Genomic DNA, 60,948 nt, shown 5'->3' on the forward strand with positions numbered 1-60,948 from the left:
TAATTAAAAAATCAAGGGTTTAATGTTTATTCTCTTTTCCCAAAGGTGAACTTGAAAGCTGTGTTCTTAACTAAACAAGAGAACATAATTACATTTATACTTAAAGCTTTGAGGTACCATTTTATTTTTCCAAATGACCAGGTGTGATATTGAAATAACATGAATGACTGGGAAATCCGAGAAACCAGTTTTCAATCAACAATTAATGATTGACCATCTGTTTTGTATAAGTTAATCTAGGAGCCAGTGTCTGACACATCACTTATTAACCATATCTCCTGCTTCCAGGGATTCCCAATCTAAACTAAACTATATTAAACAACATGATTCAGTGATATCTCGTAGGATATACCCTTTACATCATATTAAATTTTGAGCGACATCAGAGAAGATCATATTTACAGAGTACTACTGTAATTAGGAAGTTGGACTTGAGCTGGAACTTGGAAGATAGATGACAGATGCAGAGGTGAAGAAGATGAAGGAGGATGCCAGGCAAGTCAACCATCAAAGCAATGACATAGAGTTAGGAATGAGAGTGGTCTGCTCACTGGAGGAAACAAAGGAGTCTTTCCTGATAGAAGAGAAATGTGTATACAAGATAATAAAGAGAAGAAGGCAGGACAGGTAGGGTAGGATCAGGTAAGGAAGCCTTAAACCCAGGTCAAACCTACTTTGATAAGAAATAGGGAGCTATTGCAGGTTTCTGAGTAGAAGAGAAACCTTATCAGAGTGGTAGGTCAAAAATCAGGCTGGCACTGATTTTTCAAGAGGGAATTCCTCTAAATAATTCTAGTGCAGAAATGTATCTAGATGGAAGTAAAATTGGATCAAAAATTCCAATAAAACATGGATGCGCTTTGATTACTTACTAATTACATATGTCAAAGAAAGGTATGAATTAGGTAACTTATCTTCAGTCCCAGGTAAGAACCGATTGAGGGACATAAAGTGAAGAAGATCATAGGTTCACCTTTGAACATGTTGAGTTTGCAGAGAACCCATCTTAAAATATCAGAAGGTAATAGAGAGAGCCAAAGACTAGATGAGAAAATTCTGGAAATGCAGATTTGAAAGTCATCAACATAGCTGAGAAACAAATACATATAAGAGGACCAAGTTCCCCAAACTGAAACTTGGACGTCTCAGTGGTTAAAGAGAAGCCAGAAAAGGAAACAAAGAAGGATTAATCAAGGAAGCAGGAAGCAAAGTAGGACATTATTTCACAGAAGCAAGTGAAGTAAGGCAGTTCAAGAAGGGTGGAGTCACCAATTTCAGAGGATATAGAATCATCAAAGAGATTGAGAACAACAACAAAAAAAGGCCTCTGGGATTTGCACACACACACACATATTATTGGTGACCTAGAAAGAATACATAGGGTGAAGTTTTTAAAACTACATACTAAAAAAACCCCAAACTTAATCTACACTAACATTTAAAATTGTTTCTGTTTCTCCCTAATATAGAAAAATCTTGTTTATCCAACATTTGCATTATTATTGAATGCCTTAACACATCTGCAGTACTGTAAAACTGCATTTATAATAATAGTCCTAAAATACTTAAAGGTGATTTTATATCATCCCAAAAGGTCAATGGAATATAGTACTAGACACAATTACTCCTTTACCAGGTTATCCATGCAGATGATACAAAAGGCTACCTGATGAAATTAGAAATTCCACATCATATATCTTCAAGCTTACTCATAGTCAAAAGTAAGTATCAAAAATCTGCAAATGAAAAAAAAAAATCTGCAAATGTCAAAATCAACTATACTGTTTCAGTTTATGTATTTCACTGTATTGTTATTCAGTTTGTCAAATAAGCACTCTACATTAAAGAGGCTATTTGTTTCACTAAAACTCCGTATGCTGAAGAGTTAATTGTGCTTGGCAAGAGGTGGAGAATAAGTCAGAAATCTATGACTGTTAATTACAGAATGGCTTTCACTGCTTGTACTTTTTTTCTACTGCACCTAACAAAGCTAAATTGCTTCATCGCCAACATCACAGTATTATAGTTAGAAATGAAATTAATAATGTTCCTGTGAAATGGCTTTCTCTTGACCATAGTAATAATGATTTATATTTTTTTAAGCAAGAAAATGTCATCCTGTGACAAAAAAGTATTGTCTTGGGAGCAAATCTAGCTTCTCTCACTAGCTTCTCCATACCACCTCAGCTGTTTCTTAAGTGCTTAAGTCAAATTTACCTGTCTTTCAAATAAAAATAATGATTCTAGTCATATTTACCTCATAAGGTTTCTATGAGAAAAAATGAGAAATTACTGTAAAAATCTTTACCACATCAAAAGGAATTAGCCCTTAGAGATTCAATCAACCCTTTCCACGATAAAAATAATTATTGCTTAAAAATATTAACACGTGGGCTTCCCTGGTGGCGCAGTGGTTGAGAGTCCGCCTGCTGATACAGGGGACATGGGTTCATGTCCCGGTCGGGGAGGATCCCACATGCCACGGAGTGGCTGGGCCCGTGAGCCATGGCCGCTGAGCCTGTGCGTCCGGAGCCTGTGCTCCGCGACGGGAGAGGCCACAGCAGTGGGAGGTCCGCGTACTGCAAAAAAAAAAAAATTAACACGTGATTCATATGTAGCTTTGTGAAAACAGTTCTGCTGCCAATTTTCACACAGTGGAAGACTTAGACTGATTAATTATTAAAAGTATAATATAGGTTTGATTTTTTTTTAGCAGAAAATACATGGTCATAACATTCTAATTCCCTCTTGTCAAGAGGATTGTTGCATCTAGAAGTCTGAAAGAAAATGTGCCTTAAACCCTGTCTTTACTTCTTTTTTCCCTTGTTTTGGGCTTGATCACCTTGTATCATGTCTCTCCTCTGAATTCCCTTTCTTTCCGTAACTGCATTAGCATGTGTATATTAGCTGTCAGAGTAGAGTAAGGCCCAAAGCCACAAGCAGCCTAGCCAGCTCAAGGGGACCATGGCACAGGGCCCCATTACAAGGTTTTTATTGTTGGAGGGAGCAATTGCTTGCAATCACATTTTCAGATTCCCTGCAACCAAAGGGTTTGTTTGTGTTTGTATGTATTCCGGGCAGCCTCCTTATTATAGGAAGCATTACTCATCAGTGCATATGGCCCATTAACATTTGACCGCTGTCCATAGGGCAAAGCTGCATCCTCCCAAAGACCAGGCAAGAGGTTATACAAAGCCGGAGGGAGTTCTAGGGTCAATAGATCCTCCTAACTGATTTAATTAGGTACTTATTAACCATTATGAATGAAAGTCTCATTCTGATCAACATTTACTCAACAATTTGGCTGAGTCAGTCTGGCTTTTGCATCGAGCCACTACTGCTATTTTTCTTGACACCAGATTATTCTCCCCCTAACCTGCCTTTAAAAAAATAACCCTGGGATATTTCAGAGAACTACTTCCTAATTATCCTCATTCTTCCTGGCTATTCTCCCCATAGAAATCCTTCAAAATATTCAAACTGTTATCACTAACTACGTTCATTGCATGCATCTAAATGTATTTTTATACATCATATTATGCTTTGCTTACACCCTAAATCAGGTCAACAGATTTCTTAAAATGTTTGACATCTAATAACTCCTCATTCTTTTTTTTTAATCTATGTTTCACTCTTTCCAAGAAGTTATTAGAGATAGAAATTGCTGAAATCCACAGTATCTAAACAGAAACCTCAGAAGGTCCCTCTGCTGTGTTGTTTTAATTTTCAAAGCTTGGAAGCATCTAAAGTATTTTATCATTGCCACATCTCTGAACCTTCTATCAATTTATTTCAAGGAAATATTATTTAAAAATTTAAAAACATGATTGCTTAACAATCATTTAATCTTCTGTTAGCCTATTGTTTATAAGTTATATCAGATTTTGATTAGTAATGTATCTAAATAAATTTGGAGATAAGCTTTTTTTTTCTCATATAGGAGAGGGTGGGGAGTTTCTGTTTAGTTATTTTGGTTTAAATACCCTTGTATTTGTGTTTATTGTGTAACAAATTACCACAAAACTGTACCTACCTATCATCTCAGAGATCTGTAAGATGAAAGTATGACCATAGTCCAACTGTGTTCTCTGATTGAGAGGTCTTAGAAAACTGAAATCAATGGGTGGGCTATGTTCTCACTTGGAGTCTTGAATGGGGAAGTGCCTTTCCAAGCTCATTCAAGTTGTTGACAAAATTCAGCTTCTTGTGGTTGTAGGACTGAGGTTCCTGTTTTCTTTCTGGCTGTTAGCCAGGGATTGTTCTCATCTCCTACAGGCCACCTTCATGTACAAGATGCACAAAAGGGAAAACTGCTTCTTCATGGCCAAGGAAAGCAGTTTCTTGGTCTGCAGCTGTTACTCTGAGTCTTTTTTTTTTTTTAACATCTTTATTGGAGTATAATTGCTTTACAACGATGTGTTAGTTTCTGCTTCATAACAAAGTGAATCAGTTATACATATACATATATCCCCATATCTCTTCCCTCTTGCATCTCCCTCCCTCCCACCCTCCCTATCCCACCCCTGTACGTGGTCACAAAGCACCAAGTGGATCAGCCATAAAAAGAAATGAAATTGAGTTATTTACAGTAAGGTGGATGGACCTAGAGTCTGTCATACAGAGTGAAGTAAGTCAGAAAGAGAAAAACAAATACCGTATGCTAACACATATATATGGAATCTAAAAAAAAAAAAAAAAAAAAAGGTCATGAAGAACCTAGGGGCAGGATGGGAATAAAGACACAGAACTGCTAGAGAATGGACTTGAGGACATGGGGAGGGGGAAGGGGAAGCTGGGACAAAGTGAGAGAGTGGCATGGACATATATACACTACCAAATAGTACTCTGAGTCCTTTAAAAAAAGCTTGCTTGAGACTCACCCAGAATTATCTTCCTTTTGATCATATTAACATCACCTGTTTACAGACTTAATGCAAATCTTTTCACCTTTGCCTGCCAAGTTACATAACCTAATCACAGGAGTGATAGCCATCATATTCACATACCCTGCCCACATTTAAGTGGAAGAGATTAAACTGAAAGTGACTGTAGGCAGTAATTGTAGGGCCTTCACAGCATTCTGCCTGATACAACCCTAATCAAAAAGATCTTAATTAAGACAACAGTGACATTTTTGTTGATGTTACTGTTGTTCTTTTATTGGAATATACTTGACAATTACCTCAACTTTCTAGGGCATTGTAGAGGACTATAACCTGAAATTTTTTCTGACAAAATTTAATAGTCCTGATTGTAAACTAAGGCATTCCTAAAGATTGCCTGATTGCTCTAAACATTCTAAATGATATCCTGGGATGAAGCCAGACTTGCAGGGAGTTGAGACACATGCAATATTTTTTGGTCCCTCAAAGACTAGTATTTAGTAATCTTGGCTTTCATATTATCCCTCAGCCTATGCTTAAACTTAGAATAAACATCTCTAAGAATCTCATCATCATATTTACAATATGGTTGATGCTCACTATACAGCACGGCCTCATTTTTATGGAAGAAGTTTCCCTCAGGTTTTAATAGAAGGATTAACTATATGTCTTCAGGAAAATTAGTTTTGATTTTGTGGATGTTGATGCATATAACTGATCAAGATTGCAGTTTTATCTTGGCTACTATAAAGCATACAATCAAATGTATAACATAACCCTAGGAAATATACAAGAAATTTTGGGTACAATCTTTATCCTAATTTTAATTTAATTTTCTTGCCTGTGTTTTCTTTTTCACAGTAAACTTCTTCACTTAATTTTTTAAATCTTGTGGTTCTGCAGGTATATTTATAAATTGCCTTAAATCTTTTCTGAAATAAATCAGTTAATATATATTGATCATTGTCAAGGGAGCGGTTTTTAGTACTCTAGTAGGAACCTAAAACACACTCTTTTATTTTTCCTTCCTCTCAAAAAGGAGACTAGCTAATGGGTTCACAAAATAATTAAGAATGCACATAAAAAAGGATTAAAAATGTGTTAAAAGAAATATAGAAATGAGCATATACAGTAATTATAACATATAAAAATTTAACATTTTATTGTATAAATGTTCCTTTTTATATAAACCAAATAATATCAGGCCTTACCTGTGGTTCAAATTAAATCATACTAATATTAAATCATGTTAATTCCCCAAACCACAAGTTTCTCATCTTGTGCCCATCTGCTCATGTAATGCTTTAATTCCATTGAAAATATATACTCCAGCTATTTTGAGGAGTTCCCCCAAAATGTCTCACCCTCAGTCCAGACTCTCAGCCCAGGTCACTGTGTGACATGTGTCTTTATGTCCTTCTACTTCTGATCTGGCCCCTATTCCTCAACATCGGCTGCTCCTTTTGATAGGGCCACACAGGAGGATTATACTTATCTATGATCCTCCATCCTATACCCTTGCCCCCCATCTTTCCCTAGACCACTGACCCAGCAAAAATACTCATCCCTCTTCTCTAAAAAAAAAATCTCGTATCATCATCATCATCATCATCTTTATTATTGAGTGTACACAAAGTACTAGGCACAGAGTGCAGTGATTTACAGGGACTATTTCACTAAATGTCACAAATATTACTATCTTCATTATCTTTAGGGGATAGTGAATGCACAGGGAGATTAAGACACTTGCCCATGTTCATTCACCTAATAAGTGGATAGGCTGAAACTCAAGCCTAGGTAGTCAAATCCTCATTCTTTAACTGATATAGTATATGAATTCCTGATGTAAGTTAATAGATGCAAACAGAGGAGATGTAGTCAACTCTGAATCCCACCTCAGTATGTTGCTATGTCCAATTATATTCACATCTCTAATCAGTGATAACCCCATAAACCCTACTCTTGCCTTTTTTATAGGAAAATAAAATGAGATTCAGAAAAACAAAATGACTTTTGTAAGATTTCACAATTAATACCTGGTAAAGGTAGGACTCATACTTCCATTGGATCAGCACCTTGAAGTCAGGTACTCACCTATACACCTCTAGCACCTGGGAAAGTGCTTAGTATGCAGAATGCCTTCAACAAATGTTGGTTGGATGAATGAATGAATGAGTGAATAATGAATAAAATCAAGAAAACTTGATTATTAATTCAATCCTTTTTTTCTTTATACCACAGATGTCCCATGATGACAGTAGTCCTGAAGGAAAGATGCATTCCTGGTAAGTACTATTTATCCAGAAAGTGTGTGATTAGTGTTTTAAAATCAAAGATCATAGTTTAAAGAGTGAAAAATAAAGGAATTTTATATGGGTGCCATGGTATGTGATGGGGTAATAGAGAAACATATGTACCTGTACGTAAGTGATGTTAAACATGTTTGCTTGGCTAAAGTCTAATCTGAGTTAACTTACTAAGAATTAACTATTTAAGTGATGAAGGACCAGTTGATAGAAGCACAGTTTTTTTTCTAGTTCTGTTTTTTAGCTTTAGCAAGTGTCGGGAAAATTTGAAAACAATATTACTTTTATTGAGTGCCTCTAGAAAATGTGTGCAGAAAATGTTATGAAGCCAAACAAAAAACAATGAGGTGTTAAAACTTGTAATAAACTGCAAATCTTTTATTAGGGAGTCATTGTACCTTCCTAAGCAGGGAAGACACATGATTTAAAAACATAAAAAATAAAAGCCAAGGCTTCCCTGGTGGCGCAGTGGTTAAGAATCCTCCTGCTAATGCAGGGGACAGAGGTTCAAGCCTGGTCTGGGAAGATCCCACATGCCGCGGAGCAACTAAAGCCCGTGCGCCACAAATACTGAAGCCGGCACTCCTAGAGCCTGTGCTCCGCAACAAGAGAAGCGACCGCAATGAGAAGCCCGCGCACTACAATGAAGCGTAGACCCGCTCTCCGCAACTAGAGAAAGCCCACGCGCAGTAACAAAGACCCAACGCAGCCAAAAATAAATAAAAATAAAATAAATAAAAGCTAAATCTCTGCTTTACGTGTCTTGAGAAGGGGTCAGATTTTATTCAGGGGGATTAGCAATTTACTATTATTGATTTCACCTTATAAGACTAATGGTTCATAATTTTATGAGAACTCCTTAGAGTGGCTTAAACTTTATAGTTTGAAATCTATTGGCCCATTAATGTTTTCAACAGTCCTAGTTTTTCCAGAGTTATTTTTCCACCTAATGTGCGTACTAGTAGATATTATAAGCCAACTTTTTTTTCCAGAGTATTCTCAGCATTTTAATAACATATTAAGTGATCAGCCAGTCTAAGTCATAAGCAAAAGAAACCAACTCTGGACATATTTGGCAGAAAATGATTTATGCTAAAAGAATTGGATAGTTCACAGAGTTTGCAAGATGACCAAAGAGAGGACACACAGCCAGGAAAAACTCCAAGACAATGTTGCAGAACATATCAGTCTGGGCGGCGGTTGGCCACAGATCTCCTCTGCTGTTCCCATCATAGATAGAAGTCAGCCCTACCCCAAAAAGGGACATACACGCTTGCCCCTGAAGAATGATGCTTGATTGCTTTGCCTGTGGAAATGGGGCAGAATTTCTATCATCATATCTATCATCTTCAGAATGAATTTTGTTATATTCCTCTTTGGGGGTGCAATTAACTTTATATTCCAATCTACGGCATCTTTGGCAGAGGCTGGAGCATTAGACCCCCATTAGGGGGTCTCCACTGAAGGTCCCTTATCAGGGTTTTCTGATGGCTCCATACAGCATCCCACAGACATTTCATGAATCACTGGTTTCACTGGAGCCACATGGCAAGGGTCTTCTTTGGCCCCCACTTAAAGCTGTAAAACTTTTGGGTCTTACAATAAACAGATTTGTTTGTTGCCTCTAAATCCAGGAAGGCTCACCAAATACTATATCCCTACTTAGTGGGAGGGAACGCAGAGTTCAACTATTGCTCTGCCATTTTGTAGGGAGTACATACCTCCACATGTTATAATCTGTGGGTCTCTGGAAACTTCACCAAGGTGTCAGGATAACACATTTTCATGAATTTATCTACTATCTTCTAGCAAAGCACCAACAAACTTCTACTCCCCTGGTAACTAACAGTATGATTTTGTCAAAGTAGTGGGCCAAGATGATATTCTGAGGGATAGTCAGAAGATTAAATTCCCTGCAAATTAAATTGTGGTCTATAACAGGAGATAGCACATGTCTTTTGCAAGACATTGAAGATGTACTTCTGTACATGACAGGTAAAAATTACATATATATGTATAAAACTTCCAGATTATACTAGTTGCTCGGTTTGTGTTGATAGGACCCAAGAAAGAAACCACATCTGGAACTGCAGTTGCAATCAGAATTACTGCTTAAACTAAAGATAATTTAACTACTATTTTTGGTATCAGTCAAAGAGGAAAGTTCAATGTGGACACAACAAAAATCATCATCTCTTAATCTTCTAAGTCTTTGATAGCAGGATCAATCTCTACTGTTCTCTCTGAGCTGCAGTATTGTTTTTGTTTTACTATTTTGGTATGGGATGGGGAGGTTCTGGGGTTTCCCTTTAGCATTTTCTATCATGTTAATCTTTACTCTATGAGTAAAGGTGGGAATTCTGTCAGTTGTTTAGAATATTAATTCCATTTGGAAACTAGGGAATAAAATGTAGGGGCTTCACTGAGCCTAACATAAGATGGACTTGGGTCTTGACTCCCATAAACCCTTTTATGACAGGTACAGTGATATTCTGGCTTTATTCCAGGATCTACCTTGAACCAAGTGTCCAAGAACTCCTGAAAGTTATGGAAATTATCTTTTCCAAAGATGCAGTTATTCTAATAAATAGACACAATTCTCTTTGGGAAAACATTAAGAGGTAGAGTCAGAGTATGTACTTCTGATATAACAGATTCCAAACAAAATTATCTATCCCTCCCTTGGTTGAAGGGTCATGAGATATTTGTACTGACCCAGCTCTAAAACTCGGGTGAGGAAATGTTATAAATTGTGGTGGCTTAAGTAAGGCCTCTACTCATGAGGTCTAGGGTTTATGCAGTTCTGTGTTCATATCAAGGACCCTATGATCAATATGTCACCACAAAATGCCTTATGGAACACACCATTCTGATCCCTTTGCTCATTTAATGATGTTTATAGTCACTATGACCTGATTAGTCCAACAGTGATGCACCATTTCTTACCTTCTGACATCCTGGGATCCAGTATCACACTGAAGTCAGGGAGCCCTTGACTGCAGTATCTTGCACAAGCATTACTTTTCTCCAGAGTGCAACCCCCTGCAGTACCTTTTAGAGATGTGGGGACTCCATTCCCTAGAATGGAGTCCTCTGAGGTCACTCATTAGAAGTCAGGTTGTAAGAAACATACAAACTCTATATAATTAAGCAAGATGTAAATTAATAAAAATATATTCAATAATTGTATCAGGATATGTCATGGCAGGTTATATTGTTGTCAAAAAATATGTAACCTCCAGAAGCTTAGTTGCTTATATAGAGAAAAATATGTGTTACTTTCTCATGCTACATGTCTAATGCGGGTTGGTCAAGGACTTTGTTCACCACATCTACTCAAAGAATTGGATCAATGGAGTCATTTTTTTTTAAGTTTTTACCATAACTTTATAAAGTTATGGTAAAACTTTATAAAGTTTCTACCTCTTTTTTTTTAATTAATTAATTTATTTATTTATGGCTGAGTTGGGTCTTCACTTCTGTGCGAGGGCCCTCTCCAGTTGTGGCAAGCAGGGGCCACTCTTCATCACGGTGCGCGGGCCTCCCACCGTCGTGGCCTCTCCCATTGCGGAGCACAGGCTCCAGACGCGCAGGCTCAGTAATTGTGGCTCATGGGCCCAGTTGCTCCGCGGCACGTGGGATCCTCCCAGACCAGGGCTCGAACACGTGTCCCCTGCATCGGCAGGCAGACTCCCAACCACTGCGCCACCAGGGAAGCCCTGGAGTCATTTTTGACATGTGCTTTCAAAATCACTGAAGCAGTGGGAAGAAAATATGGCAAATTGCACATTGGCTTGAAAACTCCTGTCACATCACTTCTGGTCAAACTATTTTGGCCAAAACACATATTATGGCTGCACATACTTCAAAGCAAGTGGGGCAGAGCAATTCTACTGTGTGCTCAGAAGAGAAGAGTGAAAATGTTTGTGAACATTTCTACTGTTCACTGCAGAACTCAGAGGATTTTCAGCAGGGCGGGAGACTTAGGCTTTTATTCTAAGCAGCCTGAAACAGTTTAAAGCCCCATTATTTACCAAGGATGAGCGTACATTGACACATCATAATCATCCAAACTCCATAGTTTACCTTAAGGTTCATTTCTTGGTGTCGTACATTCTATGCATTTTGACAAATGTATAATAATATATACCCATTAATTTAATATCATAGGGAGTATTTTCACTGCCCTAAAAATCCTTCGTGCTCTGCCTATTCATCTCTCTCTTTTTCCTCACCCTTGCCAACCACTGATCTTTTTATTGTCTCCATAGTTTTGCCTTTTCCAGAATGTAATATAGTTGAAATCACACAGTACGTAACCTTTTCAGATTGGCATCTTTTACTTAGTAATATGCATCTAAATTTCATCCATATCTTTTCATGGCTTGATAGCTCATTTCTTTTTTGCACTAAATAACATTCCATTGTCTGGATGTACCACTCACTGAAAGACTTCTTGGTTGCTTCCATGTTCGGGCAATTATGAATAAAGTTGCTGTAAATATCTGTGTGCAGGTTTTTTTTGTGGACATGTTTTCAGCTCCTTTGGGTAAATACCAAAGAGTGTGATTGCTGGATCATATGGTAAGAGTAGGTTTAGTTTTGTAAGAAACCTCCAAACTGTGTTCCAAAGTGGCTGCATTATTTTGCATTCCTACCAGCAATGAACGAGAGCTCGTGTTGCTCCAAATTTTTGCCAGCATTTGGTTTTGCTAGTGTTCTGAATTTTGGCCATTGTAATAGGTGCATAAATGCATATACATATATATATATATATATATATATATATACACACATATATATTTTTCACACTCTTTTATGGTCAGTCAATTATCTCGCTCAGAAAATCTTATATATGAGTGTGTATACATATATATGTATATGAAAATTCGCTGGTTTATGAGAACCCATTAAGACGTCAAAACTCTATCTCAATAGAGTTTTGTACAATATTACATGCCCTCTAGTTTACTACATGCTACAAAAAGAAAGTAAGGGAGATTGTAAAAGAAATATCTAATACAGGGTGCTCAGATAAATAAATGTAAGCCCAAAAACTTAAATGACACTTCTTAGGGACATCAAGAGTTGAGATGAGAGTTAAAGGAGGGAGTGGTAGAACTTTATTCTTTTATTAAGAACATTAAATTCACAAAATAAACTCATAAGAGAAATACAAGTATATCTAATACCATTATCCTAATAAGGATTACAAGAAAAAATTCAAGTTTATGTCAGTGCTAATGTTGAGTCTTTCAATTAACCTTCTCCAAAATACCTAATTATGACTAACTTAAGTGGTCTTAAGACTTGTGGCTAATTTTTAGCTACAGCTGAATAGAAACTGAGCCTCTGATATACATAAATAGAACAAGCCCAGGGAGAATTTGGCAACATGCTCTTTGCATCGATAACGAGTTGATTGATTAGGCTAAAAATGACAAATATTTATAAAGCAAATTTTAAGTAGAAAATGTTTAGTTTGAAAATTCTTTTAAACATTGTATCATTAGAATATGAAAGACAATTACTATCCTGTCACTGGAGAACTTTTTATTTAATTTTAAACTAAAAATGCTTAAGAAAAATAAAACATTTGATTCATTAGCTACAGAATCTAGAGTTTGATATTGTATGAGGGGTGTGTTCATACCAATTTTGATATCCACCATTATCATGACTTACACACTTCATAGATACTTGTCAACTCATTTCAAAATGCCTTCAAATGAAGAGAAGGAATTACAATGCCTAGCCAATCCTGCTTAGCCATCTTCAGATATGCCTTTACATACATGGACTCTAAAGGAGAAATACATTTTAAGCACAGCTGGGTTGTGACGAACATATCGTGGCATGACTCTGAAAGTATAAACTCTGGAACTGAGTCTCAAAGTTCCTTTTACTGTGGTTTACATAAACAATCCACATCCACATCATTGAAAACCTTTGCTTCAAATATGCTAATGAAAGATTAACACATGGAATTGGGATGTATGAGAAATTAATGCATGCCCTTACAATAAATTTTTAACTAATATAATTCCCCAGAGTAATACACTATAGTACAGTCATGACTCAATGAAATACCTCACTATAACACATATTATTCAGTATAGTTTGATACTCAAGCACCGTGTTTAAAAATCTTTCTCTCTGCAGAAGTTTCCGTATTCATTTACTTAGGCAGCCATATTCTAATCTACAGTACTGAGTTTTTATTTCTACTTCAATATAAGATAAAAGATTCAGCTGTGTCCAGAAACAGGATTTTAAAAAGTGACAATTCTCTAGCCTTTATCTCAAGAAGAAAACAAAAATAGCCCCAAATATGACAACATGTCCTACAGGGTTATTAATGAAGTTTTGTCTGGAAGCCAATTGAGGTGATAGAGTATAGTCATGTGGACAAAAAAGTAGTAATTTTTTAAACAAGGAAGACTAGTTAAGAAATAACTAGTCATGTCTCTCTTAGTACAGTTAGTAGATGAGTTAGCGTAACTAAGAAAAACAGTATATCCAAGTTTTAAAAAATGTTCTCACTCTTTTAAATTAAGCCATTCTAATGAAGTAGACCAGACGATATAGTAAAGGAACCATAGTTAGGAATAGATGGAAAGATTACTCTTGTTGAGCAACTTAATAGGCATCAATATCCAAAAATATCAACTCTACTTAAGAAAATCTCATAGTTTCTTTTTTCCAGAGGTACAGTAGGATCATTTGAAATTTTGTACTTTCTTCTATGCTAAATTAAGTTTGTTTTTTTCATGTCAGGACTGACTATATACCATAACATAAGTAATCATTTCCATAGATTCCTAGGGGATGAACATCTGGCCCATATTTGCTGATGATGATCATGTTTATATGTTACCTCCAGACTGGACCTGGCATATGCCTGTGTAGTAATTTTGGCTATTCTGATGGCTGCTACCACCAAATGGAATATATGCTGTTTCAGGTCAACTGTTAAGACATCTGAAAGCATCAGATGAATGATAATCTGTGATGCTTAGAAATATTCATTAATAATATTTCTTTGAGTCTATATTTAGAAACAGTATACATGGTATTTTCCATGAAAACTAATCCTTAAATATCTAAGGTGGTTTATCCTAATAGAATGATTGAAAGGACTTTCTTGCACTTGCTGGTAGATGTTTATTTGGCTGTATTGAAGGGACCAATAGATTCCTCCAAATAGTCTGAAACATTATTAGCCTAAAAGATAGATAATTGACCCTCAAGAGGGGAGAGAAAAGCCACCTTATTTCCCTGACAATTGTATCCAAATGTGATGTTCTCCCTTGTTATGTAAAATGATTTCCTAGGACCCAAAGCATATCAGATAACAGAACGTAATTTTTATTACGTGTAATATAAAGTATGAGAATTACTGGCATAAAGTAATGAAAATTACTTCCCAACTAGTGAAATATTGACTTTAAAAATTGTCTTAGAGATAAGAAGTAGGATTTTCAAAATTATTGTGCATTCATTGTATGGAAAGTGATATAATATCCTAATGCCACACATTTTTCAATCTTTAATTTATGTAAAAATCATTTTATGAAGCATAAATTTTCAAACAGAACTGAAATAATTTTGCAGAAAATTTTAAGCTGTTTAAAATGAAAATTACTATAAGCTCACTTGCAAAGGCAACAAGTACTGGCAAAAAATAGTAAAGAAATATGTCCAAAACAAAACAAAGACAAAATTGAATAAGTGACAAAAAGAGCATAAAGTATAAATTCCAATAACAAAACCTGAAGATATTGGAAAGAAATGAAAAGGAGTCTTAAAATTAAAACTTAAAGAAGGCTGGCAAAATAAGGTTACCATTCATGGGACACAAAACCCACAAATAATTAAAAGAAGAAAATTGTGATGAATATAAGTAAAAATTATCCCATTTAACTAACATTTATAACATTATTACTGTTATGTATCTAATGTTGATTTTGACAAAAAGAAAATCACAGATTTGACAAAGGAGCAATGGGCACATATTGATATGTTTAAAGTCTCTAAGATTTCTTCCATTGCTTTATATGTCTTACTGCAAATTAGGAAATAATCTGCTTAGTAAAACTTTTAAAGTATTTTTATATTATGCACAAATTCTCTTAAACATTTTATAGAAAAGAGTTCAGGTAGTTTCCACAAAACACATTCTCTCTGACAGCTCCAAATGGCCACACATTACCCAGGGGTGGTTAACTCCCCGTTGTGCTTATTGAACTTGTTCCTATAAACTCTTCAATCCCTCCAACCCAATTAATGGGACGAAATGCCTAAATAAACAAGAAAGGGAAGACCTTTAAAAGTTCTACTACCCCTAATAAAAGGACTTCATTTTGAGTGTTTGCAGCTTCGAGTTGACACTTTACTATGACTGACAGTATAGACATCCCCCCTCCATTTCTGTGCCCCCAGTAATGACACCCACCTCACCAAGCTTTGAGAGTTTTCATACATTGGCAGTTAAAGTCATTTGGCCTTTGGCCTTGTGCCTTCAGGGGTTAGAGGCATTTATTTAAGAGGAAAGATTAAATTAAGCGTAGCTAGACCAAAGAATAACTAAAAGAAATAAAAAGCAAAAAGATAAAGGAATGAGGAAGCACATTAGATGGTAAAATGAGGAAGTCATTAAGCAAATGAAACCTTAGATTGAATAATTGGCAAAATTTCCTGGAACAAAAGAGCTCTTAACTCTGAAGTACTGTTGTTCTGTGACCAGAGTGACTGAGCTGCCCTTGGGTCGAGCAACACTAGATTGGCAGCCTGCGGCAAGCCTTGCTGGACTAACAATCCAAGTCAGACCAAGGAAATTCCTTTAATGTTTAACATCTAGCTGTGTTTGTGGGAACATGAAATCAGTATTATTTCTTTCTCACTCTCAAAAAGTGCAAAATGCTCTGGGTAACTGTACCAACAATCAATCTTCATAGTCCGCTGGGTAGAAATTTTTGTTATACGTTTCAGACTCATCTAGATCAAAGCATCTATAGGGCAGGAGTCTTCCGGTCCTTAATGCCTGTTATGGTGTCTGACACAGTGAATGTGAATGATGCATGAATATGTCTGGTAAGTTACCCTAAACATTATGCTAGGTCAAATTATTCTGAAGTAATCACTAGATATTTTATAATTTCTGATTCTAGATCCTTCTGATTTCATTGCCCATGTTTCTGAAAGAATGATTCAGAGGGAATTGTGATCATTCATAAATGTTTATTGCTCATTAGATACCAGAGTTTCACTGTATCTCACCATCCATAATGTTTTCCTTGTCGTGCAAAATTTAATAAGATACAGAGATGTTCGTTTTCATCTCCAAGCCCATTGTGATGCCACTTTTCAAGTTCTGTGTTGAACACTAAAGTGCCCTTAATAAATGAGTCCAGATGGAGCGTGTATGTGAGACGGGTTAGGTAAGTGCGTGAGATGTAGACCACAAATAGCTTTATACACAATCACTTCATAAGACGCCACATGGCCTGGGGTAATTTTCCGTAGCAGAATCTAAATAACATTGTTCATTTGCTAATGGTCTAAATATCATAATTAGGACATGTTGCTGCTATAGAACTCTAATTACTGATAAAAAGGAACTTTCATCATGACCCTCTCCCATTTAAAGAAAATGATCATTATACCTAACTCTAGCCTTTCAACCCCTTGATCATTCCAATAAAGCATTTTGGAAAATGCCAAAAACATTGCCTGGTTTACAATTGCTGTTCTAACTGGGAACTAATGATTTATGTCTTTTTCAAATGTCATACATTTGGAATCATTACCAGGTGAGAATAAAAATAGCAAAAAGTGGATGTCTCGGAAACCATGAGACACATGCTTACTAAGGTTATAACTAGCCACTGTACCACTTCTCTCTTTCACTTCATCTCGTGCCAGACACATTGCAAAGCAAGCCAAAAGTAAGTTTAATCTAGTCAAGTTCAATTGCAGCAGTATGGTTTCATGTACCTTAGCATTCATCAGACCCATTGGATCTCCCTGCAAACACACATATCTGTACATCTCTACATAACACCAAGTCTGGGCTAGCTTTATGATGTGAGCTGCATACATGATGTGATATGGAGAGTCTCTCTGTTTAAAAAAATATATCCCTGATTGTCTATTACAATTACCAAAAGTCCATTACCAGAATTTTGTTATAGACTCTGATGTATCCCCAATGAAAACTCAAATATCCTTAAAAGGAAAAGCACGGTAACCTATATTAGCTAAAATCTTGCTTGCCTTGAGAGCAAGGTGTGAGCAGGTCTTCTGGTTACAGTAGAAATAGGATCTTGGAACCATGAATGGTCATTCACTCCTTCACTTAGAAAATAAGCATTGACTGGGCACCTATTTTATTCTAAGCAATAATATAATTTAGGGCATAGAGATGCATGTGTATGATGTCTGTATTCAAAGAGCTTAGAGTTCACTGGAGGAGACAAGCAAGACATAAGGCAATCAAAGTAGGGAAAGTACAATGATAGAAAAAGGGAACTATGGAAGCATGTGGGAGGGGAACCTAAACTGGGCTAGGTTGAGGGGAGACAGTGTGGAAGCTTGCTTGAGGAGACCATATATAAGCTAAATTCTAAAGGTGTCACCCTTCAATAGGGCCTTACAAAGTTAACTATGTTTTCATATTATATTAATGAAAAAATAGGGCACTTACCTTCTTTGACTCATAGTCAGTCAAGAATAATTTTTGTGACTTCTTGGCTATAACAGTAGTTTTAGTATTAGAATTGCAACATGCCGCATGAGCTGAATATTAATCAGCAGACTTGTACCACTTTCTCACTTGGTCTCTCTGGAAACTGAACAAATACCTTGTCCTTTTTGTGTCTTAGTTGCCTCATATGTGAAATGTGCAGTTGGCATCCTCAATCCTAATTTGTTTAGGGCATCTTCCTTGCCCAGATTGAGGCTGGGGTTGGTACTGTGTCCAAGGTCTGAGACAACAGACAGGATACCCTCCTTCCCACCTTCAAAAGAATAAGTAAAAGGTATGTGCGTGTTCCTGAACAAATTTTGCTTATGTCACCATTTTGTACAGTAACAAATCTCTGACCTTAGAAAGTAGCTCTTTATATTTACCATCACATTTAAAGTTTTTCTCTAGAAACTTATTTTTCTTAGAACATTACCTAAGGAAAAAGGAAAAAATACATTAAACGCTATATTTGATTTTTGTAACACAACACAATTTAGTTAAAATCATGAAATAGAATGTAGTTACCAAGCTTCTTTAAATTTTTTTCAGCAGGCTTTCATTAATTTAGGAATTTTTTTAATCTTTTGTTGAAGTATAGTTTTATTGAAGTATAGTTATTGATGTACAATATTACATAAGTTACAGGTGTACAACATAGTGAGTCACAATTTTTAAAGGTTATACTCCATTTATAGTTATTATAAAATATTGGCTATATTCCCTGTGTTGTATAATATATTCTTGTGCTTATTTTGTACATAATAGTTTGTACCTCTTGCTCCCCTACCCCTATGTTTCCCCTCACCCCTTCCCTCTTCCCACTAGTTGGTAACTACTAGTTTGTTCTCTATATCTGTGAGTCTGGTACTTTTTTTTTTTTAACATCTTTATTGGAGTATAATTGCTTTACAATGGTGTGTTAGTTTCTGCTTTATAACAAAGTGAATCAGTTATACATATGTTCCCATATCACTTGCCTCTTGCGTCTCCCTCCCTCCCACCCTCCCTATCCCACCCCTCTAGGTGGTCACAAAGCACCAAGCTGATCTCCCTGTGCTATGCGGCTGCTTCCCACTAGCTATCTATTTTACGTTTGGTAGTGTATATATGTCCTTGCCACTCTCTCGCTTTGTCACAGCTTACCCTTCCCCCTCCCCATATCCTGAAGTCCATTCTCTAGTAGGTCTGTGTCTTTATTCCTGTCTTACTCCTAGGTTCTTCATGACATTGTTTTTTCTTAAATTCCATATATATGTGTTAGCATACGGTATTTGGTTTTCTCTTTCTGACTTACCTCACTCTGTATGACAGACTCTAGGTCAATCCACCTCATTACAAATAGCATAATTTCATTTCTTTTTATGGCTGAGTAATATTCTATTGTATGTACGTGCCACATCTTCTTTATCCATTCATCCGATGATGGACACTTAGGTTGTTTCCATCTCCGGGCTATTGTAAATAGAGCTGCAATGAACATTTTAGTACATGACTCTTTTTTTTTTTTTTTTGCGATATGTGGGCCTCTCACTGTTGTGGCCTCTCCAGTTGCAGAGCACAGGCTCTGGACACACAGGACCAGTGGCCATGGCCCACGGGCCCAGCTGCTCTGTGGCATGTGGGATCCTCCCGGACCGGGGCATGAACCCATGTCCCCTGCATCGGCAGGCGGACTCTCAACCACTGCGCCACCAGGGAATCCCCATGACTCTTTTTGAATCATGGTTTTCTCAGGGTATATGCCCAGTAGTGGGATTGCTGGGTCATATAGTAGTACTATTTGCAGTTTTTTAAGTAACCTCCATACTGTTCTCCATAGTGGCTGTAGCAATTCACATTCCCACCAGCAGTGCAAGAGTGTTCCCTTTTCTCCACACCCTCTCCGGCATTTATTGTTTCTAGATTTTTTGATGATGGCCATTCTGACTGGTGTGAGATGATATCTCATTGTAGTTTTTTTTTTTTTTTTATTGTAGTTTTGATTTGCATTTCTCTAATGATTAGTGATGTTGAACATTCTTTCATGTGTTTGTGGGCAATCTGTATATCTTCTTTGGAGAAATGTCTATTTAGGTCTTCTGCCCATTTTAAGATTGGGTTGTTTGTTTTTTTGATATTCAGCTGCATGGGCTGCTTATAAATTTTGGAGATTAATCCTTTGTCAGTTGCTTCATTTGCAAATATTTTTTCCCATTCTGAGGGTTGTCTTTTGGTCTTGTTTATGGTTTCCTTTGCTGTGCAAAAGCTTTGAAGTTTCATTAGGTCCCATTTGTTTATTTTTGTTTTTATTTCCATTTCTCTAGGAGGTGGGTCAAAAAGGATCTTGCTGTGATTTATGTTATAGAGTGTTCTGCCTATGTTTTCCTCTAAGAGTTTGATAGTTTCTGGCCTTACATTTAAGTCTTTAACCCATTTTGAGCTTATTTTTGTGTATGGTGTTAAGGAGTGTTCTAATCTCATACTTTTACATGTAGCTGTCCAGTTTTCCCAACACCACTTATTGAAGAGGCTGTCCTTTCTCCACTGTACATTCCTGCCTCCTTTATCAAAGGTAAGGTGACCATATGTGTGTGGGGTAATCTCTGGGCTTTCTAGCCTGTTCCATTGATCTATCATTCTGTTTTTCTGCCAGTACCATACTGTCTTGATTACTGTAGTTTTGTAGTGTAATCTGAAGTCAGGGAGCCTGATTCCTCAAGCTCCGTTTTTCATTCTCAAGATTGCTTTGGATATTTGGGGTCTTTTGCGTTTCCATACAAATTGTGAAACTTTTTATTCTAGTTCTGTGAAAAATGCCAATGGTAGTTTGATAGGGATTGCATTGAATCTGTAGATTGCTTTGGGTAATAGAGTCATTTTCACAATGTTGATTCTTCCAATCCAAGAACATGATATATATCTCCATCTATTTGTATCATCCTTAATTCCTTTCATCAGTGTCTTATAATTTCCTGCATACAGGTCTTTTGTCTCCTTAGGTAGGTTTATTTCTAGATATTTTATTCTTTTTGTTGCAGTGGTAAATGGGAGTGTTTTCTTAATTTCACTTTCAGATTTTTCATCATTAGTGTATAGGAATGCCAGAGATTTTTGTGCATTAATTTTGTATCCTGCTACTTTACCAAATTCATTGATTAGCTCTAGTAGTTTTCTGGTAGCATCTTTAGTATTCTCTATATATAGTATCATGTCATCTGCAAACAGTGACAGCTTTACTTCTCCTTTTCCAATTTGGATTCCTTTTATTTCCTTTTCTTCTCTGATTGCCGTGGCTAAAACTTCCAAAACTATGTTGAATAAGAGTGGTGAGAATGGGCAACCTTGTCTTGTTCCTGATCTTAGTGGAAATGGTTTCAGTTTTTCACCACTGAGGACGATGTTGGCTGTGGGTTTGTCATATATGGCCTTTATTATGTTGAGGAACGTTCCCTTTATGCCTACTTTCTGCAGGGTTTTTATCATAAATGGGTGTTGAATTTTGTTGAAAACTTTCTCTGCATCTATTGAGATGACCATATGGTTTTTCTCCTTCAATTTGTTAATATGGTGTATCACATTGATTGATTTGCGTATATTGAAGAATACTTGCATTCCTGGAATAAACCCCACTTGATCATGGTGTATGATCCTTTTAATGTGCTGTTGGATTCTGTTTGCTAGTATTTTGTTGTGGATTTTTGCATCTATGTTCATCAGTGATATAGGCCTGTAGTTTTCTTTCTTTGTGACATCTTTTTCTGGTTTTGGTATCAGGGTGATGGTGGCCTCGTAGAATGAGTTTGGGAGTGTTCCTCCCTCTGCTATATTTTGGAAGAGTTTGAGAAGGATAGGTGTTAGCTCTTCTCTAAATGTTTGATAGAATTCGCCTGTGAAGCCATCTGGTCCTGGGCTTTTGTTTGTTGGAAGATTTTTAATCACAGTTTCAATTTCAGTGCTTGTGATTGGTCTGTTCATATTTTCTATTTCTTCCTGATTCAGTCTTGGCAGTTGTGCATTTCTAAGAATTTGTCCATTTCTTCCAGGTTGTCCATTTTATTGACATAGAGTTGCTTGTAGTAATCGCTCATGATCTTTTGTATTTCTGCAGTGTCAGTTGTTACTTCTCCTTTTTCATTTCTATTGATTTGAGTCTTCTCCCTTTCTTTCTTGATGAGTCTGGCTAATGGTTTATCAATTTTGTTTATCTTAAAGAACCAGCTCTTAGTTTTATTGATCTTTGCTATTGTTTCCTTCATTTCTTTTTCATTTATTTCTGATCTGATCTTTATGATTTCTTTCCTTCTGCTAACTTTGGGGATTTTTGTTCTTCTTTCTCTGAATTGCTTTAGGTGCAAGGTTTAGGTTGTTTATTCGAGATGTTTCCTGTTTCTTAAGGTAGGATTGTATTGCTATAAAATTCCCTCTTAGAACTGCTTTTGCTGCATCCCATAGGTTTTGAGTCATTGTGTCTCCATTGTCATTTGTTTCTAGATATTTTTTGATTTCCTCTTTGACTTCTTCAGTGATCACTTCGTTATTAAGTAGTGTATTGTTTAGCCTTCATGTGTTTGTATTTTTTACAGATCTTTTCCTGTAATTGATATCTAGTCTCATAGTGTTGTGGTTGGAAAAGATACTTGATACAATTTCAATTTTCTTAAATTTACCAAGGCTTGATTTGTGACCCAATATATGATCTATCCTGGAGAATGTTCCGTGAGCACTTGAAAAAATGTGTATTCTGTTGTTTTTGGATGGAATGTCCTATAAATATCAATTAAGTCCATCTTGTTTAATGTATCATTTAAGGCTTGTGTTTCCCTATTTATTTTCATTTTGGATGATCTGTCCTTTGGTGAAAGTGGGGTGTTAAAGTCCCCTACTATGAATGTGTTACTGTCGGTTTCTCCTTTTATGGCTGTTAGTATTTACCTTATGTATTGAGGTGCTCCTATGTTGGGTGCATAAATATTTACAATTGTTATATCTTCTTCTTGACTCGATCCCTTGATCATTATGTAGTGTCCTTCTTTGTCTCTTGTAATAGTCTTTATTTTAAAGTTTATTTGTCTGATATGAGAATTGCTACTCCAGCTTTCTTTTGATTTCCATTTGCATGGAATATCTTTTTCCATCCCCTCCATTTCTGTCTGTATGTGTCCCTAGGTCTGAAGTGGGTCTCTTGTAGACAGCATATATATGGATCATGGTTTTGTATCCATTCAGCCAATCTGTGTCTTTTGGTGGGAGCCTTTTATCCATTTACATTTAAGGTAGTTATCTATATGTATATACCTATTCCAATTTTCTTAATTGTTTTGGGTTTGTTATTGTAGGTCTTTTCCTTCTCTTGTGTTTCTTGCCTAGAGAAGATCTTTTAGCATTGGTTGTGAAGCTGGTGTTGTGGTGCTGAAATCTCTCAGCTTTTGCTTCTCTATAAAGGTTTTAATTTCTCCATCAAATCTGAATGAGATCCTTGCTGGGTAGAGTAATCTTGGTTGTAGGTTTTTCTCCTTCAGCACTTTAAATATGTCCTACCAGTCCCTTCTGGCTTGCAGAGTTTCTGCTGAAAGATCAGCTGTTAACCTTATGGGGATTCCCTTGTGTGTTATTTGTTGTTTTTCCCTTGCTGCTTTTAATATGTTTTCTTTGTACTTAATTTTTGATAGTTTGATTAGTATGTGTCTTGGCATGTTTCTCCTTGGATTTGTCCTGTATGGGACTCCCTGTGCTTCCTGGACTTGATTAACTATTTCTTTTCGCATATTAAGGAAGTTTTCAGCTATAATCTCTTCAAATATTTTCTCCGTCCCTTTCTTTTTCTCTTCTTCTTCTGGGACCCCTATAATTCGAATGTTGGTGTGTTTAATGTTGTTCCAGAGGTCTCTGAGACTGTTCTCAGTTCTTTTCATTCTTTTTTCTCTGCTCTGCAGTAGTTATTTTCACTATTTTATCTTCCAGGGCATTTATCCATTCTTCTGCCTCAGTTATTCTGCTATTGAGCCCTTCTAGAGTATTTTTAATTTCATTTATTGTGCTGTTCATCATTGCTTGTTTCCTCTTTAGTTCTTCTAGGTCCTTGTTAAATATTTCTTGCATTTTCTCTCTTCTATTTCCAAGATTTTGGATCATCTTTACTATCATTATTCTGAATTCTTTTTCAGGTAGACTGCCTATTTCCTCTTCATTGGTTAGGTCTGGTGGGGTTTTTTTTTGTTGTTTTCTTTGCGGTACGCGGGCCTCTCATTGTTGTGGCCTCTCCTGTTGTAGAGCACAGGCTCTGGACGTGCAGGCTCAGTGGCCATGGCTCACAGCCCCAGCTGCTCCACGGCATGTGGGATCTTCCTGGAAGGGGGCACAAACCTGTGTCCCCTGCATCGGCAGGCAGACTCTCAACCACGGCGCCACCAGGGAAGCCCAGGTCTCGTGGGTTTTTATCTTGCTCCTTCATCTGCTCTGTGTTTTTCTGTCTTCTCATTTTGCTTATCTTACTTTATTTGGGGTGTCCTTTTTGCAGGTTGCAGGTTCTTAGTTTCCGTTGTTTTTGGTGTCTGCTCCCAGTTGTTGAGGTTGGTTCAGTGGAGTGTGTAGGCTTCCTGGTGGAGGGGACTAGTGCCTGTGTTCTGGTGGGTGAGGCTGAATCTTGTCTTTCTGGTGGGCAGGTCCATGTCTGGTGGTGTGTTTTGGGGTGTCTGTGGCCTTATTATGAGTTTACACAGCCTTTCTGCTAATGGGTGGGGTTGTGTTCCTGTCTTGCTAGTTGGTTGGCATAGGGTGTCCAGCAGTGTAGCTTGCTGGTCGTTGAGTGAAGCTGGGTCTTGGTGTTGAGATGGAGATCTCTGGGAGATATTCGCTGTTTGATATTGCATGGAGCTGGGAGGTCTCTTGTGGACCAGTGTCCTGAAGTTGGCTCTTCCACGTCAGAGGCATAGCACTGACTCCTGGCTGTAGCACCAAGAGCCTTTCATCCACAGGGTGTAATGTTGCCTGTGACACCATCAAAACCAATGTGAATCGTGTGCTCAAAATATGAAGGAAGAGAAATCTCTGGCTTTTCCTTCTCCTGCCTTTTTCTTTTTTTTTTCTTTCTTTTTTTCCTTTTTGCTGCTTAGTCTAGCTTCACTTGCTCATTGGGTACCATGTGCAGATGCCCTGCACCAAGCCCTTCAGACCAGAGCTCCTAGTGGGAAACAGCTGGTCCTGACACTGCAGCTCCGCAGCACCATGGGCAGAAGCTCAGGCAGGACACCACATTCAAGATGGCAGCAATGGGCCTGGTTCTTTTTTTTTATATTCACTAGTTGTGTTTTTTAGATTCCACATATAAGTTATGTCATATAGTATTTGTCTTTCTCTGTCTGATTTATTTCACTTAACATAATACCCTCCAAGTCTATCCATGTTGCTGCAAATGGCAAAATTCCATTCTTTTTTTATTGCTGACTAGTATTCCATTGTATATATACAACATCTCCTTTATCCATTTATCTGTTGATGGACATGTAGGTTGCTTCTATATCTTGACAATTGTAAATAATGCTGCTATGAACATTCCACAGTGGCTGCACCTATTTACATTCTCACCAACAGTGTACGAGTATTCCCTTTTCTCCACATCCTAACCAACATTTGTTATTTGTGTTCTTTTTGATGATACTTAGCTGATAGGTGTAGGCAAAGGCAGATTTCCTATAAGTTAGTTAAGAAGTGCAAATTAAAATTATAACAGCCATAGTGTTCTTCATCACTTGTTCTTTTTTAAAGCATAATATATATTTCATACCAATATAAAAATATTTGTTATTTAATAATTACAATGATCACAAAATGATGAACAACACAATTTGTGAACTAGTTTTCCAGATCACTGAATTTGGAAATAATATTCCTACAAAGAACTTTTTTTCATCATTAACTGTCACCTCACAATGCCTAATTCTATTCTGACTCTGGGAGAAAGGAATAAGACTTAGAATTAATGGTAGTAAGCTTGAATGAATTTTGTTATGGAGCCATGGGGAAAGAGTCTGGGTGGTTGTCTAGGTTGCTTTCCCCCAGGTTTAGGTTGCTGAAGCAATCTAAAATCTTTCAATAGAGGAAGAGCTAAGTAAATTTTATATATATATATATATATATATATATATATATATATACACATACATACATACAATGAAACATTACTCAATTCTTAAAAAGTGAGGCAAGTATATGTGTACAGCTAACACAAAGCTATCTAAAAGTAAGTGTAAAATTATTTTTAAAAGGTCCCAAACATGGTTAGACTATGTGCCTAATTATATAAATTTTTAAAGATTTAATTAGGAAATGTAATTGTGTGTGTGCGTGTGTGTGTGTGTGTGTGTATGTGTTTGTGTGTGCACTTCTGAGGGATATAACTGAACATCAGGATGGGAGGGAGGCTAACTTTATATTCTATCCATATTTTATGGTTTGACTACTAAAATTATAAAATAATTTTGATAGTTTGATGATTTTATCAAATACATAAATTATTTTTAATAATTAAAATTGTATAATTGTATTACAGTTAGTATTGTATAATAATTATGTTGGAAATTAAGAAAATACTGATATATTTCATAATTTGGGGAACAAAAGTAAGGCAATTTTTTTCAAAGTATGTTTTATAGAAACACTCTTGGAGATGCTGTTAAAACAATGACAAAAACAGCCATAACGAAACTACAACAGAAAAGTGTTCTTTAGTCAAAATAATCAGAACCACCTTGAACTCTACCTCAGACAGCAATAATGAGTATTCACATATGCAAGCCTCTTAAAAATCTTGCAAACAAGAAATTTTACTGGTTTTAACCAAGTGTTTCCTTTTTTTTTCTTTTTGTATTACCAGTCTCCTCAGATATAATCATATTTTAAAATAAAATGCAATGTTTTAATATATGGTACTAAGGAAAATAATGTATGTGAACAGAGAGAACAAACTCAAAAAACTTTGTGACTCTTTGCTTTTTTTTTTTATTTAAAAATTTTTTTTACCAGTCTAAATATATATATATATTTTGAATTTTATTTATATTTTTATACAGCAGGTTCTTATTAGTTATCCATTTTATATATATTAGTATATACATGTCAACCCCAATGTCCCAATTCATCCCACCACCACCACTCCACCACTTTCCCCCCTTGGTGTCCATATGTTTGTTCTCTACATCTGTGTCTCAATTTCTGCCCTGCAAACAGGTTTAACCAAACATTTTCCAAACACATCTATTCAGGTAATTTTTTTGTGTTTGACTTATCACCTGTTAATATCTCACAAAACATACTTGTAGCATCCTTTTAGAACTGTACCAGAAACAATGTGATCATTTTATCTGTTTGAGAATGGGACTGAAACAGTTGATCCAGACTCGCTTGGCTGCCAGCTGGAGAAATTCCAGGAGGCTGGCATCTTGGCCACACTCCTGGGTGCCATGGTCCTTCCCTCTGTCTCTGGGAAGTTACGTAATACTGAGAGGCATGCTGCCCTCATTTAGAGGGCACGCACACTGCTGCTGGGATTTGTCTGAGATCCATGAGAAAGAGAGCAGCTCCAGAACTTTATTTTCTTTGGTACTGAGCCAAAGCCAAGAAACTCTTGGCAGAGAAGACCTTTTTCTCAGAAACTGGGCAAAATTCATATTTGAACACTTCAAGTGGCAGAATCCTGTTGATTCCTTTGCAGAGGGGCTGCCCCTGGACTTGTTCTTGGTGGCATTGTTTGCTTATGCCGGTGCTATTAGAACTGGAGAGTCACCGTATTACTGGCCTGGGTTGTTCCTGCTCCAGCGTTTGGGAGAGAAATGCAATTGGCACACAGGGAGAACTTGGAGGATGAAAATGTCTTCCACATAGTTGCTAGAAGAGTAAGGGTTTGCCAATTCTTTTTGTTTGGCTGCTTCATTTTGGGGGCAAAAATCACTTGCATATTTTCTAATGATAATCTAATAAAACTAGAAATCACCAATAAAATGTGAAGTATTAGAAATTAAGATACACTCAGGAATAACCACTAAATCAAAGAGAAACTGAAAATAAAACTTACCTATGAGACATACAAAAGCTGGACTTATGAGAGAAGTTATAACCTAAATGCCTAAATTATTGCAGAATTATGGGAAGTAAATTTGAACAGTAAATACATAAATGCCTACATAAAAGGCAGGTGTGGTTTTTTTATTGTTGTTCTATGAGGTTTTCCCTCATAAGTGAATCATTGTATATTTGAGTTCTTATAAAACTTCTCAAATAGTCTATCAGGCTCTCAGTAGTTTTGAAAATCAATGATCTATTTGAGGAAGACATATTAGCCTTAAATGACAGCCCTCAGTGCTAGTTTGGGATGATTATAATAAAGTTTACCTGACAGAATATGTTAAAGAAGGTAGTAAGGAAATTGAAGGTGGATTTAGTGATTATCCCTGAGTAAATGATTTTATAGTTATATGTTTGGGATTTTATGAGAAACATGGATCTTAAAAATTATTTGGAATAAAAATGTATGGTCACAGTTTAGAGATTATGGAAATTCATTTTGGAATAGATTGGAACGAATGAGAAAAACTGTCTTATGTCATGCAAATAAGATTGAAGTGTGTTAGGAAATTCAGCTGTGATTTCAAAAAATGCTACGTCTTAAACAACTTAGATGATGTGAAGGTTATGTGCATTAGAAACAAGTACTCAATGATTCACAAAGTGGAACCAGTGGCAAAAATTACAATAATTTCGAAGATGCATTTAACAAGTTTGAATAAAATTGTTTCCAAAATGTGAGAGAAGAGTTTCCCACACCACATGTAAGAAGCTTGGAAATTGCTACTCCATCCTAATAACAAGTAAAAAGCTGAACAAACTGGAAAATCAACAACTTACTTAGATCTGTAAGGGTAGTGAGCTCACAAGGTAAACCGTGGTGCCCCAAATTGCAGAGGCAGACAGGTAAGCACAGAAAATCACAGCAGCAACCCCTATGGGTACCAGGGCTGGGACAGGGAACCTGAACTGATGATTGATAATCACTGAACTGCTGTAACAGGATTAAGATTATTTGGTGAAAAATAAATCAAGGAATTAAATATAAATTTTCATAGGTATAAGACACTGATAACACCAAGTAGGAGCAAGCAGTTATATAAAATATCCAAGTGGAAATACTGAGAATGAAAAATAAAATTGTTTAAATAAAGAGCTCATCAGAGAAGATGAATAGCCAAATAATTAATTAGTGGGTTCGAATTTCAGATTGAATAACTGCCAGAAAACACCAAAATTAATAAAGAATTGAAAATGGTAAGTGCTAAAAAATTAAAGTGTCAATAACTTTATAATAGAATTTCTGAAAAATAGTATAAATAGAGAATATAGATTATTTAAATATAATCACCAAGAATTTCTTAAGTAAGGATATCTGAGAAATTAAAGGATGGTTCAATATTGGGTAATTTTTAATGTTATTCATTATTTTCATGGGTCAAAAGGAAAATAATGTTCTTTCAACTGATTTAGAGAAAGCAATAGAAATATTTTACCATTTATTTATTATTTGAAACACTTATAAAACTAGAAATAAAAACTTAACTTAGTAAAAGCCATATACACAAATCTCTATATACTTAATGAATAAACTTGATAAAATCAAAAGCAGTATTCAGTCAAGGATGTTCAGTATCATTACTATTATTTAACACTATCCATAAGAAAATAAAAAAAGAGAGATGTAAGAATTAAAAGGGAAGAAATAAAACTATTATTGTTTGTAGATTATATAAACATCCACATAGAAAACTTCATAAAATCAACAGATACTCAAAACTTACTCAACTAATAATAACAGTTTTACAAAACAACAGAACTATATTATCTATTAAGAAGTCTTAAAATGCATAAGATCTATATAGATAAAAAGTTTAAAAACTGTCTTGAAGAACATCATAAAAAGAGTTAAAATAAATAAATATACCCCTTTTACTGATGGACTGACTTAACACTATCGATTCACAATCTTGTAAACTTACAAGTTATTGGTAGCTATAATATCCGTAGAGCTCCAGGAAATCATATAGAAAACTATTTTAAAAATAGCAAAATTAGTACAATCAAATTGATTATAAAACTAATGTAATAAAAAAATACTATTACAGGAATGGACAAGCAAGTAGTCAAACAGAATAGAGAAACCTGAAACCAGAATGGGGATACAGATAAGTCATATACATACATATATATATATATATATATATAGTGTTTGGTTTGGCACAATTGGCATTCATTTAATTCTAAGAAAAATGAGGGTTTATGTAAAAAATGGCATTAACACAATTCATTAAATATTTGGGGATAAAACTAGATTACATCATGTGTAAAAATAAATTCCAGGTTTTTAGTAATGGTGAAATGTCATTTATACCAAGCCTTCCACTGAAAAAAAGAAACGAGAATAGCTAGGCAAATAATAATTATAATCTGTTTAAAAACATTAAAAAATACCAAAAAAGAATACTAGAGAATGCAGCATTCCAAGAAAAAAAACAAAAAAGCAATTGAAGGTACTCAATATTTTCCCTCTGTCCCCTAAATGCTTCTCATTCCTGCTTCTTACTTAAGGAGAAAGACCTGCATGTCCATTAATAGTTCTCTTGTGCTCTGAGAGAAGTTGACAGGTGTAAAATGCATATTGTAGAAAGGACGTTTTTAAAAGGAACTATAAATAAACCCCAGAAAAAATAAAAGAAAAATAATAAAAATTAATAGGAGAAATTCATAAAATAGCAAAAGCTATTTTAAACTAAAGAGAGTCAAGAAAACCAAGTTATTTTTCTTTGGAAAAACTTGTAAATTTCTTGCAGAATTAATATAGAAAAAAAAGAGAGAAGGCACAAATAACAATACCAAGATTGAAAAAACAATTACTATATGTACATATTATTCAAAGTATACGTATTATGCTAAAGATATTTAATAGTTCATAAGAGAATCTTATAAAAATTTTTGCCAATAAATTTGCAAATGTAGATGATCTAGAAAGATACAACATATCAAAGCTAAAATAAGAATAGAAAATGTTAATATTCTTTTATCCAGTACAGATATTGAATCTGTAAATAAAACCTTGTCTGTAGAAAACTACAGGTTCTGGTAGATTCAATGGGGTATTCTAACAAGTGTTTAAGGAAGAAGAAAGCCAGTTTTACACGAACTTTTTAGACATGAAAGTAACAGATAACACTTAAAGCATCAGGTATTGTTAAAACTTATTAAGAACACTAAAGCTATTACCGAAAATAAATATATATATATATATAATATACATATACATATATATATATAGTTTTTTCTCTTTTGTGAAGAGAAAGGCAAAAAATCTTCATGAAAACATTAGTAAATTAAATCTAGTATTATACAAAAATGATAATTTATCTCAACACAGTTGAAAGTATCCCAGGAATAAAGGCCTAAGTTAACACTTGAAAATTACTAAGTACTATTCATTACATTAATAGACTAAAATAAATATAACATATGTTCCTCTCTACCAATTTGAAAATGCATTTGACATGATTTGGCATTTCATGTATGATTAAAAACAAAACCACTTTGTAAACTAGAAATAGAAAGGCACTTACTTAATAAAGTAATAAAAGGTATAACTTTTTAAATATTAAAAGGTATTGATAAAGTCTATAGCAAAAATCATACATGATGGCAGAACTGGAGGAATCAGACTCCCTGACTTCAGACTATACTACAAAGCTACAGTAATCAAGACAATATGGTACAGGCACAAAAACAGAAATATAGATCAATGGAACAGGATAGAAAGCCCAGAGATAAAACCATGCACCTATGGTAAACTAATCTATGACAAAGGAGGCAAGGATATACAATGGAGAAAAGACAGTCTGTTCAATAAGTGGTGCTGGGAAAACTGGACAGTTACATGTAAGTGTATGAAATTAGAACACTCCCTAACACCATTCACAAAAATAAACTCAAAATGGATTAAATACCTAAATGTAAGACCGGACACTATAAAACTCTTAGAGGAAAAACACTTTTTGAAATAAATCATAGCAAGATCTTTTTTGACCCACCTCCTAGAGTAATGGAAATAAAAACAAAAATGAACAAATGGGACCCAATGAAACTTAAAAGCTTTTGCACAGCAAAGGAAACTATAAACAAGACCAAAAGACAACCCTCCGAATAGGAGAAAATATTTGCAAACAAATCAATGGACAAAGGATTAATCTCCAAAATATATAAACAGCTCATGCAGCTCAATATTAAAAAAACAAACAACCCTATCCAAAAATGGGCAGAAGACCTAAATAGACATTTCTCCAGAGAAGACATACAGATGGCCAATAAGCACATGAAAACCTGCTCAACATCCCTAATTATTAGAGAAATACAAATCAAAACTACAATGAGGTATCACCTCACACCAGTTAGAGTGGGTATCATCAGAAAATGTACAAACAGCAAATGCTGGAGAGGGTGTGGAGAAAAGGGAACCCTCTTGCACTGTTGGTGGGAATGTAAATTGATACAGTCACTATGGAGAACAGTATGGAGGTTCCTTAAAAAACTAAAAATAGAATAACCATATGACCCAGCAATCCCACTACTGGGCATATACTCAGAGAGAGCCACAATTCAAAAAGACACATGAACCCCAATGTTCATAGCAGCACTATTTACAATAGCCAGGTCATGGAAGCAACCTAAATGCCCATGGACAGATGAATGGATTAAGAAGATGTGGTACATATATACAATGGACTATTACTCAGCCATAAAAAGGAATGAAATTGGGTCATTTGTAGAGATGTGAGTGGACCTAGAGACTGTCATACAGAGTGAAGTAAGTCAGAAAGAAAACCAAATATCATATATTAATGCATATATGTGGAATCTAGAAAAATGGTACAGATGAACTGGTTTGCAAGGCAGAAATAGAGACACAGATGTAGAGAACAAACATATTGACACTAAGGGGGAAAGCAGGGTGGTGGGGTTGTGGTGGGATGAACTGGGAGATTGCAATTGACATATATACACTAATATGTATAAAATAGATAACTAATAAGAACCTGCTGTATAAAAAATAATTAAAATAAAATGCAAAAAAAATCATACATGATGGAATATTGAAAAGTTTCCCTTTTATATGTAGAATAGGCTTAGATAGTTTAAAAAAAGCAGGAAAAAATAAGATGCATGGCTTGGAAAGGAAGAAATAAAACTGTTATTAATAGTTATAAAAATCTCTGTGAAGTCCAGAAATGAATTAGAAGGATTAAAATGTGAGTTTAGTTGCATTGCTGGAACAGTGTCAGTATTAAAATATCAATTATATTTCTATATGCCAGAAACAAATAGCAATAAAAATTCTAAAGCTATATTTTACTGTAGCAAAAAAACCAAATCAATTACATAGAAATTGAGAGAAATTAAAGAAATAAATCATTGTACTGTCCTTCTGGATAGTGTCATATTTCCAAATTGATTTTTTTAATGCAGTTTCACTAAAGTTTGAGAAATTTTTGGCATTGCGTGGAAACTGAGAAACTAATTTTATTTAAAATGTATATGGTCATGAAAAGTACTCATAATAGCAAAGACAATATTAAGGAGCAAAAGAAGGAATATTAATTCTACCAGTTATTTAGACTAATAGGTAAAAGGCTACAGTTATTAAAACAGTGAGGTATTAACACAGGATTGACAAATAGACGCAAAGAGATTCAAAACAGACCCACCCCAAGGGGCTGCCCCACCATGTAGGGAGAACAAGATGGTCTTTCAATAAACAGGCAATTTGGACAACTGCATGGGAGAAAAAAACAAAGCTTTACTCTCATCTCTTACCATATGTACTATTAACTCCAAATAGTTTGAAGATCTAAATGTGAAATGCAAGACAATAACATTTCTGGGAAATAATATAAGAGCCATCAGTGGAGTAGAGGAAGAATTCTTAAACATGACAGACAAAAATACTAACCATAACTGAAAAGCATGATATATTGGACAATATTAAAACTGAGTTACTTAATTTGCATCAAATGGCACTTTTAGAATAATAAAAAGGCAACAGAGTGGAAAAAGAGGATATTTTTGACATGTAACCAATCAAGACCTCATATCTAACATGTACCACAATGTTCACTGCAGCACTATTTACAATAACCAGGACATGGAAACAACCTAAATGTCCATTGACAGACAAATGGATAAAGAAGATGTGGCACATATATACAATGGAATATTACTCAGCCATAAAAAGGAACAAAACTGAGTTATTTGTAGTGAGGTGGATGGACCTATAGTCTGTCATACAGAGTGAAGTAAGTCAGAAAGATAAAAACAAATACCATATGCTAACGCATATATATGGAATCTAGAAAAATGGTACTGATGAACCTAGTGGTAGGGCAGGAATAAAGATGTAGATGTTGAGAACGGACTTGAGGACACAGCAGGGGAAGGGGAGGCTGGAACACAGTGAGAGAGTAGCACTAACATGCATACAGTACCAAATGTAAAATGGATGGCTGGTGGGAAGCTGCTGATAGCATGGGGAGATCAGCTCCGTGCTTTGTGACCACCTAGAGGGGTGGGATAGGGAGGGTGGGAGGGAGGCTCAAGATGGAGAGGAATGGTGATATGTGTGTGCATGCAGCTGATTCACTTTGTCATATGGCAGAAACTAACACAACATTGTGAAGCAATTATACTCCAATAAAGATGTATAAAAAATAAAACTAAACAAAAAAGACCTCATATGTAAATATTTAAAGAATGTTTACAATTCAATAAAAAACAAACCAATAGAACAATGTACAATTGGCTTCAAAATAGAGAAGAAAACCAATAACCGATAAACTTATGAAAAATTGCTTGAAATCTTAAGGAATCCGAGAAATACATATTAAATTCAAAATGAGATATTACTACATGTCCTCCAGAATGTCTAAAATTGAAAGACAAACAATACCAAGTACTGACTACCATAGATAATGATACTAATTCATAAAAGAGATATTCCAAAAGGTCAGAAAAGCATAAAATATTTCTCAACTTTACTGATTGGAAGATACAAATTGAATGATCCAAGTGTAAATTATAAGATCATTTTGGATATTATCACACACACATGATGGAATAACCATACTATAGAAACAATGTAGCTATGAAAACAAATGTGTTAATACATCAACTCTATTGATCTGAACTGTTGCTAGGGACACCTAGTCCAATGAAAAAAGAAAATTGCAGAGTTATGGTTTTGGTTTAAAAAATATTCAAGTGCAACAGGAACAAAAAAATCAAAATGCATATACATATAAATATTCATAAGTATTTATGAGCAGGGGAAAATATGTGGATGAAAACACATCAGGCTGTTAGCGTGTTTCCTAGGGCAACGGATGTAGAGATTTCAGAGAAAGAAGAAATAGTTAACCTTTTCTTTATATGTCTTGTATTATTTCCCAAATTAATATGAGTATGTAGTACTTCTGTATTTTTAAAACAATGTAATAAAAGATAAATAAAAATAAAACATAGAACAATAAAAATTAAGATGACTAAAAAACTTAAGCTGAACAAAACAGCTACCATGTTCATGTTCTGGCAAAACATCTTATGACCAAAAAATTCACTGAGAACTAAAATTTCACTTAGAATTAAACTCTCAAGAAGCAGACTTTTTCTAGATTCTATGGTGGATGTGATAAAAAGCAAGGATGCCTTGGGATAGTTTTCTTTGTTTGTTTTTTGTGAATCACTGCGGCCTTTATACATGACTAAAGTAGACCTTTGGAATTGATAGATTTCGTTATCTAGAAAAAACATGGTATATTTTGAAGAACTCTTCATAGTTGTTGAGTCTTTTTGATGATGGTTTTATTCTATTTGGAATGCTCAGTGCTGTGTCTCCTTCACATTTTTATAGTTATTTATTTATTTTATTTTTTTGCGGTATGCGGGCCTCTCACTGCTGTGGCCTCCTCCGTTGCGGAGCACAGGCTCCGGACACACAGGCTCAGCGGTCATGGCTCACGGGCCCAGCCGCTCCGCGGCATGTGGGATCTTCCCAGACCGGGGCACGAACCCGTGTCCCTTGCATCGGCAGGAGGACTCTCAACCACGGCGCCACCAGGGAAGCCCTATAGTTATTTTTTAATAAACATCTTTAAGCATTTTCTTAATCTTTCTCAATTCTTGCTGGCCTGACCAGAAAGATAGCACTATTTTTGAAAGTGTGAAATTAAGCACTTGCTTAAGGAGCTGCATTTTGATGATCATTTCTTTTTCTCACATCAAAACAGTGCTGGCCTGAGGAATCACATGAATGCTTTTGTCTTTCAATTTAAATAAAACCATTACAGATAGCATCAATGGCATTTTCTCAGTTTTGAAAAAAGTGTATTCTGCACGTTATTTATACCTACTTAATGTAGCAAGACAGTAAACCGTAAATTAGATCCATATTATCGCTGGGTTTTTAAATATTTGTTTAGTCTTTGGACCACTAAAAGACGCACATACAGACCTAGGGTGATGTTCAATTTCTTCATATGGCCAACTATATGTAAAAGAAATTTCTAGGAAACAATATGAATTTGCATTTGGATGACTTTTAATAAACTACTTTTTAACATCTGTATGTTAAGAGTTAGTAACTGTTATATGTTTCAGTGCTTTAACTCATCTAAACATGTGTTTCAGAAAGTGGTCTGCATAATAACTTAATTGATATTCAGCAAATGAAGTATCCTTAGCTTTGTTTTCTTTCTGCTTGATTTTCATTATTACTATTACTATTGTTATTATTATTATCTCAAAGTTTGATGGCAAGAAGCAACTTTTCATTGGTTGAAATATTTATTACAGTGGAGAAGTTACCTTAAAAATGTTATTTTACTTACGGTTTGCTCTCTTTTCTTAGAGTTAGTTAACAATCTTCAGAACTGTTAATATGTTTGACTTTTCCTTAGATAATTGATTTTAATAATCCATTGTCATTAATAGATTTTAAATAAATATACATATATATTTCCTTGCTTCAAATTATTGACATATTTGGACTCAACAATCAAACTCATTTGCAAAAGTGTTATTTAGGTTAATAATTCACATTATGGTAACAAAATAAAGCCAAAACTATACAGTAACTGTACAGTAAAAAAACTCCTTGACATAGGTCCTGGCAGTGATTTTTCAGATTTGACACCAAAAGCAAAAGCAACAGAAGCCAAAATAAAAAAGTGGCACTACATCAAACTAAAAAGCTTCTGCACAGCAAAAGAAACTATGAACAAAATGAAAAGGGAACCTGCCAAATGGAAGAAAATATTTGCAAATCATATATCTTCTGATAAGGGATTAATAGCCAAAATATAGAAACATAACAGAAGAGTGGATCCCAGGCTGGGCGAGTTGGGAAATAGGGAGAATTTGCTAAAAAGGTACAAACTTTCAGTTACAAGACAGATAAGGTCTGAGGATCTAATGTAAAACATGACTATAGCTGATAACACTGTATTATGTAATTGTAATTTGCTAAGTGAGTAGAACTTAACTGTTCTCACACTAAAAAGTTAAAAAAGACAAAACAAAAAAACCCTCAAAGCTTCAAAAATTTTTTAAAAAAATTCACAAACCTTCCATTGACCTCATTGTCATTTTTCAATGTTTTTCTCTTATGTCTTTCTACTATTATATCTATTTGTAACATATATTTTGGTAGATGTTATTTTCCCCTATATGGACAAATTTTAGCTCTTTTTTTTTTTAACATCTTTATGGGGTATAATTGCTTTACAATGTTTCTTTACAAAGTTTCTGCTTTGTAACAAAGTGAATCAGTTATACATATACATATGTTCCCATATCTCTTCCCTCTTGCGTCTCCATCCCTCCCACCCTCCCTATCCCACCCCTCCAGGCAGTCACAAAGCACAGAGCTGATACCCCTGTGCTATGCGGCTGCTTCCCACTAGCTATCTACCTTACGTTTGGTAGTGTATATATGTCCGTGCCTCTCTCTCGCTTTGTCACAGCTCACCCTTCCCCCTCCCCATATCCTCAAGTCCGTTCTCCAGTAGGTCTGTGTCTTTATTCCTGTCTTACCGCTAGGTTCTTCATGACATTTTTTTTCCTTAAATTCCATATATATGTGTTAGCATACGGTATTTGTCTTTCTCTTTCTGACTTAATTCACTCTGTATGACAGACTCTAGGTCTATCCTCCTCATTACAAATAGCTCAATTTCGTTTCTTTTTATGGCTGAGTAATATTCTATTGTATATATGTGCCACATCTTCTTTATCCATTCATCCGATGATGGGCACTTAGGTTGTCTCCATCTCTGGGCTATCGTAGCTCTTTTTTATATTCAAACGCTGTGTTAATGGTTTTTACCTTAAATTTTATGTTCATCAAACTGTTAACTGGCATTTTTCCTCACAGCCTTTTCCGGATTGAAAATGCAGTTCTGTGTTCTGACTTTTTATTTGGTTCATTAGTGAACAGTGATGTTACATGGGTTATCATGGCTCAGGAGTTTAAGAGGGAGCGTGAAGCTTGGGAGTGTATTTAAGAAGTTTCTGCAGTGTGGATCTGTGCCTGCCGTGTCTTAGGAAAGCTTGCCCTGAGCGTTCACCTCTCAGGGATTGCGCCACAGGACCCACTGGCAATTTGCATGTGCTCAAAAATTTATATTTATATACTATATATCAACTCGAAATGCTACAGTAAGCCTTAAGAGGGTAGCTTTTAAAAGTTTCTACTTTTAAAAAAAATCCATGGATTAAACATAATGCCAATAATGCAAGCACATGCGAGCAAAAACTGGCAGAGCTGACCGTATCCAACTTTGAAAAAGGCTTAACTAAGAATATTAAAATTATCTGAGGAAATCAGATAAAAAATTGAAATCATTAAGAAAACTATTTGTATGTGGATTTATAACAAAAGTCATTGACAATGAACTTTTCCTTAAGTATAAATTGCACTTTGAGATGTTAACTATTAATAGAAGTATATATAAAACCTTTATGAATAGAAATACATATATTGAGAATGCATGACTTAAAATTTTTATTGATGTGCTATATAAATGCAAACAGTTGGAAACTAGGTCATAATGAACTGTGACTCCTGGTTTACTATTCACTTTCCTTCCTGGGACCTTGAGCTCTCTAATGCCAAGAACTTCCCAGCCTGTTAACAATATCTGCAACATAGAAATTTATCAAAATTTTTTGCAGATAATTTAATATTTTAGGTTATTCAAAGGATAAATAGACTTAGATCTTGCCATCAAGGAACTTATGATTTGTTGATAACTAATTATTATGACTAATGAAGATGTTTTATCCAATGCATATAATACTATCCCCTACAGAAAAGTTTGTCGTCAGTAAGGACTTAAAGTTGATCACTTCCCAGCATCCACTTTATGAAAATCAAACTATAGTCTTGCTGAACCAAAACTAGTTTCTCACATATGGTTTTGTATTTTAATCTTATTTCTAGTTCCATGGATTCTAGTTCCATCTTTTGCTCACCTCTCTCTAATTCATTATAGGTTGTCTGCAGTTGTGGTCTGCTCATCTTGCATGCTCTAGGCAGTCTCTCTTCAACATACCTGAACTGCCCCCTGCCCAAATATAGCATCACAATGAAGTATCAAAGCAGTAATGAAATGGATCAAAGGTGACAGGCTGTATATTCTGGAATACAGACTTTTCTGCAAAAAATTGCCATTAAAAAAAAAAGAAACAAAGAAAAAACATAAAAACAAAGAAAGACCCCACCATCTTTGTTCATTGGTAGTATAAGTTCAATTAAATGTGTTATACAGCAGCATACAAAATTATTTTTTTCCCTTGTGATGAGAATTCTTAGGATCTACTCTCTTAGAAACTTTCAAATATACCATACAGCATTGTTAACTATAGTCATCATGTTGTACATTACATCCCTAGTACTTATTTATCTTATTTTAAAAATCAGGTATCTGGAAATATAAAGGGAAACTAGGTCACATCAATGTAGGACTTTAGATTCTAAGACGTAATATTTTAAAGCATGCTGACCTCATATTCCAAAGAACATGAAAGAGACATTTAAAGAAAAAAGAAATAAAAATGTCAAATCCCTTCACAAAGGGAAAAATGATATGTATCTAAACAGCAAGTTAAATGAAAACTCAAAAATATGCTATTTGTTTACCTCATGCCTTTTCTAATCCAAAAGGGACTATGAAATCAGATGAATAAAGAAATTTATACTGTTCCATGGAAATATATATATTGTAGATGTTTTAACTACATGACAACAAAAGTTTAAAGGGTTAGGCAGGTCATGAACAGATAATATATTACTAGAATATTCATCTTAAAGACAAAGACATCATTTTTCATGGAGCTGATCTTCTGATTTTTGGTGACTGAAGAATTCTCTTGGTTCTCCAAATCATTTCTGTTCTTCTTTTTTTGTTTTGTGGTAAGCGGGTCTCTCACTGTTTTGGCCTCTCCCGTTGTGGAGCACAGGCTCCAGATGCGCAGGCTCAGCGGTCATGGCTCACGGGCCCAGCCGCTCTGCGGCATGTGGGATCTTCCCGAACCAGGGCACGAACCCGCGTCCCCTGCATCGGCAGGCGGACTCTCAACCACTGGGCCACCAGGGAAGCCCCATTTCTGTTATTCTTTTAGCTTCCAACAATAGCAGCTAACTTATTATGCTTCACTTGAATAGTGAGATAATTGCATTTTGGAATAATATTTAACTGTTTTGTTTTAAGATCCATTGTGAAGTCATTTCAAAAGCACAAACACTTGCCTACTTGTAAACGGTTTCCTTTCTTTGCCAAGGACACCAGGCGTGTCAAAACTCTTGTTTCTTCCTATCTCTGATGCCAAAAAGATTAAGAAGGATAAGAATTAATACAATTTAGCATGACTAGAGGGATATTCATCCTCTGAATTTGTTTAGTTTCACTAGATTAAATTTACAATAATGCAGTAAGCATAAGAGTTTCATATCTTAACACAATAATTCTTAGTTACATCACAGTTAATAGTCTTGCTTCAGCTCTTCATATAACTATCTCATGTATAATCTTATATCTGTTTTCTAAACATATTTTCTGGCAACCCAGACCTCACTAAGGGTCTTGTCTAAATAAATATATTCTCTATTTAGTGCATATCATGGGGAAATTGTCTTTAATGACAAAAGATCATAGACTGTACACAAAAACATTAATAAATACATCATCATCATAATAATATAATACTCATACCCCAGAAAGACAAACTCACCTGATTCAAGGACTATACATGGACTGTGGTATTACAAAATAATCATTACCACTCCATGTAATTCTGGGGCAAGTACATTTAGCGATTGTCTCAGTACAAAAGCTGGAAATGTAACAAGTTGAGAGATGGAATAGAGGTCACCAAAACCAGAGGAATGAACAGATCCCAGAAATGTGTGCAGAATCCAAGTCCAAGAAGCTTGGAAAGGGATGTTCACTAAAGCAAATGGGTAAGCAGCAGATGTAGAAATTGAACTGAGGCGCCAAAAATTCAGGAAATCAGAAGATGGGAGTAATTGCAAGCGGGTCCAGAGGGAAAAGAGGTTTCTAGTGTAAAATGGCATATGGTTTGCAGCCCATGATCCAGCTGGTCTCAACTGTGCCCAAAAATATCCGTGAAGGCAGAGGAAAATCACAAGTCAGAACACTGTAAATCAGAATTGATAATAAAACCATTACCAGTATCTATAAAGAATGTTCATTAACAGAGCTAAGAAAATTGTATTAAAAATTGTAATAGGTATTCCAACCTTATTTGCCCAATTAAAAGTAGATAAAATTTTCCCTCTTTGCTATTTTTCCTGATTCAGAAATAAATCTTCATCGACCTGGAAATTAGGGAACTATCTATTATATGCGTACCACATTTTGAGATTCTTCTTCCCTCTCCATAACCCAATGACTTACTACCATGACTCTCTCTCTTTGTATGTCTATTTGGAGACTATAAAAAATAGAAAGAAAGGGCTTCCCTGGTGGCGCAGTGGTTGAGAGTCCGCCTGCCGATGCAGGGGACACGGGTTCGTGCCCCGGTCCGGGAAGATCCCACATGCCGCGGGGCGGCTGGGCCCGTGAGCCATGGCCGCTGAGCCTGCGCGTCTCGGAGCCTGAGCTCCGCAACGGGAGAGGCCACATAGTGAGAGTCCCGCGTACCGCAAAATAAATAAATAAATAAATAGAAAGAAAACAACTAGTCAAGAGTGTGTGTGTGTGTGTGTGTGTGTATGTGTTTGTGTTGGGGAGAGGTTGTCTAGTGAGGTTGTACAACATCCTAGAAGGTATAATCTTTACAAACAAAGTTATTATATAAAACGTATTAATGAGAAAGAACTCAGTGAATACTGTTAAGTTTTGAAAGCATCATTTATTCAGAGTGCTGCAAAATTCGGCATTGAAGTACAGGCAATCCTGTCTCAGATCAGCAACACCTCACTGGCACTTAGTCGATAGATATTGGGCTAAGAATTATGTGCATCAACCTGCTTTCTGCTTGTAGTCCTGGGAAAGAATTCTGCCAGTGTGTGAGTGTATAGAGAAGCAATGGCAGTCCAATCAATGGAATTTGGGACATCCAAGAGAAGATGGTGGAAAGTATATTTTTTTTCAGCCTAGCATTCACTGGGGTTACTTATGTCACATCAATGAGACACAGTCCCATATAAATGTTGGTAACTATTGGCAACATTCTAACTCCCTAACACTGAGGATGAAATATTCCACACCTGGAATCCTGCACCACTCTCACTAGGCTACTGAGAGTGACCTGAGTATGTAACTAAGTCAGGAGTTTCACATTATTATTTTAAAATGTCTGATTGCCACAATAGGTAATAGCTAATTCATTCTTTTCATCTTTACTTGAAGTAATGGCAAATATCAGGGTGAGATTTTGGAAGCAGAGTGGACATGCATAAGCATAAGGTCTGCTTGCCTTGTCCATGAATAATACCATTGATCTCACTGTGTGGTTTTTAAGTGGGTTGTGAAAGCAATTTTAACATAGGAATTTCAAAACTGAGCTGTTAACAGCAGCCTCAACGAATTAAGGGTTAACTTTGGTGATTCATATGCATGACAACACACATCTGAATGTATATGCTTTAGTATGTTTGCTCAAACGCCAGACACACTTAAAATTCTTCTTAATATTTCATAGCCATTCCTTGAAAAAAGCTTTTGCAACACAGACACTGCTCTGCATCAGCTCACATTTTTTCTGGTCCCTCAAGACTTTCTGCCCAGATAACTTCTTGCTGCTCAGCTCTATTGATTTGGGTCTGAGCACCGAGCCTTGGTGCTCAAATCCAGTTGCCCAGTCTCCTTGTTGACCTTGCCCTACAGTATCTGCCACTCTTTGTCTCTTAGTGGAACTTTTTGGATGAGACTTTGGACCCATATATTAGCCTATTTTCCTATTTTATCAACTGTACTCCCCCCTACGCCCACCTGCTCTGTGACTGCTCAAGCCCTGGCATGATCATTTTCACCCTCAATTCAAATGAGGATGTTGCCTGAATTTACAAATTTAGTTGGGATGTTATGTAGGCAAAGCCACAAAGACAAAACAAATTGATAAAAATCATACCCTTTGCAGTTTTAATTTTGTGTCCATTGCTTGATTTCCACAGGGAGAAATCTGATGTCAGTGGGAACCGAGGCCAGAAAGTGAAGACAGCACTGAGCCTTCTTTTGGGACAGAGAAAAAATGTAAACAGATGTAATTAAAACATTGCAAAATCTGTTAGATGTGTGAGCAGACGCTGGGTTATAAGAGTAATTATTATCAGGTTCTCCTATTGCCTGAAATATTCAAAGCTAATTTATTTGGGAGTACTTAAGATGGTTTTAAGAAAACTTTCTACTGCTGTATATTCTGGGAAATGTTGTGCATTTCTTCACTGCATATTGAGAAGATTTTCAACGGCCGTGTTGCTGCCTACGTCTGAGTTTAAGTTCTCACACTTTAAATCTTCACAACTGGAGAAGTTTAGGTTTAGAAAACCTGTTTATTAACTGCTTTCCAACCAACTTCATTGCACATTGTCTATCACTCTCTTTGTGGCTTTTCTCTTTCCCCAGCAATGTACGTGGCTCAGGTAAAGAGTAGATATGAAAACATATAAGTAGGCTCTGGAACTTTCTTGATTTTTCAAATTATCTTAAAAGAAAATTACTAGGCCTAAGTTCACACTGAGTTTCAGAGCTTGTGTACGGTTAATTTACTGTTCTATCTGTCTTGCTGCTGAACTGATGTTTTTGTTTGTTTAATGTGAGTGGTCTTTCTAATCCCATTAAGTGGAAACAAAGTTTACAAATGTAAATCCATTTTACTTTGATTTAGTACTTTTGCAAGACCAGGCTTCACAAATCAAGGCATGAACTTTGACAGCAGGAGTAGTTTCAAAAGGTGTTTTTCCCCCACCTTTGAGAGAAGAGGACTAAGACCTTTTCTAAGGGATTCCTTTTTTTCTCTTCTAAAGATAAACACTGGGAGTGTGGGAGGTTGAGAGGATCAGGGACTTGGCAAACACTTTTTGTCCAGAACTAACTGGTGAACCTAAAAGCCTGAGGTCCTGCAGGTGGAATACAATCTGTGGGATTACTCCTGTTGTTGTTCTATTGTTAAATCAATCCCCATTCTTTGAAGGGAAAAATTAGCTGAGAATCTCTGTGAGGCCCTGAGGATGAAATTTTGGACTATGAGTCAGAAGACCTGGGCAAGCCATAATCACTTTGACCCTCACTTCTCACAGGCACCAAATAATAGCAATGATGGCTACCATTTACTGAACAATTAGAATGTGTTAGCTCCTTCTCATTTCTATTTCTAGTTTCCACAGTAGCCCACACGAGTTTCTGAAAGAATTAATTTAGTGAAATGTACATGAAAACTCCTGCCACGCTATCTAATGTTCTTGTGAAAAATCAAATGGAAAAATTTATATAGAAACCATCTGAAAATTGAAGTTATTATTCCCACTGGAAAGGACTCTTGGCTACCCCTCTTGATATCAATTTCATAGCTATTTTTTCATAATTCAGTTACTGTCAGAGGAAAAAGAAATTGTATAAAGACTGTAAGTCTTGATGAGCAATAAGTCAAACTAAGAACCTATAGATATCTATATTTTCCCCTGAGTAACAACTTGGAAAAAGTCAGTGTAATACTTTGATGGATATTATTAACAAGAAATTATGGAATTAAGATACTTAAAGTCTAGTGAGAAAAATTTTACATTTGTTTCTGAGACTCAATAAATACATCACTATTTATAAAAATGAAAACAAAAATGACCTAATTGACATGATCATTAAAGAGTAACACTCAATGAGTGGGTGATAAATTGTTTTCTAAAGGTATGTTTATGCTCTTGTTCAAGAAAAGTTTATGCACCAAAATTATAGTGCTTCTTTTTATATATACCTTGAAAGTAATGATAATTTGGCACATTGTTTAAACAATGTAAAAAATTATCATACACACACATACACATGAGAAAAAGAAAGAAGAAAGAGAAAGCAGAGATAAACTTTTGTCCTCAAACCTGGACATGCAGGAAATATTTTAATTAAAATTTTCTACAACTTCATTTCTGACCCTGAGACTCCATTTTATATCTACCTATATGTATCTAAAAAATTCAATTGTCATCATTCTTGGGTGTCTCCCGTATTTCGACAGGATTTTTTCCAGAGTGAAGGCCTTGGGGGACATTTACTGGCATTCTGTCATCTATTCCCTTGTTTGCAAAACCACTTCAGGTCTGTTACTTCTATGCCAGGCTTAAGAGAGGGAATGTTTTCTGACTTGCCCATGCACTCATTTTCCTTTCATATCTGAAATCTTTTTGCTTTCCTGGTGAGGCCAGAAAACACCATCCTTCTTTCTTTCCTCCTCCACAAGTTCAGGGGATCTCTATTCTTGAGGGACGTTTTCCTATCCTTTATGGACACTCTCATCCATATATTTCTCCAAAACACATTGTCTTAATCTGCAGATCTTCCTTTATATGCTTTAAATTCACTTAGGACATAGATTTTCAGAAAACGAAAGCCAGAAATATCCACAGTTTATTTCTGCTTTCTGTTCCTGCTACCATCCCTTTTGTTGTTCAAAACTTGACACTCTCCTTAAATTGAGCAAGGGAGAGAGAGAAAATGATAATGTAGTATAGTATGTATAATTTTAATATAGTATGTATAATTTAGTATCTCTGTGGTAGGATGACATAATAGTCCCCAAATATATCCCAATCCTGTTCCCCAGAATCTGTGAATGTTACCTTATACAGGAAAAAGCATTTTGCAGATGTGATTAAGTTAAGGATCTTGAGTTTGGGGACTGTTTGTTACGCAGCAGTGTGTAACCAAGATAGAAGTTAATATCTAAAAAGGTAGATACTGATGTAAGAATAACCTAAATCATGGGCAGTGGCTTTGGGAGTGGTCAGTAAGGACACTGTTGGTGGGGGCTTGAAGTGCAGGGAGAAGAGTGCTATTGCAAGCTGGAGGGATTTGTGTTATATATTTGGTGGAGCAATTGGTGAGACTGTCACTAGCTATAAACTGGAAGATGTGAAAAGGACCTAATAAATCTGTGGTCTGGATAAGGTGATTTTCAGGCAGAATGTTAAAAGTATAATGTACATTTTTAAGCTGTCTTTGATAAAGTATTTCAAAAGAGAGATGTACTAAGTAAGGAAGGAAATGTTCAACTTTTGAGCAGAATTTAGAAGAATTATTTACACAACAGGATTTACTGGGTTGGAAAATAAAACTGTTTTTCACTCTCAGGATTTCCAGTTGGCAAAAGGTTTTCAAAGTTGGGAAAGGCCTCAGTGCAAATATCAAGTGCAGAGTGCTGACAGTAAAATGTGACTTCAGGGTAATAATCAAGTCAAGTCAAGCTATAAGATCCCTTTTTGAGGCTTGGAATATTTACGATGGTGCTTCATAGTCCTCTCAGCTATACAAAAGACATATAAGAATCTTAAGGTTATGCCTCTTATAGTCTCTATGTCAAACAAAAGCACTCTTAAGACTTAAGGAAAAAAGAATAGATACATGAATATGTATAACTGAATCACTTTGCTATACACCTGAAACTAACCCAGCATTGTTAATCAACTATACTCCAATATAAAATAAACATTAAAAAAAAAGACTTAAGGGAATCATTCTATAGCACTCAGGGTAGACAGAGTCTTTTTCTAAGAGATTTATTATGGCTTTTGTCTAATGGACTGGATTATAATTTGATAATCTGGAAACCCATGAAGCTTTTAAAGGAATTATATCAGTTTGGACTGAGAGAGACAGAGACATTCAAAGAAAAAAAAAATCTCTGAGCTCTTTTTCTTTTCTATAGGTCAGAAATATTGGCTGAGAAAACTATTCACATGCTAACGCTGGCCTTTCTTATGGAAAATGAAGGATGTCTCAGAAGGCAGAGCCAGTACCCCAGAGGGTGGAACAAATAGCTGCAGAAAACCACTCCCAGAGAGCAGAACTTGGTCCTAATGAACATAATTCCTTTGTTTCCAGAACATGGAAAAGGGCTGGATTTCAGAATTTCTATGGATCAGTGACTGCTATGTGCCTCTCATCACCTCAGCCCTCATTTTTGAGTAAGATATTCTACTGTGGTTCATTTGTCCCTGTCTTACCCTCAATATAGAATATGGGTGATAGATTTAGTTCACAGATCTTCATTAAGGGAGAGCTGCACCCGAAAACTCTCATACATTACTGGAACCTGATTTCAGTTATGAGATTCTGGACACTAAGCCTTGAGCATAATGCCATTAAGGAATGAGGTTTAAGAGGTATTACAGGAGAGGGAAGTTAAGTATATTTTACAAGTGGGAAAGACATGAACATCACTGGAAACCAGAGGGTGAACTGTGATAGACTATTACCTTTTTTTAATTGAGATATAACTGACATATAGCATTATATTAGTTTCAGGTGTACAACATAATGATTTGATATTTGTATATATTGTGAAATGATCACCACAATAAGTGTGGTTAACATCCATCACCACACATAGTTATAATTTTTTTCTTGTGATGAACACTTTTAAGATTTACTCTCTTAGCAAGTTTCAAATATACAATACAGTATTATTAACTATAGTCACCATGCTGTACATTATACCCCCCCCAGGACTTATTTATTTTATAACTGGAAGTATGTACCTTTTGACCATCTTTACCCATTTCCCCCACCCTCCACTCCTGCCTTTGGCAACCACTAACCTGTTCTCTGTATCTATGAGTTAGTTCAGTTTTTTTGTTCATTGGTTTGTTTTAGATTTCACATGTAAGTGTGATGTTATTTGTAGTCCTCTGCCTGACTTATTTAACTTAGCATAATGCCTTCAAGATCCACCCATGTTGTCACAAATGGCAGGATTTCCTTACTTTTTATGGCTGGATAATATTGCACTATATATATATATATATATATATATATATATATATATATAGTATATATCACATCTTCTTTTATCCTATTCATTTTTCACTGGAACTTAGTTGTTTTCCTGTCTTGGCTATTGTGAACACTGCTGCAGTGAGCATGGGGGTGCATATATTTTTTTGAGTTGGTGTTTTTGTTTCCTTCAAATTAATATCCAGAGTGGAGTTGCTGGATCATATAGTAGTTCTTTTAAAAATTTTTTTGAGAAACATCCATAGTGTTTTCCATAAGGTCTGTACCAGTTTACATTCCCACCAACAGTGCACAAGGGTTTTCTCTTCCCCACATTCCCTGGTATACATTCTTAAGTGTTCCTTATCAAGAACTGTGAAAAATATGAGACAAATTAGCCTGCCACCATATCACGGATGCTGGTAGAGGCAGACGAGTCCTGGATTAGAGCTAAAAGATAGGTTATTACTCTCAACAATAGTTTGTGGCCAGAGGATTATCATTTTTGTGCTAGTTGCACACATCTGAATTCTCACAAGATAACAGAGATCCATATTACACTTGCACATACAGCAGATTGTGTCACAAGAGAATGACTCCAAGCTAATGGAACCCAAATCTTTTATCATGGGCAGTAAACCTGCTTGCTGTTGCTCTGGAGGAAGACAGTAATTTCATTATACTGGCCTTTTGCTCAGAAGAAGACATATCTGTCTTCCAAGGCTATTCATTATACAGCTGTCTGTGAAAAGATAGTTCAATACAAAGGCAGCTAGTTAGTGCCTCTGCTCAAAAGAAGTGCAGAAATGCAAGAGACCCATGGGGAATTGTCTTTCAGAAAATACTTCCAGTTATTAGCAGAGATTTCTGTTTGTTTCGCAACTGGATATATTCCTTTTCATTGTAAAGATTTAATGTCAGTTCAGTTCAAGGATTGTGTCCTTCCCTGATGTACTGCAGGCTCAAATCTGGCCTCCTCCACTCTTGGAGTAAGGGAGCAGGTTCTGGCTCAAAGAAATCTCATCTTTTTCCCTTCTATGCACTCACTCCCCACTTTTGGGGGCAAAGTGGATAACTAGGGGACTTAGGTATCAGTGAGAGAGGGATGCCTCTGGCATCTGGTATTGATTGGTCTCATTTTCTCCTAGTATTTTCTGTTGACATGATGTTTGAAGACATATGGGCATATTTTCCTCAGCTTGCTCCAGACTCCGTTCCCTCTTCAAAGGATAGCCCCGACTCCCTTTGACAAGTCAAAGGTATAAAATCACCAATCTTTCTCTGGTATGAACATCTATTCACTTGACGTCTATGACCTCTTGAGCAGCAATGCAGCTCATGCCCACCACTAACCTTCATGCACCTTTACATGTAGCATCAAGAACACTTGCTATCCTCTCTTGAACCCTTAAAGAACTGCAGAGAACTGGGTCAGGAGTAAGGTTGCCCCATCTTCTTCCAGGCATATTTCACCATGGCCCCTTGAAGACCATAATGATATCAAGCTTTTCAACTCTCCTCAAATCCATCAACTCAAATTCAACATCGATCAAGTTGTTTCTTTCACTAATACCTTTATTCTTTGTCTTCAGTGTGAAAAAGGATCACCTATGACATTTGTTAAAATTCAGATTTCCAGCTCCCAAGCATAGAGATTTAGTTTTAAGAGTTTGAATGTTTAACAAGCTTTTCACATGATTCTGATCATGATTTTGATACATTGGTCCCTCTGTTTCCCATCTCTTATCAGAATAAGTAGTATTCTTCAAAACAGTGCAAATACTGTGGAAACAGTGTAATATATTGGAAGAAGCATTGGCTTTGCAGTCAGCTAGATGTGCATTCAGATCCTCGTTCTGTTAGTTATTAAAACTTTCTTCTTCAGCCTTTTCCCTTATGTCTTCTCATTTGTCATGCTTAAAAAGTCTTTCCTACTAAAAAAAATTCTAGAATTTTTGTGATTCTATTTTTGTTTGTTTAAATCTTTGATTCACAAAAAAAATTTATTTTGATGTAAGGAAATAGAAAACAGCCTTTTCTTTGGAAAAAAAAAAACTTTCTTCTTTTTGAAAGGAAATAGATCTTTGGTGACATCTAAGAGAAATTAATTGGTGCATGTGCCATAAAATATGATAAGCAGGAATGTCTAGTTTTCTATAAAGGGTGAGATAGCATTTTCAGCTTTTCAGTAGATATTTCAGCAGGCAATATGATCTCCGTCACAGCTACTCAACTCTGCTGCTGTAGCATAAAAACAGCCATAGAGGGGCTTCCCTGGTGGCGCAGTGGTTGAGAGTCCTCCTGCCGATGCAGGGGACACGGGTTCGTGCCCCGGTCCGGGGAGGTCCCGCGTGCCGCGGAACGTCTGGGCCCCTGAGCCGTGACCACTGGGCCTGCGTGTCCGGAGCCTGTGTTCTGCAACGGGAGAGACCACCACAGTGAGAGGCCCGCGTACCACAAAAAAACCCAAAAAAAACAGCCATAGACAAGAAGTGAGCAAATGAGAGGGGCTGTGTTCCAATGAAACTTTATTGACAAAATCAGAGGCCGGCCAGTGCTGGTTGTGGTTTATTGTCCCCTCTATAGAACATGAAAGTGATAAAATCAAACTTGTGAATGTGTACATTATGAACCATAATTTGGTGATCAATTTTATAATTGTAAATCAGTTTTCCAGAAAGAAAGAAAATTTAAAAAGGACTTGATTCTGGGGTCACATTATGGAGGAATTAACCACCACTGGGCCAGATTTTGCATCTCTAATTGTTATTAATTGGAAGACCTTCTTTATGATGGAGTGTCACCTGTCTTTAAGGGGAGATTTATAGTAGAGTGGATTATTTGTCCATTTTTTACCTTAGTCACATAATTAATTTATAAATCCATACTCTTTGGCATGTAACTTTCTTTGCTTGCCTATAGTTGGTAGAGCAGACTTACTCAGTGTTTTTTTTTTTAATGTCAACCTTTGATCAGTGGGGTATTAGCAACTGTGACACAAAGAGAAATTTGTAAAACTGTAGCATAATTGGCCCTGTACTTTAGAACACACACACCATGAGGACACACTTAGGCTAGCCTTCTGGTTCCATGAGGAGGCTATCAAACATGTGAGGCAGAGCCGCCCTACTGAACCTAGCTGCCTCCAGAAGCATGAGTGAGTCCAGTTATGACCAGTAGAACCACCCAAACAAGCCCAGCTTAGACAACCTTCAACAACATGCAGCTAAGTGAGAATAAGTGGTTCAGTGTTTCAAGCCAGTTTCATTTCAATAATTTGAATTTTTTTTTTTGGTGCTTTCCTCTTTATTGATGTGCCTTCTACCTTCCTCCCACAGTTTCAGTCCCTTCCATTTACCCCCCAAAAAGAAGGTAGTGAAAAGGGATTGTTGGGGTTCTGAGCCCCGTGGGCAGTTAGAAAGGGAACAGAAAGCAAAACAATCACTGGATGTGACAGAGATTGACAATCAAGGAGTCTAAAGCAGAATGGGAAAGGTGGTAGAGAAAGGGGAAGAAAGGAGAAAGGAAAGGTATTAGAGGACATCTCCCCCAGTAATCCTCTTGTTAAGAGGGGTTGGAGGAGAGTCTCAAACATTATGAAGTGCAGGTCCTGAGGAAGAGAGTTGGTGTTCGAGCCTCAAGGAGGAGTAGGTCAAGGAAGGGGGCCCCCTCTCTCTTTGTAGAATGGGACCACCTCACCTTAGGGGCAGCAACTTCACAGGCCGTAGACACTTTCATCACTGTAGGCAATGTACAGAAAGAAGTCTTCTTCATGGTGTTCCTGGTAGGGCTGACCCATAGTGGCACTGGTGGGTGGAATGACATTGTTGACAAAGAAAAACAAGGCATCCTCAGCTCAGAGATGAATTTGCTTCCCGATCAAGAAGTAGAACTGACCAACTGTATGATCAGAAGGCACCAGGTATATCTTTTTGTCCAGGTCTCCTATCCGAACTTTGGGAGCCTTTTCTACTATCACCGGGACCCAGTCCGGGTATTTCTTTCAGATTTTCTAGCCCTCAGAGCCACGCTTCTCTAACGGATACTCCCCTTTATACATGAAGTTCATCCTCCCAGTTCCTGGGCTGGACCAGGCTGGGCTGAGAGAACCTGGGGTGGGGGCCGGGAAGAGAGGGCAGGTGGTGGCGACCTCAATAATTCGAATTTTTTTGTTTGTTTTTCGAAGTGGTATTTCTCCAGATAGGATTTAATTTTCTTTAGGTAGACGAGTATGAACACATCACCTTGTTCCATGAGAGACTGGGTTTTGGGCTGTTAGGGCTGATCTATTTCAGGTTTGTTCTTTAATTTTAATTAATTAATTAATTTATTTAAAAATTTTTTTTCACACATACACACTGTATTTTATTTTTACAAGAGATAAACTGACACCAAGCATTGTAAATGGATGACCACAACAATAATTTGAATTTTTCACAAATTTTTATATGATTCTGATATGTTATCTATTGGGTCCTCTATTTTTCCTCATTGAGTTTTGGGATGGTTTTTAACACAACATTATTTTGATCAGAATTAACTGATAAAGGGGTAATGTCATATGTATTTCACAGACATAGACAGACAGTCAGACAGACAGACACAGACACTCCAATACAGGTGTACTGGCTTAGAATTTGCATGAAAATTTTCTTTTATTTCTTTAATATTGTTTTTCCAGTCTCCATTGCTGGTTTCAGAAAATGATGCTAGAGCCATAGGCAAGAACCAAATGAAATGGTATGTGCCAATTTATAATTTAGTAGCCGTAAGAAGCCACTAAAGGATTCTAAGCAAAGGTATCTCATGTTTATATTGTGCTTTAAATTTTTAATATTATCAATCAGATATACGGAAGTGCAATTTTATTTTCCATAAAATAATTATTTTTGATTTTAGCCCCAAATCTGCTAATAGAGAGAAAAATAAAAATAACTTACAAACTCAACCCTGCCAAGCAACCTAGTTTCTTCCACTTTAGAACTTAGTCTCTTCCAGGTTAGCTAGGTAAATCAAAGGCTCTCCACCTACTCTATTTTATCTACTCCCACGTCACCCTTCTTTTTCACCTCTCTTTGGTGGCTATCTGAGCATTTAAAAAAAACTTGTAAGAGTGGGATAAGAGGGGCCTCTGTTCCTTGAGCTGCCCTCTCGATTCTTTCTGGTCTCCCTTATTGATGTACCCATTCCCTTCTGTCTGTAGCATCGGCTACTATGGCCCATGGTCATCCCACAGTTTCCAGTCAAAAGGGGACTAAATACTTTCCCAGTACGAATTACATGTGTCTTCAGATCTCCAGACCACTTATTAGCACTTTAAAATGCAAACAGGAGCTTGTGAACTTATTCCATTTACATTCACACCATGGGGAACTGGAGTCAAAGGTTATCTTGGGTCCATTCTCTCTGATTAAATACACCGCGTGCTGGAGGTGCTCTTTGAGGTGGTGTCTTTCCAAAGTTCAAACATAAAGGGAAATACAAACTTCTGCTTTCAGCTAGGTTTGAAAATTATTAAGAATGCAGAATCTAGGATAATGCTTCTCAAATTTCAATATGTATATGAATCACCAAGCAATCTCTTTAAGATGCAGATCCTTATATAGTAGGTCTGGACTGGAGCCGTCCAAATCTGTATATGAACAAGCTTCCAGGTAATTCCAGCGTTGCCAGTCCATGAACTGCACTGTGAGAAATGGAATCACATTAAATTCCAGGGCATTTGGAAACTGATTGGAAGGCAGAGTTAATGTCAAGGAAAATCTTTGAGATAGCTTACCATCCTTTAAACTGGCCTCGCCAACTGTTTAGAGTGTTATAACTTTCTTCCCCAGCAATTCCAAAACCCTGCAAATTTATGTTTGATATAACCTTCATCACCATGTATTGAAATTATTTTCTGTTCCCCTCAACTCTCTGAAACAACTCTCTGTGCCTAATTCATTTGGCACTGCTTTTGCCCGATCCAGTGGAACACCGAATATTCTCAAGAAATGTATGATGAATGACCTGTGTTCTCAGTTTAGGTGTGCAAAATATGCCAATATCTTTACCAAACCTCTGAGTGTTATAAGTAAAAAAAAATCTACATCAGCTTGTTTCCTTTCATTTGTAATGTAGAGGAACAGCCTAGCCAATTGAACTTTCTGGTTGCTGGATTTTAAAACAATATAAAAGAAACATATACATAATATGCAAAACTGAAAAGACTATTGTTATTTCACCATCCTCCTCTCCACTCTCATCCTATACCCCTTGCCTCAGAATATTCATTGGCTAAGTGCTGAAGAGCAAAAACTAAAATATTATCATCTATGATTGAATTTTGTTACAGCACATATTTATGAGAATGTAATTCATCTCAAAAGTCTACATAATTACTGTTTCTCTTAAATAATTTTAAAAAGTATAATATAATGGAAAAATTTGGAATCTACACTGGTCCTAGAAATACAGCCTGTTTCTAAATATAAAATTAATTATTACATTCTAAGCTTTCTGTGCAGCGTTCAAACAACCAGTTGGTGAGGTACAAGTCAAATGAGAGAAGAGGAACTGGTCCAACTATCAAAAATGCATTTCTAAGGTAAAATTTGCAACGGAACATGTTTAGATCAGGGTTTTAATCTATCAATCATTATTATCATTAAACTATTATTTTCCAACTTTATATAAGCTCCCTTTGGCTCCCTGAATGCTACAGTTGATTTTAAGCTCTAATCCAAAGTGAAATGTAGCATTCTTTTTGCTTTATGTAGAAACATCAGTGACTTTCAAATTATCCAAGAAAAGACAAATTACCAATAATCAAACTTGTTTGAATAATTTTTAAGTGATTCCAGGCAATATATATTTACTAATGTATAGAACATGGGAAGTTTTAGCTTCAAATTATGAACTTGCAAAAAGTTTGTAAAGGACTGAATATAAAGGGGGAGTTATAGAAAATATTTGGTCACCTTAATTATAGGTTTAAATGCCACAAATGCTATAATAATACTTTTTACTTTTTTTAGTTTATAAGCAACCAAACCACTTTATAAACATTAAGCCAAATATCTCTTTAAAGTAAGACTTCTTTTTTTCTCCCTGAGTATCATTTATAGACTGATAAAAATGAAGTGAAAAGTAAATGTTTTCCTGTAGACAGGAAAAGTACCCTCCATGCTAGAGCAGTTCTGAAAATGGTAACCACAATTCCTCCCAATTTTTTGCTTTTTCCTCCCTATAACTGTTAATTATAATAAAGCATATTGAAAAGTTTTTCTTGAATGATAGCTCTGGTCTGCTATTATGTTTTTATTAATATTTTTACTTTATTTCATTTATTATTATGAGGATGAAACAATTTGGGGATTTCTTTTCCCACTACTCAATGTTTTTTTCAGCAACAGATTGTTTTCTCTTATTTGACAATATTCTGAAAACCACCTACTCATTCATGTTTGATGTGGTCAGACCTCTGTGGTGAACTAAAGACCATCATTACTGTTTGTTTAGTGTTTACATTTTGTTTAGCAGGGGTTTCATATTAGTGGCTACTCTGGGAGATGTATCTCAGATAATTATGGCAGAAAAGCAGCAAAGGAAAGGCTGAATGAAGCAACCCTAGGCTGGAATTCTCAATCTTGCCTTCAAGTGAACAAATATGTTTTCATTACATTCCCCTCTTTTTCCACAGTATCTCTTAAATAAAGAACTTTTTCTTTTTACAGTAGACCAAAAACATGTATACATTTAGTCTTTATAGATTTTACTTTTATTGATTTTGCATGCTGTGAAAATAGTTTCACTGAATACTTAATTATTCTTAGATTCTACTTGTTTGCAGCTTCCCTTCGTTTACTTATTTTAAAAAATATTTTATGTAGACAAAGGTGCTGTGGCTATGTCCTCAGATCCTCAGACAGTTCTCCCATTAAAGTTATCTATTCTGTTTGTGACATGATAGCTTAGCAGGACTCAGTAGGCCATTAGGAAAATAAGCAAATTCTTATCTGGAAGTCATTAGCTAGAATCACTCATTCTCTTGCCTGGAAGTTGGTTCTTTTCACATCCTGAAAAAATATTTTGATAGAGAATTAAGTGCTGGTGAAAGGTGAGTATATGGCAGAGGGACTGGAATGGGTAGGAGACTAAAACCACGTTTGTCTGTGTGATCACTGAGGGGCATTAACAAAGACAAGGTCAGTGACCAGCTGCTGGCATTGTCATAGTTCACTGCTTAAGTTCTGACATAGAAATAACAGATTCATAGCCAATCCATTCTACTGCACTGAAGGGTCTTCTAATCCATGTGAGTAATAGATAGCTTTAGGTAACAGAGTTTTAATCCACAGTTCTTGATGATGATCCGTGGAGATTATATAGAACAGCAAATTAAAACTCTTAGCCATTCGGAATCCAGTGGGTCATCTAAACCCAAGACATTAGCTAAAGGTTACATTCCCAGCTCCAATTTCAATTTCAAGGAAATATCCTGATCCAAAATCATGAATAGATTCCCTCAGCCAGATTCCCCCGCTGAAGTCCACAGTGAATAAATGAGCCGAGTTTGAGAAAATCTTCTTAGCAGGAGTTAAAATATGCTTTTCTTTGGAAAATCATGTCATTTTTGTAACGTAGAAGCATTTGCCCATGAGAAAATTAATCTCCTTTATAATTAAATTGTGATATAAATACCCATTCATACCCATATATCCAAGTGTGTGGTTCTTTTGTTTAGCTATCATACATAGAGTAAACATGAAGTAAAGCTAGATCTGTCTCTCAATTCTAAGTCAGCACATCACTCCTGGTATTTGCTGACCAAGTTTAGAAACTGAGTAACATCATAATATAAATTGTTTAGTGATTCATTGGGTTGCAAAGGCATTGTATTTTAGAACTATATTATTTCATTTATGTCAAGGAGGACTGATTAAGAGTCTAGGGCCATTTAGTCGATGGGTCCAGTGCTCTGTGATGGTTTCCTGGAACATGAATGATCTATGAGCACACTGTTGAGTGGTGAACTTCCACCAGTCCCCCACAGAGATTCTGTCCCAGTGCCCAGACTGTGCTGAGCTCCAGGGGGAAGATACATAGAGTCGGAGCCAGCCATTTCGCTGGCTGATCGTTCCCCCACATCTCCAAGATATGAAAAGACGAGTGAAACGGGACAGTTTTAGAGGACCTTTCACTCCCCTTCCTGACAATGTCCTGGAACATGCATCATCACTGACCTTAACTATCCTCTTAGGGAAAAGGCCAGAGAGTAGGGGTTTACGATAACTTGTGTTCAGTCTTGTGGATCAGAAAAATCAATAATATTGTGTCCTTCAGATAAAATCAATTTCATTGAAATTAAATTACAGAAAACTTAAGATTGTGCTGGTTACTTATAAATGCACTCTAAATATTACTGCTAATGCACACAGCATTAAAGGGAAAAATTAAAAGGGAAAAATTATTCTCACAGATCAGAAAACAAGATTATAAATCTGAGTTTGAGATTCCCCAGGTTAAGAACATATCTTTGAGTGCACATTATCTATGCAAAAAATGTTCTGGCTTTACATATGATAAAACGAAGTTTTCTTATTGTTTTTTAAAGAGTAAGATTAAAAGAAAAGCAGAGAAAAACATGTAGATATTGTAGATGTCTAAAGCAGGACTCTAGGCTGAATGTCTGTATAAATAACCTGGCAATATACTTGTGAATATAGAACTTATTTAGTAAGCTGCCGAAAGAATCCATAAATTTTCTAAAATTGCTTAGTTTAAATTTGGTAGTGTCATAGAGCTTTTGAGTGAATGTGGCTCAATCTGCTTTCCTGATAACTCAAAATATACACAGTTCATAATAGTATGTCTATGTAATAATGATGACATAGTTTAGTATCATCATTTTGACAAGCATCAGAGGGGACAAATCACTAAATTATCAATGAAGAGAAAATTCTCACTGTGCTATAGCCAAATCGTGTTCGGGCAAAATATTGTAAGACCTGAGCCCAGATGATGAGTTTTGTGGAAAGACTGATAACTGTGGATATTGGACTTGGGAGAAAAGTGAGCATATCTTTAGTTTATAACACAGTATTAAGGAATTTCTCATCTGACTTCTTGCCGAACTGAACTGGCTACTTAAATGCACCCATGGGATGGAATGAGGTAATGGTAAAAGCCTTTGAAATCCCCCAAACTGTCCTCATTTAAAGAAACAGAGACCCTGATTTCAACCTAACCATTTCTAAAATACTGAGGGAATAGGTGTGGTATGTTATATGGAGGTTTTTATTTTCCTGCAGCAAGTGTCAGGTTTTCGAGATTCCTAAGTTAGGAAAAAAAGTCCAGAATTTAGTGTCAAGACATAGTGAGGGGTAGAAACAAAAGGTGACTTAGCCACCCGCTCCCTCATAATCCTATGCAGACTAAAATTTGGTGGTCAAACAAACCAAAGCTGAACTCTATTATGGCCACACTAAAGACACAAGGAAAATCAGTGGGTTAGATTGCTGATGAAGATTTTGTTAGAAATCAATTCTCTGTGGGATAGTTCTATTCCATCACATGAAGCCAATTCTCTAAATCTTGACAGCTTTTTCATAAGCACTGACTGTGGATCACAGAGGGGCCAGGTATTCTTGTATCACTGTAAATCCATCAACGTGTTTCTTTAAATATATGTCAATTCTATGTACACAGAAAGTACACATTTATTTGAGAACTGTTTGTTATTAATCATAATAGCTATATTTCACTGAGTGTGCCCTATGGACCAGGTGCTATGCTGAGAGGCTATATACCTCATCTCAATTAACCCTTACACTAATACCAGGAGTAGATATCAAGCCAAATATGTGAGATGCCTGGAGTATCATAGCTAGTAAGTGGGAGACACAAGATTTGAAATCATTCCATCTGTTTCTTATTTTTACATTCTAAGCCATTTCATTATATTGTTATTCCATTGTTTTCTGTTTCTAAATAGCCGTTCAAGACTAGGTGATATATTCCAAGAGTCTGTGAATTCGTAGGTTCATTTAGCTTGTAAGTTTTTAATCTAGATGATAATTCAAACATTTAGGATTTCAAGTCCAGTATAGCTGGTCTGCCTTGGCTGCATTATAACGAGAAATCCATTCCAGTAAATATGACTTTGTGTTTTTCTGTGCTATTGATAATCATATGAACAGATTCTATAGGAATAAGAACTCATTGGATATATTTATATTTATATATGGTCATGTCTCAAACATACACATCTTGGCCTGTGTTATTAAAAGAAAAATGAAGTAGAAAAGGCAAACTCTTTTTTCTGCTTAATCAGCCATAGCCTAAATGTCAGAAAGATTAAGTTTCAGGATAAGCCTGGAGAGGTAGATAGGAGACACACGTGCACACACACACACACGTGCACACACACACACACACACACCCCTGACCCACCAGAACAGTAGGAACCTAGGTGGCAGTATTTCATTAGTAGAGGATTTACAAAGGGTTGATTAATAAAGTGAATAATGTCATTAAGCTACCAAAATAATTTTGGAAACCAATGGTCCCGATGTATTCTTGACTCCTCCAACTATATCTGATGGATTAACTTTTAGTTCTGGGCATGATATTTTAGGAGGATTATTGTAAGTCTGTAATATCAGGGAGAGAGTAGCAAGATGATGGGAACCTAAAGGTAGTACTGATATTAAAATGGTCAAAAAGTCTGGGTGAGCTTAGAAGAATGAAAGAAAAGGTTGGGGAGTTCAATGACAGTGGTCACCCAGTATTTGAAAGGCTGTTACGTAGGAGCAGGAAAAAACTTAGCTTTACATGGTTTCCAAGGACAGAAGTAGGACCAATGGGTAAAAGCTATAGAGAAGTAGATACTTGGTTCAACTAGGAAGAACTTTCTAGTCATTATTACTATACAACAATGGAAGAGGCTGCCATAATACAAATTCACAAAGAATGGGGAAAAAACGAAAGGTACTGTCAGAGGCAGTAGAAAAATGAGGGGGAAAGAAAAGGACTCTAAAGAAAGCAGAGAGTAAAACAGCAAAACCATAACAAAGTCAGAGTTACGGAGTCTGCTTTGGAAATCAAAACTGTTTTGTCCAGGAAGGTTTAATTGAAGATATGCTGGAAAGTAGTGGATTAAAAATAGATTTCTTCCTACTTTACCTGCAGAGTAATGTTGTAAATCATGTAGTAATAAAGTAAGAGATACAAATTTTTTCAGCCGCTCCGCGGCACGTGGGAACTTCCCCGACCGGGGCACGAACCCATGTCCCCTGCATTGGCAGGCAGACTCTCAACCACTACACCACCAGGGAAGCCCAAGAGATACAAATTTAATACAACCATTTCTAAGCTAGTTTTTGAGGATAGAACCAATTCTAGTCACATAAAGCATCTTGCATCATGTTCTTTTTTCATCTTCTATTAAATCTTTTCTGGAGGAAATGTTTGTT

General features: G+C 36.1%; 1 pseudogene; it reads right to left on the reverse strand.

Annotated features, from left to right (window-relative positions):
* Positions 1 to 52,208: 52,208 nt before the first annotated feature.
* On the reverse strand, positions 52,209 to 52,562 carry LOC115866430 (gamma-aminobutyric acid receptor-associated protein pseudogene; annotated as a pseudogene).
* Between the last annotated feature and the right edge of the window lie 8,386 nt (positions 52,563 to 60,948).

This window comes from Globicephala melas, chromosome 3 (genome assembly GCF_963455315.2).
Source record: "Globicephala melas chromosome 3, mGloMel1.2, whole genome shotgun sequence".
In the NCBI taxonomy this organism is placed as follows: domain Eukaryota; kingdom Metazoa; phylum Chordata; class Mammalia; order Artiodactyla; family Delphinidae; genus Globicephala; species Globicephala melas.